We start from the raw sequence: 60,948 nt of genomic DNA, 5'->3' as shown, positions 1-60,948 counted from the left end.
CTGTGCATAAAGCGAGGTCCATACAGACATGGTTTGTTGATATCGGTGTGGAAGAACTTGACTGGCCTGCACAGAGCCCTGACCTTAACTCCATTGAACACCTTTGGGATGAATTGCAAAGCTGACCACGAGCCAGGCCAAATCTCCCAATATCACTAAAGCTCTTGTGGCTGAATGGAAGCAAGTCCCTGCAGCAATGTTCCAACATCTAGTGGAAAGCCTTCCCAGAAGAGTGGAGGCTGTTATAGCAGCAAAGGGGGGACCAACTCCATATTCATGCCCATGATTATGGAATGAGATGTTCAACGAGCAGGTGTCCACATACCTTTGGTCATGTATTGTAAATCCAACCACAGCCTTTTAATATTCAATTTCCCAAGGAATAACCCAATTACCCTCGGAATGTTACCAGGAAATATCTTAATATGTCTTTGTTCTTTTACTCAAATAACCCGGATTATTTATTTTTTTGATTGGGTTGATTAGTAACTTTGTATGATTAGTCAGTTTAGTTGCCCTCCTCGCCCATGCGCTGTCATTGGAGAGAGGAGCGCTGCTCGCACGCATGAGGTCGTTCATGGTGATTATATGTAAGGCTACACCGGCGAGTCTCAAGAAAAGGTAAATGGCACTAATCAATTTTAGTTATGTTTTGTAAATATTATAATAAGTAATTGTACGCTATTTTAAGTAGGCCTATATGTCTTTTATTTTAAATAGATGCGTGTGAATTGTACTAATTTCCTGAAATTCCTTATGGTTATTCAGTAACATCTGTTAATTATTGTTTCTCAGTACTCCCTGCATTTGCCAGTTTTGTAGCCTACTTGAATGCATGCTATCGTGTACAGACCAAAAGCAAATATGTAGCCTACCCTTTTTATCTAGGGTTTTGTTATTATAGCCAAACTTTGGCATTGTATTAGTTTACTCGTGGTAATAACAGTCACATATGGTAACAACACAATATGAAGCATGCATATACAAGTGGTACATTTCCAGCGAAGATCCCCTATCTCTTGATCTATTGTTTTCCCCCCATGATGAAATCGAGTAGGGCACTGTGGATGTGTGTCTGTCCATCCGTCCGTTCGTTTAGTCACACGCGATATCTCGGACTGTACTGAAGATACTATTTGACGAAACTTCGGTGAATTACGCGTTTTGCTATAGAGATCCGGCATTTACAAAGTTACACTGATTGGCCCAAATGCGGGAGCTATAGTAATTGGAATTGATTAAATTAATTAATTGGTGAATTTAATTATGTATCTTTATGACAGTATCACAAAGATACAGAATTATTCATTCCTTCGTGTGACGTAGCCCCATTCAACAAACAGTGCAATAATGGCTTCATTAATAAAGAACATGGAGGAAGGCAAGTAGCTTTGTGTTCTAGCTGCGGATATTGAATCAGAGCCATGTAGTGCAAACAAAAAGGTACAATAGGCCTACATCAATGAAGCACGGGTGCTACGGCACAATATGATGTTTACAATTGTGAAATGTACACATTTTCAGGTTATTGTGTGCATGCATGGGCAGTCCCTTGGTGTGTGCATGGGCACTGATTCACTGGGGATTATGTTTCTTGTCTTTCAGGTTTTCCCACACACACACACACACGCACCCTTGCATGCATAGACGCCTACACCAGCTGAGAGCGGAAAATAAATCTCTCTCACACAGTGTTGAAGTTCCTGTGTCTCTGACATTTTGCTTTTCTCCCAGCGTCGGACAGCGATGATGCTAGGTGTGTGTGATTGAGTGTGTGTGTCTTCGAGGACTGCGTCTGCTTGCGACCACCATTGACTGTGGCACCTCACACACACACGCCCACACTCATCATGGCAGCGGAGTGTGTTCCGGAGGGGCCCGACCTTAAGGAGATGGGCGACGAAGATGTATGGGAGCTAATCAACGACAACCGCCATCGTATCTCCCTGGGTGTGAAACCATGCATGTTGATCCCCTACCTGCGCCAGGCCAGGGTCCTCACAGAGATGGATGAAGACGAGATCCTCTCCAGCCTCAAGCTCACCAACCGCTCCATGAGGACCAGTAAGACTTCTATTCTATTCGTTTCTATAATTTTATATTGTATTACTTTTGAATGCTCTCTGTATTTTTTTTATATTCTGTTGAATTATATTCCATTCAATTGTATTTGATTCTATCGGTGTTAATTTTTTTTCACTTGGTTTTGTTTATACATTTCTTTGGTGGAGTAAGTAGTAAACCTTGTCCCAACCAGAACGGACCGTAGGGACTATTTTCTGTTTCTGTAGCGTGAGGCAGCCTGATGTACAAGTATACCCCCTGGGCAGGGCACTAGACTGTCACAGGGTCTTTCGGTGTTGTGACGAAAATCTCCCCCCTGACAGAACCCCCACTCCGTTGTCAGTTTAGCCTACATTTCACTGATCTTAGTAGCAAAAGGCATTTTTGTCTGCAGTTTTCGGTTTGGCTATTTGTTTCAAGTGTATGTGGAGGTTCTAGCTTGTATGCCCCCCCACGGCAATCCATCCTCCTTAATATTGAGTCTCAAGCACAGGCATCAGGTCCAATCTATTTTTAGTTTTTTTTCGTATGAATCGACCATGATCCAAAATTCCAACCATGCAATCTCAGGGTGGACACTAAGTTGGTAGGAGTTTGGATGAGTAAGAGATACTGTTAAGAGGGTTACCACCCACTCACCCAGTTTTGGTGAGGGAATGTAACTTCCTCATGTTATAAAATACATTTCACAAGACAAATATGGTTATTCATGTTTTGAATCATTCAGTGGGTTCTTTCTCTAACATAGTGTAACAACCCTGGGTTTATAAGCGCGGAAATCGACTCTGCCACACGAGCATGCTTTTGCGGCACAGTCGATAGCGCGCCGGACCTCGGGCTAGAAGGTCGAGGGTTACAATATCATTAGAATATATATTTTTTTTAAATTTGGATTCCGTAATCTAATACGTCCGTTAAAAAGCACCAAGCTCTGTTGACATAGCTTTTGAGGATTTTTCATTTTGTTGTCGTCTTCAAAGTTGTTTCCGCGGGTCGCAAAAAAACAAAGGCTCCGAGCTGAATGAAATCTAAAAAGGCCTTGAAAATAAAACGCATTGTATACGCTCAGTGCTCCGTTGACTTTTCACAGAGATAAGCTTGTTTTTTTATTGTTTTTTTTAGAAATCTTCATGAAAGGACAGGAATTTCGAATTCAAAAAAAAAGTGTGTACTACAATATGAAAATACTACATGGCATGTCTCAAAATCGATGTCCATCTTACCTATATATTGTTTTATGTCCTGCGGATTCAAGAAGAAAGAGGATGAGTTCAACGGGAAAGTGAGCCTGTCATGTAGCCTTAGTTCTTGCACAGAATCCAGTTCCATGGGCCAGCACTCCTGTGGAAGCTTTCAACAACTAGAGTCCATGCCCTGGCAAATTGAGGCAAAAGGGGGTGCAACTCAATGTTAGGAAGGTGTTCATAATGTTTTGTATGCTCAGTGTATATCTACTCACTTGAGCGTGTCTTATAACTGGTGATGAAAATTTGTTCTGCAATTCATACATGTTTTTAACTCAACAAGTCCAAGTATTTGAATAGTGTCTGTCCCTATAAAAAAATCCTAAAGTAATGATGAAATACAACAGTACATTTTCTCTGAATATCAGTCCATAAAACAGTCCATCTACGTGTATGATTTACGTTGTGCCCTCCCTGACCTTCGTCCTATTCAACCCTTTATCTTCTTTAGGTCACATGCTGGACCTGCTGCGTATCCAGGGGAGGAACGGCGCAATGGCCCTGCTGGAGAGCCTGATGATCCACTACCCCGCCCTCTACACCCAGGTCACAGGCCGCAAGCCCAGCACCGAGCCCTCCGGCTTCAGTGGTGAGTAGCACGCAACACATGACCTGTTTCCCATCTGGCTCATTTAGGCCCTGTGTTAAGGAGTAGGGAAGGGGAAAAGGGGGATACCTAGTCAGTTGTACAACTGAATGCATTCAACTGAAATGTGTCTTCCTCATGTTACCCAACCCCTCTGAATCAGGGCATGTTACCTTGTGTGAAGGATGGTAGCTTTTTTTGAAGTTGTCCTGTCTGCTTGAAAACAGCACAATGTGTTCATTCTATTCACCAGTAAACAGTATTCTCACTATAAATTATTCACATTAATCTCCATTTTGGTAAATCATTTAGTAAAGATATTTGGTTGGGAAATTATACATAGCCCAATCAGTAGTCATAGGTTAGCAGAAGGGTGTAGTGCGTCCATCTTAACCTGATTTCCTCCCAGGCCTGATTAAGTGCTCGGACTTGACCGAGTACTTGGTCAGAGCCGTGACAGGGATGCAGAAGGAGCTGCAGGAGGCTCGGCAGGAGGCCAGTCGGCTGGGGTCACGTTGCACCTCCCTGGAGGTGGAGCTAGGTCAGACTCTGGAGCAGCAGGAGGAGGCTCGCCGTCTTAAGGCCGACCACGGCCGCATGAGGAAGAACTTGGCTGCCGCGCAACACGACATCTTGAAGCTGAAGGACGAGAAGTGTGACCTGTATGTGCGGTACACGGCCGCCATCGAGGAGAGGTCGGCCGCCAACATCCACTGCAGCGACCTCAACCTGCAGGTTAGGGGGAAAAAGGGTTAGCTGTGTGATATATTCAGGAGTGGTTGATGGCCGCACTGCGTTACATGAAGCGATTAGTTGCGGTATTGACAGTGTTGCTACAGAGTTGACCAAAAGTATTGTAAAGTCGATTGAACTAATAACAGCAGTAGTTTGGCGTAGAAACGTGTTAACGCTCCCGTGGCTCCTACTGCACCCCCTCCTGCACCCCCTCCTGCACCCCTGTCCACATTGTACATTTTGCTGAGTACGTCTGTTACCAAAAATCATTTCAATTAAGAAAAAGGTGGAATCCTTAACGGTGAAACGGCCACGTCCGTTTGCGATATTACGACAACAAAGAAGTCACTGCAAAACGACCCAACACCGTTTCTTTCCCTCTGACGTCATTGCATGAGCGATAGAACAGCATCTACGACACTCTCCGGCTCTGTTTAGTCAACAATACAAAAACAATTAACCGCCACGGGGTGGACAACAAGGAAACAACAAGGGACAATAGAAAACATGTTGAAGCACCTGTGGTCAAATGCTGCGGTCACAGAACTTGTGACAAATAGTCTTCTGTTTTTCTATGATGGGGCAGGTATATCAGCTTCAGTTTGAGCTGCGCAAAGCCCAGACAGAGACGGACTTCGAGAGGCAGCGCTCGCTCAAGTGCACCACCCCCAGCGAGACGCAGCAACTGCGGGAAGAGATTAGCACTCTGCGCAGGCAGCTACTGGTGGCCGAGAAATTCACCCCGGTGAGTGAGGAGGAAACAAGCTCAGACTTCTACTGTGGAATTTCACTGTGGTTCGGACTACTGTCTCTTTGTCTTTCTCTCGGTTTCTCTCACTATCCCTCTTTACCCTTTCATTTTTCTCAAATTTTCTATCCGCAAATCTCTGTTTCCCTGTATCTTTCTACCCCCCCCCCCCCCCCCTCCCCTCAGGCACGTGAGGATATCCTGGCCCAAGACCTGGCTGAGGCGAGGGATGGCCGTGTGGAGCTGGCTGAGCAGCTCAGGTGCTACAGAGAGGAGAATGAACAGCTGGCCCGCGAGAGGCGGGAGGTGTGTGTGTCTAGGAGATTGTGAACAACCCTTTTGAGTTGGCCATTTTATTCGACAGCAAATATCTGCTGAAAGGCTATATGCTTTGTGTTACACAGTATATTTTAGAGTGGCCAAACTATAAACACTGCGCCGGTGTGTTTGCTCTTAGACAGTGGAGCATAAGGAGTGTCTGGCGCTGCAGGTTCAGAAGCTGACTCTGGACTGTGAGATGTACCAGCAGAAGAGTACTGTCATACAGAGCCAACTGAGGGAGCTGCAGGCAGAGAGAGACCACGTACGGAGCTATTACCTTATACCTTATGGCGTCATTGCTCATCCTGAAATCTATTATTGGAATTCCATACCTGTCTGCCTGTCTGCCTGTCTGTCTGTCTGTCTGTCTGTCTGTCTGTCTGTCTGCCTATATCCACCTATCTGCATACTGACCTACCGTCAGTCTGTCTGTCTGTCTGCCTATATCCACCTATCTGCATACTGACCTGCCTGTCAGTCTGTCTGCCTATATCCACCTATCTGCATACTGACCTGCATGTCAGTCTGTCTGTCTGCTTATATCCACTTATCTGCATACTGACCTGCCTGCATGTCTGTCTTTGCTAGTCACTCCACATACACTGAGTGTACAAAACATAAAAAACACCTGCTCTTTCCATGACATAAACTGACCAAGTGAATCCAGGTCAAACCTATCTCTTATTGATGTCACTTGTTAAATCCACTGTAATCCGTGTAGATGAAGGGGAGGAGACAGGTTAAAGAAGGATTTTGACGCCTTGAGACAACTGAGACATGCGTATGTGTGCCGTTCAGAGGGTGAATGGGAAAGACAAAAGATTTAAGTGCCTTTGAACGGGGTATGGTAGTAGGTGCCGGGTTGTGTCAATAACTGCAACACTGCTGGGGGGGGTGTAACTCAATATCAGGAAGGTGTCCTTAATGTTTTGAACACTCATTGTATGAATGTATGTATGTACAGTGCCTTGCGAAAGTATTCGGCCCCCTTGAACTTTGCGACCTTTTGCCACATTTCAGGCTTCAAACATAAAGATATAAAACTGTATTTTTGTGTGAAGAATCAACAACAAGTGGGACACAATCATGAAGTGGAACGACATTTATTGGATATTTCAAACTTTTTTAACAAATCAAAAACTGAAAAATTGGGCGTGCAAAATTATTCAGCCCCCTTAAGTTAATACTTTGTAGCGCCACCTTTTGCTGCGATTACAGCTGTAAGTCGCTTGGGGTATGTCTCTATCAGTTTTGCACATCGAGAGACTGAAATTTTTTCCCATTCCTCCTTGCAAAACAGCTCGAGCTCAGTGAGGTTGGATGGAGAGCATTTGTGAACAGCAGTTTTCAATTCTTTCCACAGATTCTCGATTGGATTCAGGTCTGGACTTTGACTTGGCCATTCTAACACCTGGATATGTTTATTTTTGAACCATTCCATTGTAGATTTTGCTTTATGTTTTGGATCATTGTCTTGTTGGAAGACAAATCTCCGTCCCAGTCTCAGGTCTTTTGCAGACTCCATCAGGTTTTCTTCCAGAATGGTCCTGTATTTGGCTCCATCCATCTTCCCATCAATTTTAACCATCTTCCCTGTCCCTGCTGAAGAAAAGCAGGCCCAAACCATGATGCTGCCACCACCATGTTTGACAGTGGGGATGGTGTGTTCAGGGTGATGAGCTGTGTTGCTTTTACGCCAAACATAACGTTTTGCATTGTTGCCAAAAAGTTCAATTTTGGTTTCATCTGACCAGAGCACCTTCTTCCACATGTTTGGTGTGTCTCCCAGGTGGCTTGTGGCAAACTTTAAACAACACTTTTTATGGATATCTTTAAGAAATGGCTTTCTTCTTGCCACTCTTCCATAAAGGCCAGATTTGTGCAATATACGACTGATTGTTGTCCTATGGACAGAGTCTCCCACCTCAGCTGTAGATCTCTGCAGTTCATCCAGAGTGATCATGGGCCTCTTGGCTGCATCTCTGATCAGTCTTCTCCTTGTATGAGCTGAAAGTTTAGAGAGACGGCCAGGTCTTGGTAGATTTGCAGTGGTCTGATACTCCTTCCATTTCAATATTATCGCTTGCACAGTGCTCCTTGGGATGTTTAAAGCTTGGGAAACCTTTTTGTATCCAAATCCGGCTTTAAACTTCTTCACAACAGTATCTCGGACCTGCCTGGTGTGTTCCTTGTTCTTCATGATGCTCTCTGCGCTTTTAACGGACCTCTGAGACTATCACAGTGCAGGTGCATTTATACGGAGACTTGATTACACACAGGTGGATTGTATTTATCATCATTAGTCATTTAGGTCAACATTGGATCATTCAGAGATCCTCACTGAACTTCTGGAGAGAGTTTGCTGCACTGAAAGTAAAAGGGCTGAATAATTTTGCACGCCCAAATTTTCAGTTTTTGATTTGTTAAAAACGTTTGAAATATCCAATAAATGTCGTTCCACTTCATGATTGTGTCCCACTTGTTGTTGATTCTTCACAAAAAAATACAGTTTTATATCTTTATGTTTGAAGCCTGAAATGTGGCAAAAGGTCGCAAAGTTCAAGGGGGCTGAATACTTTCGCAAGGCACTGTATCAGAATGCTGTTCATTGACTACAGCTCAGCGTTCAACACTATAGTACCCTCGAAGCTCATCACTAAGCTAAGAACCCTGGGACTAAACACCTCCCTCTGCAACTGGAACCTGGACTTACCCCCAGGTGGTAAGGGTAGGTAACAACACATGCACCACACTGATCTTCACCACGGGGGCCCCTCAGGGGTGCCTACTTAGTCCCCTCCTGTACTCCCTGTTAACTCATGATTTCAAGGCCAGGCACGACTCCAACACCATCATTAAGTTTGCTGATGACACAACAGTGGTAGGCCTGATCATCAACAACGACGAGACAGCATATAGGGAGGAGGTCAGAGACCTGGCTATGTGGTGCCAGGACAACAACCTCTCCCTCAACGTGATCAAAACAAAGGAGATGATTGAGGACTACAGGAAAAAGAGGACCAAGCACGCCCCCATTCTCATTGACAGGGCTGTAGTGGAGCAGGTTGAGAGCTTCAAGTTCCTTGGTGTCCACATCACCAACAAACTGGTCCAAGCACACCAAGACAGTTGTGAAGAGGGCACGAAAAAACCTATTCCCCCTCAGGAGACTGAAAAGATTTGGCATGGGTCCTCAGATCCTCAAAAGGTTCTACACCTGCACCATCGAGAGTAACCTGACTGGTTGCATCACTGCCTGCTCTGCCTCCATCCGCAAGGCACGACAGAGGGTAGTGCGTACGGCCCAGTACATCACTCGGGCCAAGCTTCCTGCCGTCCAGGACCTCTATACCAGGCGGTGCCAGAGGAAGAAGGCCCTAAAAATTGTCAAAGACTCCAGCCACCCTAGTCATAGACTGTTCTCTCTGCTACCGCACGGAAAGTGGTACCGGAGCGTTTAGGTCCAAGAGGCTTCTAAAGAACTTCTACCCCCAAGCCATAAGACTCCTGAACATCTAATCAAATGGCTACCCAGACAAAGTTCAAGGGGGCCGAATACTTTCGCAAGGCACTGTATGTGTTTGTGTGTGTGTGTGTGTCTTATTGCCGCTCTGTCTGTCCATCCTTCCAGGCGTACCTGTCCCGAGACGAGGCCCAGGCCCAGATAGCCAGGAGCCTGGCTGAGAAGGACACACTGCGCAGCCAACTGGTGGAGCTCCAGGAGGTCTTCACCCTCAGGGCCTGGGGGCCCTTCCGAGGAGGCCCCGATACACCAGGGGTAACACACACACACACTGTATGCATGTACATGCACAATGCATACACACTCACGCACACTCCATACACACATTCACATTGTATACAGATTTACTTACAGAGCAGATACTAAATTCGATACTAAAGACTAACGTGTATCTGTCTGTTCCAGGAGAGGAAGTTTAGCTGGGAGAGCCAGGGCTCCAGCAGTGACAGCCTCCCCTCCAGCCCCCCACCTCGTCCCCGCCTCCGCCGCATGCATGCAATTTGCCCTGATTCCTTGAGGGGATGCAGTATAAAGGTGTGTGTGTGTGTGTGTGTGTGTGTGTGTGTGTGTGTGTGCGCGCGCGTGCAGGATTTATATCAGTCATGTCAGCTGTTTATATCATCTGAGTTGACTTTAATGATTTGCATCATAAACTTGACTTCTGGTAATTGTGTGTGTGGGTCTGTGTGTAGAGTTGCGATATCACTCCAAGTAGTGTCCGGTCCCAAAATGTGGAGCCTCCATGCCCAGAGTCACTGCGGAGACGAGAAGAGACCCTATGGTACAATCGAGACAGGTAAGGGGGGGGGGGGTTGTGTGTGTTTTAGACAATGTGAGTGTTTAAGACACAGTCAGACTCCTCATTCAGAACAAGTTGGACATTGACACAGTAGCACAGTTGGCGTGCTTCCTTCTATATTCCGAGTGATGTGATGTCACTGTCCAAAGTCTGCTTTTTTTTACCAGGAAGGCCATGTGTTTATTCTTTGTGTTGCCGGGAAGAGCTTCATTTCAAGGATTTTATTCCCAGCGTCCCCGGCCCTTCTTTCAGTTCTAGTAACATGAGATCATTCTACAACAGAGCCATTTTACTACTAAAGCTGTGTAGAGGTAGATTTGATCTTCCTATAAACTATGTGGGGTCTCTCTCTGTGTCCCAAATGGCATTATATTCCCTGTATAGTACAGTAGTGTTGACCGGAGCCCTATGGGTCCTGGTCAGAAGTAGTGCACTATATAGGGATTAGGGTGCCATTGGAAACGCACCCTTGGTGGTCATATTGTATTGAGGATTCAGGTGTTATTTTTGGAACTATAGGTTGTTTTCACAGATGAACGGCTGCCCATGTTCATGTTTATTGTCGTAGTTTTGTGTTTACAGTCAAGACAAAAGTCTGTCCAAGTGCCATGATAGCAATTCTGGATTTCTGCAGTCGAACTCACTCAACCAGTTTATCTGTCGCAGCATACATGGTTAGAGAGAGAGAGAGAAAGAAAATAAGGACAAAATAAGAAGACGCCATTTTGTAAACAAGTGTTATTCCCTTCTTGCCCCTAGCTCGGAGACGGCTGAATGTGACGTCTTACTTGACAATGACTTTGTGTTCATCCCCAGTGGTACGTAACTGAATAAACTCCGACCTTTAACAACCTCTTACCTTACTGGGACTTACCAGCTTCTGTGTGTGCGTGCATGCGTGTCTACTTACTTAAGTGTGTTTGTGTGTGTGCTCTTTGCGTGCTTGCGTACATGGATATAAGCGTGTGCTTGCGTGTTTATCTTTGTGGGTAAACACCCAGATGAGACATCCTGAAAACCAATGGAAATGTTTTGGTTGGCCACACTCCGAGCAGATATTAAATTAGCCTTGGGTGAAGTTTGGATCCTGGCCTGGTAGGCTAGGTAACACATTAACGGTTGGGCGTTCTCTCTGTGGACACATTCTTGAACAGTCTCTCTTTTGTTTTATTCGATTTCCAGGCAATGCGGTTGAGCAATCTGTTATGTCACCCACACCTTCCTGCCAAAGCAACAACAGTGATGGGTGAGGAACTTGAATTTACCTTGATGCACTGAAATCTGTCTCGAATTGTTGATGATGAGTGGAGGGAAGGCTGAAGGAAGCATAAGTACAGAGGAACAAAGCCATCTAGCCTGCATATTGCAAGGAGAGGGTATTATGATGGCGACACACGGAAAATGATTTGCTCCATTTAACAATACACTCGGTGAACCCGAAACTAAAATAACATGCACATTTGGTCAGATGCTCGATTGTTTGCAAACTTTCCGTAGTCTGTCCACGAGAGAGTAATCTAACAACCAAGTACTCTCATCTCCTCTCTATCTCAACCCCAGTCTCTCCAGGGCGTCAGCCCCCCCGTTCCTGCTGCGCTCCCGGCCCAGGGCCATGCGCATCACGGGCCGGGTCCTGACCATCTCCTTCCAGGGGGAGGCGCTGCTGAGCCAGCTGCAGGTGGTGGGGGGTAACAAGACGGGCGTGTTTGTCCACCAGGTCACTGAGGGCTCCGCCGCCAACACAGTGGGCATTAGTTCGGGTGCACAAATACTGGAGGTGCGTGTGCGCGTGTGTCTGTGTCCCCACAACTCCCGTCTCCTATCCAGCACGCACCTGACAGGTCGATTCAATGCGGCCATTTTGAGTCATAACTCCCCCCTCTTCCTTATAGTTTCTGTGAAGGCACTGTAATTCCAATGGGTGTTTGTGCTACTGGGTTCCAGGTGAAGTATGAACAGGCTCAGCAGGCTCTAAGGATGGTTCTGGAGGACTCCACCCTGGAAGAAGCCATGTGGGCTCTGGGGCAAGTCCGAGGCTTCTGCCACCTCTCCCTGAGGCCCAACCAAGATGGTGAGACCCTGGCCCTGTTAAAATATATGAATATGTCATCATTATGTTCAAATACAGTCTGGTTCAAATAATTGATATGTCATCACATTCAAATACCCTGCCCAGTGCAAATGCTCGTTGATTGCGTCCTTTCTTTCTCCCTTGCTTGACGTTATCCTTCTGATGTGACAGAATTGTAAAAGCCAGGATGTTCTTCAAAATGTTAACGTGACTTTGGTGGAGTTTGTCAAATCACTCGGATCAGGCACCAAAGAGATGTAAAAATATGCGCTCTTTGCTGACTGGAAAGAATGTTGTTTGACTAGTGTGTCTCTCTGGATTTCGTCACTAAAAAGGAGTGCAGGAGTTCCTCATTCTCATGATTAGGTTGAAGTTCCTAGGTTATCTGTTTCATATGTATTTTAGGATGACTGTTTGTTTTGAGGTAACATAGCAACATAGGGGTGAAAAACAGAGTGACATACTGGGGACACTTAACCCAAAACAACTTCAAAGTAGTCCATTTCAGCACCTGGCTACTATTCACAACATCAGAAAAGAGTGCTCTCTTTTTTTCTCACTGGTTCTCACTAGAAAGCTATTGGCATGCTAATAATAGCATTGCATAAGTACCCTTCTCTGTGTAATGTGTATCACTAAGAATTATCACACGCAACAGGTGAAGTTATGCTTCTACTTGGCATTTCATAAATATGCTATTTTAATGTTTCTGTATTCATATTGGTCGGTTGTGTGTGTATATGTCACACCTTTAACATTGGTGCCGTGACCCAGATCTGTCACAGTCATAATCCTCTACGGTCCCTCCTCTTTTTTCTCTCTCAGCCTATGAGAAGCTCCTGCTCCAGCTGCAGAGTGGCGAGGCCATGTCAGGTGACTCCTTCTACGTGCGCGTCAACATGTCGTTACCCGGGGGCTCGCAGGACGCTCTGACCGTTTCCTGTAACGACATCCTCCACGTCACGAGCACCCGCCCAGCGGGCGCCGACTGCTCCTGGAGGGCCAGCCACGTCCACCCTTGCCAACTGCTGGACCTCAAAACTGGCAACTTGCCCAACTACTACAGGTACTAGGCCCAGTACCCACCATGGGGGATTGGATTGTTGACATGGATTCTTTCTATCCTAGCCTGGTTCCAGGTCTGTTTGTGCTATCTTACCAAACTCCTATGACCACTATAGCACAGACAGATCTGGGACTAGGCTATATCTATCCCCCTCTGGAGAACTAGCATGTACTACATGTCATCTATGTTTGATACAATCACATGCTGTTGGCCATTGCATAAATTACATGCTGTATAAATGATATTAGTGAAGATTCATTGTCATCGCAGGGCCCAACGCCTGCTGATCAGAGCTATCGAGGACATGAGCTTCCAACCCATGACACTTAGAAAGGTAACATCATTCACTAGCTTCATAGTTTGCAGAACTACTCGGGACCTAAATCCAACTCGCTTTAGGGTTCTGAGTTACAGTTAAGGGGCGCTCCTTTCCCGCGAATGTGTTCCAAAAATGTTTGCTTTTGACGTTTCTGAAATGTGTTTAACCGCACATTCACGAAGAAAATGTTGTAGTCATGTGAATATCCCGCCGAACCGCTGTCAAACGTTCGGGTTAACACATTGTTTTGCTGGGTCCTCAGGCCCCGGACAAGAAGAAGACTGTGAGGATCGTCAGTACGGGGAGACAAGGGAGGAATCCTCTGTGGGTCTGTGTAGAAGACAGCAAGGACAAGAGCACTGGGCCAGGTATATATCAGATACAGTCAAGGCTGGATAGGAAGTCATTTTTGTACACAAGAATATACAACACTTAACAGAGCCAGAACCATAGAGGCCGGATCATAACAGACTATCCTCCACGTTGGAGCCAAACACTCCATTGAATTGTCAAGATGGCGCCCATTGAAATTCTGCATCAAACCAAGTTTGCTAAACTGTGCAAAACCATTGCTGAAGCAGGTTGGATTAATTCCAGCCCTATGATATTACCATACATATTAGGGCTTGGACAATACGGGTATCGTAGCATGTATCGTGTTTTCATTTTTGGCCAGGAAAAAATATTGCGTTTCTGGTATCGTCACAGCTCTAATACCTGTAATAATGTCCCCTTAGTTATTGACCTGAACCTGGTGTGTCCTAATATTGTCCTCTGCTCTAGGGGATGCCTCTGCACCCAGAGGCTGTTTGACCCTCATGCCCTACACCCTGGTCACGCCCCACTACCCACCCGTCTGTCGTCCGGTCCTCCTGCTGCCCACAATCCTCGGCCGTGTCCTGGATCAGAAGCTGGCCGAGTGGCAGGGCTTTCAGTTGTGTGAGCCAGGTTAGGGAGGAGTCTTTCTTTTTTATTTTTCTGATGTTCTTCTCTCTCTCTCTTTTTATTTCATCCAATAACTGCATATCTTCCTGCCCGATGCCCAGAGGGGAATTCCAATGAGATTATCTATTATTAGCACGGTAGCGGAAGGTGATGTTAAGAAAGATGTGAATGTTTGTTTTCTTCGTACCTGCTGTCTCACCTTACCCTATACTTATCTCTCACCCTCTCTCTCTCCCTCCCTCCCCCTATCCCCAGAGTTATTGAGTTCCAGTGAGCACGCTGCCAGGCTGCAGAGGTCGGAGGTGCTGGAGGAGTGTGAACAGGGGGGTCAGCGGTGTTACACCCTGCAGAGTGTTGAGAGGGTCATGAAGCAGGTGGGAGAGTCAAAAGGACAACACTGTATTTGACGTACTGATATTATATATTTTTCTCTAATGGTTTATAGACTGACTTGAACCGTTTTACACAAATGTCACGAAAAACAGCAGTTAATTACCTCCCTTTTTTTCAGTGGCCCTGTTATTTGATGTACCCTGTGTTCCAGAAGAATCTGTGCAGGTGCAGTATTGACCGTAGCGAAACTCCTCTCCTCTTCTATCTCTACTCTCAGGGTACCCACTGTGTGCTGCCTCTAGGCCTGGACTGCGTACGCCGCCTCCACAGGGCAGAGATCTTCCCCATCATCATCTTCATCGGCCATTCCAAGTGCAGAGCACGCAAACTCAAGTAGGCCGTTGTGTGACTTTTGATACGAAATATGAATGGTAGCAATATTGTTCCCTTGCCTCTCATACATGGTGTATATACGTGTTTATTTCTCTTGTTCTCTCTCTCTCTCTCTCTCTCTCTCTCTCTCTCTCTCTCTCTCACTCTCTCTCTCTCTCACTCTCTCTCTCACTCACTCTCACTCTCACTCCTGTTTTCTCCCCCTCCGTCTCTCCTTAGGTCTAAGCTGCAGCGTCAGGGCTGGTCCGAGGAGCAGCTGCTGGAGTGTTCCCGCAGCGAGGAGTCCCTGCTGGACAAGCTGCCCTGCCTCTACCGCAGCGTCAGCCCTGACTCATGGTACGACAAAACCACTCTGCTCACCACCCTGCGCTCCATCATCTGGGAGGAGCAGAAGAAGATTGTGTGGGTGGAGCCTGATTTGTGGTGATTTTTAGGGCATCAGAGGCGTCAATGTTTGTTGATGAGGTACTGGTGGCTAAATTGGATGTCTTTTGAATTCCTTATTTGTAAAAAAATAAATAATGATTTGTAATATTTGTAAATGGATAAAACGGAGAAGGGTTCCAGTAGGCATTGCACACCTGGACATTATGAGACAAGGGAAATGGATTGTGTGTGCATGTGTATCTATGATAGATACCTATACATGTGACTTATGTAATGAAGGTAGTAGTATGGACATGAAGGTAGTATGATGAGATGTACCAGCACTTTGGTTTAGCTTCATTAAGTTCCTGTTGTTTTTCCCAACCTATATTTACTTGAAATTGTGTTTGGAAAACACTTTTTCAATTATCTTTATTATCATAAAGATATTATACTGTGTATTGTATTATATTATATACAGTATATATATATATATATATATATATATATATAATGTACTGTATTATATACAGGATTTCAACAAACCTGTGAAACCATAGTCATTCCCAAGTCCCAACAGAAATGTAATGTAGATATTCCAGTCAAACTATGTTGACTAACTGTCTGACATTTTTTACGTTTCCATACAATGTGGGATTTCATTGCCTATTCTGAAGTGTAATGATAGTAGGCGTTATATGGATTTATGTTGGAAGATGTTTTTAAAGCAGTGGTATTCAAAGTCTGGGTTAGGGACCCCTATCGGGGTCATGGGGGAACTGCAGTGAGGTCCGCCAAAAATAAAAGGATTAATAAAATATACAAATGAAGAGTACAGATTGTTTTATTCGACAATATACAAACGTGAGAAAGGTCATTTAAAAAAATACATTTGTATTGGGTCAATGTATTTATTGATTTATTTTCATTTGGATAAGATATGAAAATGCAATAAATTGAAGGTTATTTGATTGACAGATTTTAAGGTTGTATCAACACATTTGGGGTTGCGAGAAATTATTGGGGAGGAAATGGGGTCCTCTGAATTTTTTTGAATAACACTTTTTTAACGGGTGAAAAAAGTAACCGGTATTACACGATATTATGGCGTTAACTTGACAACTAATTTGATGATGTATACAATGACTACACAGAGCTCAGGTATCATTGACCCTCAGTCACTCACTCTAGGAATGAGAACGAAGAATTGTCAATCAGGGTTTTTCCTCATGTGCAACACTTTTACTTGATTTATGTCCAACCCCTCCCTCTCTCTTCCACCTACATCCTCTCTTTATGATCTTTCCCTGCCCTCCTAAATAACTACCAGGTAGAGTTTTAGGCACTGTCCCTGAGCCAGCTGTGTAAAACCTACTTATTGTGTTCTGAGTTTTATATGCATGTGTTATGTCAGTTGTGCCATCATTTTTGGTAAGAATGTTTATGATAATTGCCATCATAGATATAGGCTATGCGATTCATTAACAGATGGTGGTGGATTAGAGTTGTGGCAATAATTTATTTTTATTTTGTGTAATTAAACATTTTTATGATGCATTTGTCTTGCCATATGATTGTTGTGAAATGTGTTTACAGATGCATTACATTCTTTTGGAAATACTGTTATAAAAGATGTAACTATTTTGTAACTAAATACATTTATCATACTATTCCTTTAGTATTTGCACATTTATGTCAAAGCAAAGTCCTCAGCTAACACCTGCAATTAATTGTGTGTGCATGCGCCAGATACATTTTAACGGTTGATGCTCCAATCTAACCAGCAGAGGGGGCAAGATTAAAAGGTGAACGTAGGCAACCCACAACATTTCTGTTTCTCCAATTTATCAAACATACTGTATTTTGTAAATTATGTTATAGCCTATTACTTATCCAACGTTTAGGTAAAGCAACAGTTAAGCGTAACGTGGGGAGTTTAGATAATTAGCGTCTTTAGGAATTGTTGACGTTACAACCCGTGCCTGAAAACATAGGTAAGTTAACAAGCAAATTACTGTACCGGTATTTTCGAACTAGTGTCATAGCAATAAGACACATTAAACACCAACAACACGGACGTTGATAGCAAGATTTGTATCGAGAAACTTTGAGTTTGGCTGAATAAAGTGTCTGCATTAATATTTGCAATGCAAATACTGCTAGGTTTTATTTGGGGTGTCTTTGATTTGCCAAAATATCTATAGAGCAATGGTGAAATTGAATGGAGCAAGTTGTATTTTTTACAGACCTTTGGCTGCGTTTAGACCGGCAGCCCAAATCTGATATTTTTTTTCACTAATTGGTCTTTTGACCAATTAGATCAGCTCAGATGTTAAAAGATCTGATGTGAATTGGTTAAAAGACCAATTAGTGGAAAAAAAGATCAGAATTGAGCTGCCTGTGTGAACACAGTCTTTGAGACCTACCATTCACTCTCTCAAGGTGGGGAGAGTGTGTAGGATCTTAATTAGATCACCCTGTTGCAGGAGAACCATCCTGCAATGCAGGAAATGTAAAACTTCTACTGTATTTGAGGTTTAAAAAGGTTTCTGAAGTTTGTAATCTCCACTAAGAAATGTCAGACTTGTTCTTCACTTACGAAAAATGTGGAAACCCCTACAAGAATGTACATGAATTATTTTCCACGTAGTAATCCTTTCACTGCATATTTATTTTCCTGCTGTTGAAAACTCTCAAATTAAGCTCCGATAACTGCAGCTTAAAATTGGCGATGCATGCAGAACCGCTCGAGCCTTACCTCCGTTCGTTCATTTTTCTACCAAAATGTATTAGATGTGTGCTAAATGACTTTATAATGATATAAAAATGTCCATTTAAGTATTTTACAATTAACAGACCTCATGACCACAACCTCTGGCGTGTCATTAACATTTTATGGGGTTTCTCACAAGATAAGCATGTGTTATGACATCATACTCTTAATTTTGGAGTTGGGAGTTATGAGATTTCACCACTTTCAAATTTAGCCTCAAGTTAAAACTCAACTATCAAACGTTGGTTTGGGTTTCGGGGCATTGACTGCATTCCTGCCTATAAATGTCAACGGCCACACGGGGGGAGTCGTAAGAAAGAAATGAATAACAGTTTGTGGGAGTGGTTGAAAGAGAGAAAAAAGATGGTGAGAGAGGGAAGAGGGAAGATTAAGAGTGAGTGGGAAATAGGTTTTGGGATATCACCACAATGTGAAAACAGCACGTCTTTCCTATTTTGCGTGCATGTGGCAGACTGAGCCGGCTATTCTCTGGCTGTATGTCAGGGTTGACTTCTCTGATATATCTACTGGCAGGAAAACTACTGTCAGGAAAACAGAAGACTGAATCAATGTCCTCCTTTAGCTCTTGTGGTGATTATTGACTTAGTTGTTTATTTGTGAAGACTTCCACTGAATCTATTTCCCCACTGGAAGACGGTCTTGGCTCCACCCAGGGTCCAAAATCCCCGCCAGTTGCCGAGAAACCACTCCAGTGATTTGTGTGATGTCGGCGTTCATTAAAGACAGTGACATGCCTGCACTGTGAATGCAGCCAAGACCCTGCTATGGAGGGGAGAGGAGGAGGAGGAGGAGGAGGAGGAGGAGGGTTTGGCCACAGCCCACACACCCTATTCCTCCATGCCTCTCACGCACACTGTCTCCCTCGCTCACACATACACACGCGCGCACACACACACACACACCATGTCTCTCACACAGACAAACACTCTGCCCCCCCCACCTCCCCACTCACACAAACACATGTTGTCTTCCCCCCAACACCCCTGCTCCATAGGGCTACTTTAACATGCTTAGATTGTTTTTCTTTCACCACGCTAGCTTGTGAACTGGGCTGGGTTTCAGTATTGAGGATTAAAGCAATGAAGAACGGGTTTGGCAGGGAAAACTATCGTGGAGGATCAGGATTTGATGTTTAATTGATAGAGTTTGGATGTCGGAGCTGCAGGCATGTCACTTGCAATCACTCCAGATTTATTTCAGTGTGCCTGCACGCTCCCCCATGCCTCCTGTGCCTTTTCTATACTGGTTTCCTCTCATTTAGCAGCACAGTCTATCAAAGAAAATGGTTTCACAGCCAAGCATTGCATATTTTAACATGGGAGGGAAATCGTGGCTCTAATTGAAAACAACATCCCACTCATAACTCTGAACTAGAACTTAAAAATGTGCTCTTCACATCAGTCATTCGAAACACTTCGAAAAGAAACGCTCTCTCATTTCGACTCTTGCCTCTCGTTTCCTTTGGTACTGTGCCATGGCTCCTGCTGCTATGTGCTGTACAATAAATTAATGCTTGATCTTTCGCTCTCTCTCTCTCTTTCTCTCTTACTCTCTCTCTCTCTGCTTCTCTCTCTCTCTCTCTCTCTCTGCTTCTCTCTCTCTCTCTCTCTCTGATTCTTTCTCTCTCTCTCTCTCTCTGCTTCTCTCTCTCTCTGCTTCTCTCTCTCTCTCTCTCTGCTTCTCTCTCTCTCTGCTTCTCTCTCTCTCTCTCTGTCTCTCTGCTTCTCTCTCTCTCTCTCTGTCTCTCTGCTTCTCGCTCCCTCTGTACAGCTACACTTCTTCACATTTTTTCTCTCCCATCTATACTCCAGGTCCCCTCTCTCTTTCTCTCTCTCTCTCTCTCTCGCTCTCTCTCTCGCTCTCTCTCTCTCTCTCTCCCCCTATATTTCTCTCTCTCTCTCTCTCTCTCACTCTCTCTCTCTTCCTTGCTGGGTGCTGACCCACTGCTGACCTGGCATGGTGTGAAGCAAGTGACCAAGGAGTGGCTGCTCCCTCGTGTGAATCTGTCCAGACATCTGTCATGCACACACTTGTTCTCTCTTTCTCGCTCTCTGTCTGCCTCTCTCTCTCTCTCTCCTTCTCTCTCTCTCTCTCTCTCTCTCTCTCTCTCTCTCACACACACACACACACACACACACACACAGAGAGAGAACTCAGAGATCTCAGCCAGCTCCCGCCCCCTGTGTGTGTACCAGCATGGACCAAGCCCTCATGTTCCATCAACATTTTCTCTACACACAGTTAGAAATATAGTTTGTGGAGTTTTAAAAAAATCCATTACAGATCATGCATTGCACTGCTCCAGCAAGATCTTATCATTTTTGTTCTTATCATTGGTTGCCACCGATTTCCATGGGGCACATTTTTGGTTCACTGTTCACACCTGTTGTAGGTTACAGGAAATAGTACAGTCTCTCTCTCTCTCTCTCTCTCACTGTCTCTCTCTCTCTCTCTCTCTCTCTCTCTCTGTGTTTCTCCCAGTGAATACCAGGGGTGCAATGAGGCTGGTGGCAGTGTGTGAGGCACCATTGTGTGAGGGGTCGAGGAGAGTCAGGGGCCAGACAATGCCAGGGTCAGAACACTCACGGGACGGAGCGGCCATCCACAGAGCAGTCAGCCAACACAGCCAAGCACACACAGAGAGAGAGAGAGAAAGAGACAGAAGAAGGAGAAGAAAGAAAGAGACTGAAAGAGAGTGACGTGAAGTAACAGGAAGAGCGCACATGGGGAAGAGAAACAGGAGGGATAGATAGAAAGAGAAAGAAAGGGGGATTTATGGGCGTCCATAGTCTGTGTAGGAGGACTGAAAGGCACTGTGATAACAGAAACAGACGGGTGACAAAGAGAAGGAGTTGGTCAGCAGAGTGAACCAGCTTGGTCAGCAGAGTGAACCAGCTTGGTCAGCAGAGCTAGCCAGGTGAACTAGTAAGGCCCAGGCATTCAGTCTCACTGCTGAGCCAAGCTGAACTGATCTTGCCTGGTTACACGCCCACTTTAGTTATCATCATTTGGCGGGTGCTTATATTTGTCCTGTTTCACAGATGTACAATTGTGTATGAATACACATGTGAATTGGAAATGTGTTTTTATCCCAGTCTCCCTGAGACACCCTCAGAGAGTGGGGTCACGGCCAGGGTCTGCCATTATTTACGGCGACCCTGGAGCAATGAGGGTTAAGTGCCTTGCTCAAGGGTGACAGATTTTCATCTTGTCAGCTCGGGGATTCAAACTAGCGCCCTTTCGGTTACTATCGCAACACTCTAAGCATTAGGCTGCCTGCCGCCCTATAAAGCTGTTGGAAGCATTCTGGTACACTGTGAACATACTATACCAGCGTTAGCAGTCTATGGTTGGGGTCGGCACAATAGAGTGAAAATGGTATATGAGTGGACAGGTCCCAGTCACCATGGAGCTAGATACTCTGACCAGCATGGTCCTTGAGGCTCTACGATGACCATTTATTAGCTGACCTGCTGAGCACTGCTGAGACCCTGAGAGAAAATGCCAATACCTTTAAATTATGACATCACTTCCTCTCAAGCAATCCCTGGATTGCGATGAGCTTCGTTCTCTTGATGCTGCTTCTTTTGGTGGTTATTACTTAGGTCGGTCACAGTGTTTGGGATATTTGGTTATGCAATTTATGTAAATGTATGTCGATTATTCAAATGAATCTAAATTGCCCCCTTCATTTGCTGTCAGTGGTATTTGTATCATGCGTGGTTGTTGCATGAAAGAAAACGTTATTTTTAAAAGAGTATTGTGTACAGTGTATCCTTAAAGAAGTGTGTGTGTGTGTGTGTGTGTGTGTGTGTGTGTGTGTGTTGACTCGAGGGGAGCCTTCAGCCCTTGGTTGATCTATGCTCCATCTGACACGGCGCGAGGGGGGATCCTGAATATCTGCCCACAGCCAACTGACCCCTCCTCCCACCACACACACACACACTCACAGACACACGCACTCACAGACACACCCAGACACACATCCCTCCTCCTCAGGTTACCACCACAGCCCACTCCCTCCCCCACTTCCCTCATCCTCCCTCTCTCATCCCTCCAGGATGGGGAGAAAGAAAAGCCGTCCGAATTGGATGTCAGAGGGAATTAGATGGAAGACAATTTGATTTCTCCGTCTACCCTGCTTCCTTCTTTCCTCTCCTCCACGGAGATGGAGAACGAAAGAGAGAGAGGCAGGCGGGCATCGGCGTCAGCCGAGGAGTTGATATGCTCGCAGACAGGAGACAGTTACTGAGAGAGAGAGAGAGAGAGAGAGAGAGATGGAGTTAAAAAGAGACAGAGAGGAGGAGGAGACAGACAGAAAGACAGGGAAACAGACAGACTGAGAGGTAGAAAGCAGCATCCCATCCAGCCATTTAATAGTCCTCCCACTCAGTGTCCAAATGGAGAGATTGACATGTGCTAGCAGGCGCTTTAATAGCCATTGTAATGGTCCGCAGCGCAGGTGGGCGGAGAACCAGGCCTGAACCATCTTACCAACCTAAAGTAACTCAATTTTCCCACTCACACCCATTTTAGAAACCCTTTAGGAAATGGCAGGAGTGTCGAGTTAGTTACCTTCCAATTCCATGTTGCTGGTGCTCTTAACCACTCTAGGAAAGTGAACACATTGCTCGCGTCCCAAATGGCACCCTACTCCCTATATAGGGCACTAGCTTTGACCAGGGCCCATAGAGCTCTGGTCAAAAGTAGTTATTAAACAGGCAATAGGGTACCATTTGGGACGCAGCCATAGATTTCCGACAAACCACTGAGGAGGAGGCAGGGGAGGTGGATTAGGGTGAGAGTGGCCACTCTGTGGTAATGTGGTGGGGGTTTGGAGGGTTGGGGGTTGGAGTCCCTGGTGGGTTGTGGGAGAAAAGCTGTGGTAAGGCAAGTGGTAGTAGAGCTGCATGAAGCCTACTAGGACTAGGATTAGGGGAGTAAAATTCTTAGCCTCAATTAGCCGTGCCAACCAACACCCCCCCCCCCCCCCCCCCCCCCCCCCACACACACACACACACACACACACACACACTGGAGACAAAGTTCTCCAGTTATTTTAGTATTTCAGACAGAAGTGTGGTGACTGTTGAGTTGTTGCGCTTGTATTTCACCATAGCTGCGGGTTACCAGATCCCAGCAGTGGGCTGCAGATTCCCTCTCGCTGGGTCCCAAACCCCCTTTGGCTATGGGGCTTCCTGCAGGGGGGGCAATCTCTACCACAGACCCCCGAGGTTGCCAGATCCTTGATACTCTCCATCCAAAGATTGCCAGATCCCAGTAATCCCTCATTGCGGTCCCTCACTGCTGCTCCCCCAACCCTGCAGCTATGGGGCTGACTGCAGTAGTGCATGAGTTGCTATCCTCCTCAGGCTCGGGTTGCCAGATATTCTCCCAGTAAGCCGATGCACGGTAGAGAAGTGGGAGGCGTAGCACTGGCTGTGGTCTGGTGCCACGCTGGGCCTGGTTATTATCTCCAGATGACATCAGCATGAGCAGCAGATGCCTTTTTGGCCACAGGGGCCGGAGAGAGAGCGAGAGAGAGGGCTGTTCACAGCTGGATTGGGCTATTTATTACCTCTACTTATCAGGCCATCTCTCACTCTGCAGGGAAACACTGCCTGGTTCATCCCAGAATGGCCTTGCTAACTCATGATAATAATGTCATCAAGATGAATGTGTATTTAGAAAACATGTATACATTTACAGTATATGAGCAACTACATACAACAATATTTTTAGTAGTACATTTGTAGTAGTGGTATCTAGTGTTGCACATTTTGGGGAATATTCAGAGGTGGAAACTTTCAGTGGGAATTAACAGGAATATATGAGAATTCACAGGAATATATGGGAATGAATGTAAATATATGCAAATTAATATTAATACCATTTAAATGTAGATGTTTTTTGCATTGGATAGACAGTGGGGTAAAAAAGTATTTAGTCAGCCACCAATTGTGCAAGTTCTCCCACTTAAAAAGATGAGAGAGGCCTGTAATTTTCATCATAGGTACACTTCAACTATGACAGACAATTAGAAAAAGAAATCCAGAAAATCACATTGTAGGATTTTTAATGAATTTATTAGCAAATTATGGTGGAAAATAAGTATTTGGTCACCTACAAACAAGCAAGATTTCTGGCTCTCAAAGACCTGTAACTTCTTCTTTAAGAGGCTCCTCTGTCCTCCACCTGTTTGAACTTGTTATCAGTATAAAAGACACCTGTCCACAACAGTCACACTCCAAACTCCACTATGGCCAAGACCAAAGAGCTGTCAAAGGACACCAGAAACAAAATTGTAGACCTGCACCAGGCTGGGTAGACTGAATCTGCAATAGGTAAGCAGCTTGGTTTGAAGAAATCAACTGTGGGAGCAATTATTAGGAAATGGAAGACATACAAATCAAATCAAATCAAATGTATTTATATAGCCCTTTGTACATCAGCTGATATCTCAAAGTGCTGTACAGAAACCCAGCCTAAAACCCCAAACAGCAAGCAATGCAGGTGTAGAAGCACGGTGCCTAGGAAAAACTCCCTAGAAAGGCCAAAACCTAGGAAGAAACCTAGAGAGTAACCAGGCTATGTGGGGTGGCCACAAGTGTCCTCTTCTGGCTGTGCCGGGTGGAGATTATAACAGAACATGGCCAAGATGTTCAAATGTTCATAAATGACCAGCATGGTCCAATAATAATAAGGCAGAACAGTTGAAACTGGAGCAGCAGCACGGCCAGGTGGACTGGGGTCATCATGTCAGGTAGTCCTGAGGCATGGTCCTAGGGCTCAGGTCCTCCGAGAGAGAGAAAGAAAGAGAGAAAGAGAGAATTAGAGAGAGCACACTTAAATTCACACAGGACACCGAATAGGACAGGAGAAGTACTCCAGATATAACAAACTGACCCTAGCCCCCCGACACATAAACTACTGCAGCATAAATCCTGGAGGCTGAGACAGGAGGACTCAGGAGACACTGTGGCCCCATCCGAGGACACAAACATATGATTGAGTGTAGTCTGGCCCAGGAGTGTGAAGGTGAACGGAAAGGCTCTGGAGCAACGAACCGCCTTTGCGGCCTGGTCGGTTCCCCTCTTTCCACGGGGATTCTCTGCCTCTAACCCCATTACAGGGAATGAGACACTGGCTTACTGGTGCTCTTTCATGCCGTCCCTAGGAGGGGTGTGTCACTTGAGTGGGTTGAGTCACTGATGTGATCTTCCTGTCTGGGTTGGCGCCCCCCCCCCCCCCCCTTGGGTTGTGCCGTGGCGGAGATCTTTGTGGGCTATACTCGGCCTTGTCTCAGGATGGTAAGTTGGTGGTTGAAGTTATCCCTCTAGTGGTGTGGGGGCTGTGCTTTGGCAAAGTGGGTGGGGTTATATCCTTCCTGTTTGGCCCTGTCCGGGGGTATCATCGGATGGGGCCACAGTGTCTCCTGACCCCTCCTGTCTCTCTCTCTGAGGACCTGAACCCTAGGACCATACCTCGGGACTACCTGGCTTGATGACTCCTTGCTGTCCCCAGTCCACCTGGCCGTGCTGCTTCTCCAGTTTCAACTGTTCTGCCTGCTGCTATGGAGTCCTGACCTGTTCACCGGACGTGCTACCTGTCCCAGACCTGCTGTTTTCAACTCTAGAGACAGCAGGAGTGGTAGATATACTCTTAATGATCGGCTTTGAAAAGCCAACTGACATTAATCCTGAGGTGCTGACTTGCTGCACCCTCGACAACTACTGTGATTATTATTATTATTTGACCATGCTGGTCCTTTATGAACATTTGAACATCTTGGCCATGTTCTGTTATAATCTCCACCCGGCACAGCCAGAAGAGGACTGGCCACCCCTCATAGCCTGGTTCCTCTCTAGGTTTCTTCCTAAGTTTTGGCATTTCTAGGGAGTTTTTCCTTGACACCGTGCTTCTACACCTGCATTGCTTGCTGTTTGGGGCTTTAGGCTGGGTTTCTGTACAGCACTTTGAGATATCAGCTGATGTACGAAGGGCTATATAAATACATTTGATTTAATTTGATTTATTAAGACAAATTAATCATTATAATTATGCGGGCTGTTAAAAATAGTAATTAGTAATGCCAATAATGATGTAATATGACAGTTAATTACTATATGGATGTACAGGCCTGAGCAGTGCTAGAATATTTCAAAGAAATTGCATTTATTTGAATACGCTTATGACTTTAATGAATAGTAATAATCCTGCTAATAGTAATGGTAGATAGTAATAATAATGTATTAGCTGACTGTTCACTATGTAGGTCACTACCATGGCGTGTTCGTGTGCCTGGCTGGTCTCACAGTAAAGCTGCTGGTTTATTTATGCCTGGGTTTTATTTGAGGGACAGAAGAGACAGGCGAGATTAAACTACCGTGGAAACAAATCACAGCGGCGAGGGCGGAATTAGATTAAAGCACCTGCACAACGCGCCCGCCATCAGGTTTTTAGTTAGCGTTTTGTCACTCTGTGTGTGTGTGTGTGTGTGTGTGAGGGAGGGAGGGAGTGAGAATTTACTCTCTGTCTATCACCCCTCTGTTATTGTACACCCTTCTCCAGGTTATTAATATATATCCCAGGCCTACATCGCCCAATTTAATGAGAAAAAAAAGCAAGAGTCAGGAAATTATATTTCTAATCAGTCTCCTGCAAAAGGCCTCTTTTATTAACGCAGAGATGCTGCTCTCTCGCTTCTTCTCCCTCTCCTCCTCTCTCTCTCTCGTTCTATCTCTCTCTCTCTCTCTGTGTTAATGGCCTAGCAGACAGCTATACTACTTATCATATTAAAGCTCTCAGCTTTGAAATACACACTCCTTCCACTCCCCACCCCACCCCTCTCTCTCTCTCTCTCTCTCTCTCTCTCTCTCTCTCTCTCTCTCTGTTTCTCACCTTCCCTTCCTTTCTCTCTGACCCACCTGCTCCACCTTTTCTACAATAATTCATGGTGGGCTGTTATTTAATTGAACGGGAAAAAAACAGCATCTCGACGCTTCCAAAAATCGTAACAGATTTTATTTCGCTAACGTTTGCTGTTATGAAAAAGTGCCAATATGTTATAGTATTTCTATTTCCGGGGAATACTGTAGTAGACAGTTCTGCACCACGACCGAGGTATGCATCAGAGCTCTAAAAGGCCTCATGAATTTGTATAACAATCACGTGAGCCTGAGCCCACAGCACGTACAGTAGATGATATCAGAGAGCAAACAATGTGCGCTAACCGCCAATTTGTATTACCGTTATGCAGATCAGTTCATCAGAATGTGATGGAGATGATGATGATATTACATCTTTTGTCGTTTCCATTCAATTGAAGAGACAAGAACCTGCTCGTTTGACCTTGTTTGAAGCAATGAAAGGCAATTGAATTGCTATATTTACCTTCTAATGTATTTGTTTTACTCTATTTGAAAATGACAGTTATTTCTGCCACAGTGTGTGTGCGTGTGCGTGTGTGTGCGTGTGCGTGTGTGTGTGTGTGTGTGTGTGTGTGTTAGTACTGGGAACAATAACACTCTCACCCACATTACACATACTAAACAGTTGCGTAGAGTTACATCAGTTTGGGAGTCCCATCCCTTTGGGAGTCCTGGCTCTGGCGAGTTGTGTGGTGTGTGTGTGGTGTTGACCTGACAAGGGTGGATTCATCACCAAAGAAAAACACAAAAAGTGAAGAAATACTTCAACAACAGGATCATAACCCATGTTTATTCTTCACTTTTTAAAATTGATATCATTCTTTTAAAGGGCAATCTGCAATTGCTACATAAATTTTTTTACTTTTAAATGAATGACTATATAACCATTGATTCTAGAAGAAAACAACTTACAAATGCCTCATGTGCTTAGTTCAACTGTCATACCCTGGCAGAATCCAAATTACAAGCTTTTTTCACTCCATTTTTTTGTAAACCAATGTAAGTGTAAACAAACAAAGCATAAACAAACATGTTTAAAACTATGATTTTGGATGGTCAGTATTTGCATCCATAGCTCTGTCTATGAATTTGAGAGTGGTTACATACCTCCAGCACCATCCCTCAGCTGTTTACAATATCAGTGGTGGGGTGTCATGTTTGTTATTGTTTGAATTGCAGATTGCCTCTTCAAATCACTGTGTAAAGTTTCATTAAAGTAAACTACTGAAAACACCACCACCGTCATTAACGTGGGCCCTCAACTTATCTCACACATCACTGAATTTGCATATTTTAAAGTGCCCACATCACTATATCAAGATATTGGGGAATCTCCTAGATATCTGATTTTCACAATGGTCTAATGACAACTGTGACATACAACTCATTTTAACATAAAGAAAATGCTACTGATTAATAACATAGTTTAACAGGAAATTACCATAATATAAATATTTGCTAGTTACCCATGAAGTGGGTAGATACAACCTCCGCATAGAAGAAGGCCCTCTAGAGAATCTCATACCATTCAATAACCCAATGGGTAACATCATCATGTTTCTTCCAAAAATGCATACAGCAGGAAGAAATGCATTTTGGATACCGTGTTGTGTTTTCAAACACTTGTCTACAGAGCTTCCTTTTTGGGATGCTCCATCACCTGCTCCATCACATAAGAGTGTAGACCATTGTCATAAAAATGGGGTCAATTATTTCATTAATTTAACTATTTAATTGTAATGTTTACAGACATAACAAACTACACAAGATTCTCCCAGTCCCGGCAAATACTTGTTTATACTTCTTGATTGGAGAATTCTGAGAGAAAAAACTTAATCAGGCCTCATAGCCTTTAACTACGGACAACAAATTATTGCATTGTTGCTGTCAATGTGTTGCTCCAGTTTTACAGTTCTACACATAAGGAAATTCATTCTGTCACAACTGAATGACCATAGATTTACTTGTAATAATTTGAGTGCACTCCTTGAGGAAAATAACACTGAAACATGCATGAGAGCACCAGCTGTTCCGGAAGACTGTGTGATCACGCTCTCCGCAGCCAATGTGAGTAAGAGCTTTAAACAGGTCAGCATTCACAAGGCCGCAGGGCCAGATGGAATACCAGGACGTGTATTGCGGGCATGCGCTGATCAACTGGCAAGTGTCTTCATTGACATTTGAATGATCCAAGATGGCGTAGCAGTAAGACGTGTTTGTCTTTGTCCCGTGTAAATATTATTTTTTCCCCCATTTTGTTTTGTATACATTTCATTATATTTCAATCTCTTTTTTTGCGTGCAATGATTAATTTTGACCTGTTAAGTCATGCACCTGGTCTAAAATGTGTTTTTAATGCCAAACATACAGAGGTGCAGTATCTCAATCCCCCATTAAAAACATTTCATAACATGTAATACATATAGTACAGTCGTGGCCAAAAGTTTAAAGAATGACGCAAATATCAATTTCCACAAAGTTTGCTGCTTCAGTGTCTTTCGATATTTTTGTCAGATGTTACTATGGAATACTGAAGTATAATTACAAGCATTTCATAAGTGTCAAAGGCTTTTATTTACAATTTCATGAAGTTGATGCAAAGAGTCAATATTTGCACTGTTGACCCTTCTTTTTCAAGTCCTCTGCAATCCGCCCTGGCATGCTGTCAATTAACTTCTGGGCCACATCCTCTGATGGCAGCCCATTCTTGCATAATCGATGCTAGGAGGTGGTCAGAATTTGTGGGTTTTTGTTTGTCCACCGCCTCTTGAGGATTGACCACAAGTTCTCAATGGGATTAAGGTCTGGGAAGTTTCCTGGCCATGGACCCAAAATATCGATGTTTTGTTTTCCGAGCCACTTAGTTATCACTTTTGCCTTATGGCAAGGTGCTCCATCATGCTGGAAAAGGCATTGTTCGTCACCAAACTGTTCCTGGATATTTGGGAGAAGTTGCTCTCGGAGGATGTGTTGGTACCATTGTTTATTCATGGCTGTGTTCTTAGGCAAAATTGTGAGTGAGCCCACTCCCTTGGCTGAGAAGCAACCCTACACATGAATGGTCTCAGGATGCTTTACTGTTGGCATGACACAAAACTGATGATAGCGCTCACCTTGTCTTCTCCGGACAAGCTTTTTTCCGGATGCCCCAAACAATCGGAAAGGGGATTCATCAGAGAAAATGACTTTACCCCAGTCTTCAGCAGTCCAATCCCTGTACCTTTTGCAGAATATCAGTCTGTCCCTGATGTTTTACCTGGAGAGAAGGGGCTTTTTTGCTGCCCTTCTTGACATCAGGCCATCCTCCAAAAGTCTTTGCCTCACTGTGCGTGCAGATGCACTCACACCTGCCTGCTGCCATTCCTGAGCAAGCTCTGTACTGGTGGTGCCCCGATCCCGCAGCTGAATCAACTTTAGGAGACGGTCCTGGCGCTTTCTGGACTTTCTTGGGTGCCCTGAAGACTTTTTCACAACAATTAAACTTCTTGAGAGCATACTGCTGCTTTTAGATATCAGGTAGGCCCAGCAAACTGGTGCATTCTCAAAAACCTTCAAATCTTCCATGATCTTGTCACCTCTTTTTTTTTATTGAGGCTTGGCAACAGCTCTCTGAAGAGTGTATACAATCCTTCAACAATGGCAATCTAAAACAAATACATTTTATGAATCTATTTGTGGACTTACCTGATATTGTATGGGAAAGGTACATTTGTGTGGCAAAATATGCATCGCCTTCTGGGTCCAACTTCCACTTTCATTTCTGCCCAACAGCTACAATACAGCTACAATTATATCCACTGAGCTTTCAATTGTTTTTATTCACTTTCTTGAATCCCTCACCAGAATGTTTAACTTTCTGCAGAGATATTAGGGGAAATAATTGAATGCAAGATGGGGCAAGGTACATTGAAAAGCCAATGACACAAGCAAAGGAGCACCGTAGCCCTCTGCCTGAACATGGTAATACGAACATCTGAAGTTTTAATAAATGGTTACAAGACATTATACGTATTGGAATCTCACAATAGCATAAAGAGAAGAAAAGAAAGCACCGAGTCCTTTCTGCGTTTGGTGCACTGAGGGTACAACATCATTCAAGTAGAATTCCATGTTGTCTGTTTTCTCATCAGGGAAGGAGGACATAAAAAAGTGCACCGTTGTCTCCTCATTGATTCCAGAATCTTGCAAAGCTTGTCCAACACCACGGTGTTCACCTCTGCAAATATCAGAAAAAAAATAGTTGTATTGAAACAATGGCTGGCCAATTATTAGATGCACTGTAGATTATTCGTTTACTTTTTCTGTAATTAAATGTATAAATAAATTATTAAATTATATACATGCGACTTTACATATAATGAAGGACATGTGCTGGGAGAGCTTTTGTGTCAAGGCTTTAATTGTGTCACTCGTCAAGTCCACCTTGACCTCATAGTCACCCTATTGATGAAAAGTATAACATATTAAATAATTGACCTTCATTATTTACCGAGACACCTTAGTCGCTACCAGAGCGCTATACCACGTAGCGGGATAGAGGAGTAAGCAAGCTAACTTTTGCCAACTCTGAATTCAAGTCAGGATAACCATTGGCACAAAGCCGGGCTGACCTTTTAGCCAGGTACATTTCTATGGCAGCGAATCAACTCTAACCTGCTCCAGGGCAGGCTAACTCCACTTTATCCTGAATAAAGTGTCTGAGCTGCTGGTTGAGGACCAAACAAATCAGATTCCCTCTCCCTCGCAAAGATTGTGTATCGCCATCCGCTTTCATACAAACAATATTTGAGGAAGACAACTAATTACATATTAAATTGATCAAAAGATTTAGCGATGACAGGATACCTTTGACACTTGACGGGCAGTAAAACTTTCAGTAACACTTTATTTTAAGGTACACATATTAGCAGCTAATACAGTCTTTATTGTGTCTTATTAGCCAAATATTTGGCCTTAATTATGTGTATTCCTGGTCAATCCTTAATAACCACATTGTTAGCCACAATAAATACGTATTAGTTGTTACTAAATAGCAAGTTACACAATAAAAGGACTTAGTAAGCTGTCTCAATGTGGGACTAGTAAGGGCATAGTACCTTAAAATGTGTTCCCTATCGTTATGATATAGGGGAAGGTTAGTGTTCGAACATAGACCAACACACTATCCAGGATACAATTCCACACTCCATTCCCCCAGGGGGCAGCAGCAACCTTGTCCAGTTGGTAACCTGGTTGATAAGCACGTCAGGTGCAGCCAATTAATGTGATTGTCAGTCAGTGTCCCAGCTTGCAAGCTATGAGGCTGCTGGGTTTGTTTGGTGGCTATGAGTCCTTTTTGTTTGGTTTTTGAATCTTCAGTTTAGGCATGCCTATTTGCGTGCCGCGCCACTACTTATCACTATAAATTAACTATCTAAGATATGTCATATAAATCTCCAGCTCAGGACTCCAGCTACAGTATGCATTTGGTTTGCCTACTTGCTTGCTAAGTGGCTAGCTTGCAAGATCAAGCTTCTTGGTGACAGCAGAGACAATCAATGGATCAAGATCCCTGCTACCTAAATGTGTTTTGTGCGTAAAAAAAATAAATAAAATGAAATAGTGCTCCTTGTGTGCACTGCCGGTAATACATTATACCCCGGTATGGTACAGGTATGAAAATCTGCATACCGCCCAACCCTAATATACTTCCATATACAGTCAGGTAAATCATTATTGGCACCCTTGGTAAAAATGAGCAAAAAAGACTGAAAAATGTATAATACAAATACTGAGCCACAGGTAACTGCCAAAATAAAGGAAACACCAACATAAAGTGTCTTAATGGGGGGGGGCACCACGAGTCAGACCAGTTTCAATGCACCTTGGCATAGATTCTACAAGTGTCTGGAACTCTGTTGGAGAGATACGACACCATTCTTCCACAAGAAATGTCATAATGTGGTGTTTTGTTGATGGTGATGGAAAACGCTGTCTCGGGTGCCGCTCCAGAATCTCCCATAAGTGTTCAACTGGGTTAAGATCTGGTGACTAAGACGGCAATGGAAAATGGTTTACATCATTTTCATACTCATCAAACCATTCAGTGACCCCTCGTGCCCTTTGGTTGGAGGTTTGTGTTCCTATCTGGGCACAGCCATGGTAGCCAAACTAATGACCTGCCCAACATTTTTATACATGGATCTAAGCATCATGGGATGTTAATTGCTTAATTAACTCAGGAACCACACCTGTGTGGATGCTTCAAGTCAATGTTCCAGCGAGACAATAATCCCCAATTGATCCCAAAATCAACTTTTTGCAATCGCCATTGCAGTGTCCGGACTTGAACTTGAAAACCTGTAGTGTGGATGGAAGAGGGCCGTCCATTAAGAGCAGACAAATGATATCAAGGATTTGGAAATATTCTGTATGGAGGAAGGCTCTAATTCCCTTCCAACGTGTTCTGCAATCTCATAAAGCATTTTGGAAAAATGCTCATTTCTGGACATTTTTTTTTGCCTGTTAAAATGTGGTCACAGTTTAGAATAGGGATTTTCAGGTACCAAGCCCTTACTAGTGCCACATTGAGATAGCTTACCAATAATGCATTTATTGTGTAGCTTGCTCTTTAGTAACAACTAATACGTCTTTATTATGGCTAACAATGTGGTTATTAAGGATTGGCGAGTAATACATGACCTGTAATGTTTGAATAAAATACTTAATTCATTCATACTTAATTCAAACCTAATATACATCTATGGGTAATAAGAAATAAGAAAGACCGTATTAACTACTTGTACAAACAATTAGGGGCTAATGTGTACCCTAAAATAAAGCGTTACAAAACTATCATATGACTACATTAGTACAATTATTTTATCGATGTGGAAAACAGCCTGCTCGTTCATTGAGCACACCAAAGATGGTATTTAATGATACACATTATAAAAGAAAGATGGCATTAATGATACACATTATAAAAGAAAGATGGCATTAATGATACACATTATAAAAGAAAGATGGCACTTCTAATAGTGTATTTGCCACCATAGCCTAAATTTGCAGGATAACCATTCTTTCATTTAGATTTTGACAAAAAATAAAATGTGGCACTGTCTCGCCCATGCATTGCTGTTTAAGCATTGTCTCAATGAAGTTATAGGCGTTTGACTCATTGGGCTATACACGTGTGACATGCACGTGCAGTTACAAGCCTGGATTGAGTTAGCAGCAGGTGTTGGATCAATGTCCAACACCACCTTGGATGAAACATACATTGGAATGTGAAGCTAACGGAAGCTTCCTAGCGTTAGAAAATCCTGAATAGATGTAACTAGCATCGTAGTATGCCCCTCTAGTACATACCGCTTTGGAAAAGTAAGAGGCTAGAATTACAGTTTTTTTAAACAGCTTAAACAGCTATAAATACATAAATTGAGGCCTAAAAGTCCTGCCACATTGAGCTTTATATTTTTCAATAATGTCATGAATTCACCTCGAGCATGATGGGGAATCGAACATCATCCTCTGCTGAGATGTCAGTCATCTCTTGCTGTGGCATTTGGGGAGCTTGTTTCAAGTTCTCTTTTGGTGTTAATATGGCATAAAGATCACTTCCATTTTCAAGGTGTCTGTCTTTCAAAGATACTAAAATGGTTGAAATGTAAAGATGCTTGTGAACACAAGGGATTCTTCATGTCATTTTTACAATTGCCACTCCTTCACCAGTGAGCGCTACTTACAGTATATACAGTACATATCCTGTAAACAGGCAAATATCATGTGTAGTCCTCCCCATTTTTAAAATTTACTTTGTAACTGCGTGTAGCTGTACCTACAGTACATAGTATAACATAAGAATAACGTCATTTTATAATTCACATGAATATTCAATGTTTACTTGATCCATTTTCTTGTAGATACTCTGGAATATTGCTTATGGAAAGTATTGCTGATACTCTGGAATATTGATTATGGAAAGTATTGCTGATACTCTGGAATATTGATTATGGAAAGTGTTGCTATCATTTCAAATACAACTTTTAGCAACTTCCAAATTAACTGCAAAATTATGGCATATGGGCAGGTTATTAAAGGGGCAGTACTGTCAAAAATGTGATTTTGCTATTTGAAGAAAAAATATATTTCCACAATATGAGGTTGAAATAATACTCTGAAATTGTGAAATTTATGATAACGCACTTTTTGTGGAAGATCTCATATTTTATTTATATATGTAAATATATGTGTATCCTCCTACTTTGAATGTGTAAGCAGGGTAGTCTCTAGTCTAGATGATTATATCCACAAATCAGGGCTATGTAAATATATTTACATTTGTATCAACATGCATGAAATAAACACACAGGGATTTATTAGATATGCAGACTTAAAAGACTGCATGTCATGTGTGCATTAAATTGCTAGTGCTGTACGTGCGTTTTCATAAAGTGGTAGCAAGCCCACTGACTGAGAAGTTGAAAGATTTAATGTTGGTACCTACAGTACTGGCATCGAGGTAGCACTACGAATGGAATAATGGTCTGGTTGCTTAAGATAGAAACCAAAATAGGGAGGTTGGTCAGGGATGATGGGTGGAGCGTATAATGCGACCGTCTAGCAATCCAAGGGTTGCATGTTTGAATCGCATCAGGGACAATTGTAGCATTTTAGCTAACCCTTCCCCTAACCTTTTTTCCTAACCGTAACCTAATTATCCGAACCTGCTACATGCAATATCCTAACCTGCTGCATAAGTTCCCCTAACCTGCTGCGTTAGCTACAAATGCTAACAATGCAACAAGCAGCCTGGTCTCAAGCTATTACACTATATGTTTTCCAAGACGTGTGATATGTTACGTTATCCAATTCGTATGATATTGGACAACCGCTGTTTCATTCGTAACATAACATACCATACTAAAATGGAGGAACGCGAATTGACATCCCAAATCATACCAATAGCCCTGAGACCAGGTTGAAAAGTTGAAGGATGGGGGCTGGAGAAATGTAACTCTCAAATTGATATATAGAACTATGGATGCAAGACCGTGATGTCCATGATGTCCATGAGGGATTGTGAGTTATATGGAAATAATGCACGACACGGGTGTGTGATTCAGAACACGCAAAGGAATTATGCAAAGTGTATCAGCCATACGTACAGTGCCTTGCGAAAGTATTCGGCCCCCTTGAACTTTGCGACCTTTTGCCACATTTCAGGCTTCAAACATAAAGATATAAAACTGTATTTTTTTGGGAAGAATCAACAACAAGTGGGACACAATCATGAAGTGGAACGACATTTATTGGATATATCAAACTTTTTTAACAAATCAAAAACTGAAAAATTCGGTGTGCAAAATTATTCAGCCCCTTTACTTTCAGTGCAGCAAACTCTCTCCAGAAGTTCAGTGAGGATCTCTGAATGATCCAATGTTGACCTAAATGACTAATGATGATAAATACAATCCACCTGTGTGTAATCAAGTCTCCGTATAAATGCACCTGCACTGTGATAGTCTCAGAGGTCCGTTAAAAGCGCAGAGAGCATCATGAAGAACAAGGAACACACCAGGCAGGTCCGAGATACTGTTGTGAAGAAGTTTAAAGCCGGATTTGGATACAAAAAGATTTCCCAAGCTTTAAACATCCCAAGGAGCACTGTGCAAGCGATAATATTGAAATGGAAGGAGTATCAGACCACTGCAAATCTACCAAGACCTGGCCGTCCCTCTAAACTTTCAGCTCATACAAGGAGAAGACTGATCAGAGATGCAGCCAAGAGGCCCATGATCACTCTGGATGAACTGCAGAGATCTACAGCTGAGGTGGGAGACTCTGTCCATAGGACAACAATCAGTCGTATATTGCACAAATCTGGCCTTTATGGAAGAGTGGCAAGAAGAAAGCCATTTCTTAAAGATATCCATAAAAAGTGTTGTTTAAAGTTTGCCACAAGCCACCTGGGAGACACACCAAACATGTGGAAGAAGGTGCTCTGGTCAGATGAAACCAAAATTGAACTTTTTGGCAACAATACAAAACGTTATGTTTGGCGTAAAAGCAACACAGCTGAACACACCATCCCCACTGTCAAACATGGTGGTGGCAGCATCATGGTTTGGGCCTGCTTTTCTTCAGCAGGGACAGGGAAGATGGTTACAATTGATGGGAAGATGGATGGAGCCAAATACAGGACCATTCTGGAAGAAAACCTGATGGAGTCTGCAAAAGACCTGAGACTGGGACAGAGATTTGTCTTCCAACAAGACAATGATCCAAAACATAAAGCAAAATCTACAATGGAATGGTTCAAAAATAAACATATCCAGGTGTTAGAATGGCCAAGTCAAAGTCCAGACCTGAATCCAATCGAGAATCTGTGGAAAGAACTGAAAACTGCTGTTCACCAATGCTCTCCATCCGACCTCACTGAGCTCGAGCTGTTTTGCAAGGAGGAATGGGAAAAAAATGTCAGTCTCTCGATGTGCAAAACTGATAGAGACATACCCCAAGCGACTTACAGCAGTAATCGCAGCAAAAGGTGGCGCTACAAGGTATTAACTTTAGGGGGCTGAATAATTTTGCACGCCCAATTTTTCAGTTTTTGATTTGTTAAAACAGTTTGAAATATCCAATAAATGTTGTTCCACTTCATGATTGTGTCCCACTTGTTGTTGATTCTTCACAAAAAAATACAGTTTTATATCTTTATGTTTGAAGCCTGAAATGGGGCAAAAGGTCGCAAAGTTCAAGGGGGCCGAATACTTTCGCAAGGCACTGTACATGTGTTGAAGAAAGGGTCATCAGTTAAAGGCATTCCCTCAACGGTGTAGAGGCACGCGGCTTTTGAATTCCCAATGGCTTCTTGGTGACAAATACTTAGCATCAGATCTTCAACTGGGTTTTGAGCAGGATCCAAATTCTGCAAAATTTTACAAAAAGTCAAACATGAGGCATGCCACTAAGAGGGGTTTAATGATTGATTAGTGATATAATGATTTTGATATGAGTTTTAGAATCCCTTTGAATAAAATGCTCTCCTCTTTCCTATAAGACCTACTACTATGTCTCACCTCTGATGTCTTTTGGCTCAGGGCAGTGGGGGTATGTGTACCGCAGATGGAAAGACTCCATCGATTTCTGGACAGGCATCGATTGCTTTCGCACTCTTTGGAAGAAATCTTTCATGATTCGTGATTCGTGATTCTTTTATACATGACTGAAACCTGTTCGGAAAAACAACAACTTGGTAATAAGGTTATGAAACCTAACCAAAATGGCATCAAACAAAACAATTATTGTAAACCATGCAGCTTGCAATTAATGGGGCGGCAGGTAGCCTTGTGGTTAGAGAGTTGGCCGGTAGCTGACAACTGGTGGCTATTCAGCAGCCTGATGGTCTGTGGAAAGAAGTTATTGGTTAGTTTTAGCCATGATGCTCCTGTACTGCTGAGTGTTGGAAACTGGGAGAACACGCCGTGGCTCGGTGGCTGAGGTCCCTGATGAGCTTCTTGGCTTTCCTGCAACATCAGGTGTTGTAGGTGTCCTGGAGGGCAGGCAGTGTGCACCCAGTGGTACATTCGTCTGGGCTTTGTGGTCAACGATGGTGGAGTTGCTGTACCAGGCTGTGATGCTGCTCGATAGGATGCTCTCGATGATGCTCCTGTAGAACACTGTGAGGGCCCTTTTCAGCCTCCTGAGGTTAAAGAGTCGCTGTCGTGCCTTCTTCACCACGTGTCCATGTGGTTTGACTGTTTAAGCTCCTCAGAGATGTATTCGCCAAGTTGATGTGGATGGGGGTGTGCCCAGCTTAGTTCTTCTTGAAGTCCACAATTAGCTCCTTTGTTTTGCTGACATTGAGGGAGAGGTTGTTTACCTGGCACCACACCGTCAGAGTGCCTATTTCCTCCCTGTAGGCCATCTTGTCATTGTTGGTGATCAGGCCTACTACTGTCGTGTTGGAACTGTGTGAGGCCACGAAGTCCTGGGTATACAGGGAGGACAGGAGAGGACTTAGGACGAACCCTTGTGGGGCCCCCATGTTGAGGATCAATGTGGACGAGGTAATGTTGCCTACCTTCACCACCTGGGAACGGCCTGTCTGGAAGACCAGGACCCAGTTGCATAGGGAGAAGTTCAGTTCCAGGGCTGTTTGCTTTGTGGTGAGCATAGAGAGCACTATGGTATTGAAGGCAGAGGTCAATGAACAGCATCCTCACATATGCGTTCTTTTTGTACAAATGGGTGAGGACACTGTGCAGTGCCATGGCGATTGTGTTGTCCATGGATCTGTCGAGGCGGTAGGCAAATTGGAGAGGTCGGAGGTAATGTGTCGGAGAGGGAGGAGGTGATGTAGTCTTTGACTAGCCTCTCAAAGCACAGGTAGTCCATTTCAGTTACTTTCCCTTTCTTGGGCACGGGATTAATGTGGATATCTTGAAGCAGGTGGGTATAACGGCCTGAGCTAGAGCGAGATTGAAAATATCCAAAAACACAACAGCTAGCTGGTCTGCACATGCTCTGAGGGCGTGGCTAGTGATGTCGTCTGGGCTGGCAGCCTTGCGAGGTTCAAGACGTTTAAATGACTTACATACATCCTCCGTGGAGACCTTAGTGGTAAATTGTTTGATTGAATGGTTGTCTGTGTTTGATTTCTGAGTACTGTTGTATTGTATTGATGACATACCGTGAATGCTGTGTGATCAATATATTGGGTAGCATATTAAGAGTGTCTGTAAATGATTTGCATAACTATCTATCAGGGAGTCTGTTGTCCAAACACTCAAGGTCACTAGACTTGATGCTGACTGTTGTGGATTGTTCTCATATCTGTTGATAGTGATTGATGTATTATTTCTACAACTCTAGCAGCTGATGTTTATAACTCTGTAGCAGCTGATGAGGTCGATGCTGTGTGATTTGGATATAAGGGCCAGTTACGTTATATGGCCAGTTAGACATTTTCTCTGCTTCTGTCCCAAATGGTGTCTCCCTGTTGCAACTTGTAAAAAAGCAGATAGTTTTTTTTATTGTTTTATTGACTTTACCTGCAATGGCTCTCTTTTCTGTCACCTGAAAATGTCTATGACACTTATTTGAGTAATTATTTGTAATTAAAGTAAAATATCCATTGATCCCATATTCATCTTGTATTTTTTGATGCACCCTTTCTTTACTACTAGTCTTTGGTATATCATATATTAATAATGTATTATTTTATTGATTTGGTCTGTTGCAGCGATGCACCCGCAATGAAACCAAAACTGCAATATTCTTGTATGTTCCTCGTAAGAAGAAGAAGAAGTATCCAAGATGGCGTAGCAGTCAGACGTCTTTGTCCTGTCGTGTCCCTTGTATATATCATTTTTTACATATTTGTCTTCGCATATCTTTTAAAATATTTTGCTAAACCTCAACATCTAAATACTCTCCTGCAACCCGCCTCACCCAATGTAGCGTGGATCTGCTTTTTTTCCCTAAAGTATCTATATTGACTTCGGATCTGGAATCCCTCAACTGAAGCTAACTACCAGCTATCAGTCAGCAAACCATTGCCAGCGGTCATCAGCTAACCTTCAGCTCGAATAGCTCTCGCCAGTTCGAACAACGTGACTCTAACCAGAGCATAACCCCGGATTCCCACTGCAAACTGAACATTTTCATCTGGATCTTCACAACTAGCTAACCGCAACCCCGGATGACTACTCCAGGCTAGCGTTTCCATCCACTTAGCTTGAAGCTAGCCTGGCCAGAGCTCCTGTGCTACCACCGAAGCATACTTCTGGGCTACAATATCCGGACGCCTTCTACAGCCTGTACGGGGCATGCAACCCCGCAAATCCCCTACGACTGGAATACCAACATAATCTGCCCGAGAACTCCAACAGGCCCCTCAGGCGCGACACTCGCTGAAGGCCCATTATGCTAACCAGCTAGGCCTGCTAGCTACCTAGAGCTACTTGGAACCCTACTAATTCCACGACCGGTCTATCGACGTCACCGTATGAAGAGGCAAAAACAGACTTAACCCCCATCACGATGTCCCCCAAAGGCTAACTTGCTAGCCCCTGCTATCTGCTTGATTGCTAACACGGCCTGCTAACTGCTAGCCTGCCCCGGTCTACTAACTGCTAGCTTGTTTAGCCCCGGTCTGCTAACTGCTAGCTTGTTTAGCCCCGGCCTGCTAACTGTTAGTTTGTTAGCACAAGCCTGCTAACTGTCTGAATCGCCATGTCCCCTGCCAGCCCAACCACTCACTGGACCCATATTTATTTTCAATCTCTTTTCGATTTTTAATTCGATTATACCTTCCGGTAACCTGCCTCACCCAATGTGATACGGAATCGCTATTATTTCTTATTTTAGAATACATTCAAGATCCTCCAGAAGCTAACCAGCTAATTAGCTACAAGCTGTTTAGTCATTGTTAGCCACTGCTAGCGGCTTTTACCTTCGGCATAGCCAGCCCTGTTTTTAGCCTGGATAATACTCACCAGTCTACCAGTATCGAATTGTCTCTCCAGAACAACGCCGGATTCCTGCCGTAATCCCTGGACCACTACGTCTGATCTTCACAGCTAGCTTGCACCCAGTACCGAAGCTATCCCTGAGGCCCACCTCCCGGCCTACTCAGCTGTTCACCCGAACCCCACTCATACACGGTTAGAGCCCAATACTCCACCGGATCCTTGTTGTAAACTCTGGACCTTGGCTAACGCCACTGCCACGAAGCTAGCACCAGTTAGCCGTGAGCCAGGCACATCTCCCTGCTAGCAAACTAAATTCTACAATACCTCTTCCGCCATCTGGCTTGGATTCTCTGTCGCCACGGCCCCCCGCCGCACCACCACGACTGGTCTGCCGACGAATACTCCATCCGCTGTGCCTTCACAGCTACTAACTTTAAACGCCTTGTCGCCCGCGTGCTAGCGTAGTGGTGGCTTCCCTGTTCCATCTACTGCTGCCCCCTGAACACTCTAAATATATTCTACCACGCCCATAAATCTGCTCCTTTTATTCCTTGTCCCCAACGCTCTAGGCAACTAGTTTTGATAGCCTTTAGCCGCACCCTCATCCTACTCCTCCTCTGTTCCTCGGGTGATGTGGAGTTAAACCCAGGCCCTGCATGTCCCCAGGCACCCTCATTTGTTGACTTCTGTGATCGAAAAAGCCTTGGTTTCATGCATGTCAACATCAGAAGCCACCTCCCTAAGTTTGTTTTACTCACTGCTTTAGCACACTCTGCCAACCCTGATGTCCTTGCTGTGTCTGAATCTTGGCTTAGGAAGGTCACCAAAAATTTGGAGATTTCCATACCCAACTATAACACTTTCCGTTAAGATAGAACTGCCAAAGGGGGAGGAGTTGCAATCTACTGCAGAGATAGCCTGCAAAGTTCTGTCATACTTTCCAGGTCTATGCCCAAACAGTTCGAACTTCTAATTTTAAAAATGAATCTCTCCAGAAATAAGTCTCTCGCTGTTGCCGCCTGCTACCGACCCCCCTCAGCTCCCAGCTGTGCCCTGGACACCATCTGTGAATTGATCGCCCCCCATCTAGCTTCAGAGTTTGTTCTGTTAGGTGACCTAAACTGGGATATGCTTAACACCCCGGCAGTCCTACAATCTAAGCTAGATGCCCTCAATCTCACACAAATCATCAAGGAACCCACCAGGTACAACCCTAAATCCATAAACATGGGTACCCTAATTGACATTATCATGACCAACTTGCCCTCCAAATACACCTCTGCTGTCTTCAATCAGGATCTCAGCGATCAGTGCCTCATTGCCTGTATCCGCTACGGGTCCGCGGTCAAACGACCACCCCTCATCACTGTCTAACGCTCCCTAAAACACTTCTGCGAGCAGGCCTTTCTAATCGACCTGGCCCGGGTATCCTGGAAGGATTTTGACCTCATCCCGTCAGTTGAGGATGCCTGGTCATTCTTTAAAAGTAACTTCCTCACCATCTTAGACAAGCATGCTCCGTTCAAAAAATGCAGAACTAAGAACAGATATAGCCCTTGGTTCACTCCCAACCTGACTGCCCTCGACCAGCACAAAAACATCCTGTAGTGGACTGCAATAGCATCGAATAGTCCCCGCGATATGTAACTGTTCAGGGAAGTCAGGAACCAATACACGCAGTCAGTCAGGAAAGCAAAGGCCAGCTTTTTCAAGCAGAAATTTGCATCCTGTAGCTCTAACTCCAAAAAGTTCTGGGACACTGTAAAGTCCATGGAGAACAAGAGCACCTCCTCCCAGCTGCCCACTGCACTGAGGCTAGGTAACACGGTCACCACCGATAAATCCGTGATAATCGAAAACTTCAACAAGCATTTCTCAACGGCTGGCCACGCCTTCCTCCTGGCTACTCCAACCTCGGCCAACAGCCCCCCCCCCCCCCCCCCCCCCCCCCCGCAGCTACTCGCCCACGCCTCCCCAGCTTCTCCTTTACCCAAATCCAGATAGCAGATGTTCTGAAAGAGCTGCAAAACCTGGACCCATACAAATCAGCTGGGCTTGACAATCTGGACCCTCTATTTCTGAAACTGTCCGCCGCCATTGTCACAACCCCTATTACCAGCCTGTTCAACCTCTCCTTCGTATCATCTGAGATCCCCAAGGATTGGAAAGCTGCCGCGGTCATCCCCCTCTTCAAAGGGGGAGACACCCTGGACCAAAACTGTTACAGACCTATATCCATCCTGCCCTGCCTATCTAAGGTCTTCGAAAGCCAAGTCAACAAACAGATCACTGACCATCTCGAATCCCACCATACCTTCTCCGCTGTGCAATCCGGTTTCCGAGCCGGTCACGGGTGCACCTCAGCCACGCTCAAGGTACTAAACGATATCATAACCGCCATCGATAAAATACAGTACTGTGCAAAGGCTTTCAACTCTGTCAATCACCATATACTTATCGGCAGACTCGGTAGCCTCGGTTTTTCTAATGACTGCCTTGCCTGGTTCACCAACTACTTTACAGACAGAGTTCAGTGTGTCAAATCGGAGGGCATGTTGTCCGGTCCTCTGGCAGTCTCTATGGGGGTACCACAGGGTTCAATTCTCTTGGCCGACTCTTTTCTCTGTATTTATCAATGATGCTGCTCTTGCTGCGGGCGATTCCCTGATCCACCTCTACGCAGACGACACCATTCTGTATACTTCTGGCCCTTCCTTGGACACTGTGCTATCTAACCTCCAAACGAGCTTCAATGCCATACAACACTCCTTCCGTGGCCTCCAACTGCTCTTAAACGCTAGTAAAACCAAATGCATGCTTTTCAACCGTTCGCTGCCTGCACCCGCACGCCCGACTAACATCACCACCCTGGATGGTTCCGACCTAGAATATGTGGACATCTATAAGTACCTAGGTGTCTGGCTAGACTGCAAACTCTCCTTCCAGACTCATATCAAACATCTCCAATCCAAAATCAAATCTAGAGTCGGCTTTCTATTTCGCAACAAAGCCACCTTCACTCACGCCGCAAAACTTACCCTAGTAAAACTGACTATCCTACCGATCCTCGACTTCGGCGATGTCATCTACAAAATAGCTTCCAATACTCTACTCAGAAAACTGGATGCAGTTTATCACAGTGCCATCCGTTTTGTTACTAAAGCACCTTATACCACCCACCACTGCGACCTGTATGCTCTAGTCAGCTGGCCTTCGCTACATGTTCGTCGCCAGACCCACTGGCTCCAGGTCATCTACAAGTCTATGCTAGGTAAAGCTCCACATTATCTCAGTTCACTGGTCACGATGGCAACACCCACCCGTAGCACGCACTCCAGCAGGTGTATCTCACTGATCATCCCTAAAGCCAAAACCTCATTTGGCCGCCTTTCCTTCCAGTTCTCTGCTGCCTGCGACTGGAACGAATTGCATAAATCTCTGAAGTTGGAGACTTTTATCTCCCTCACCAACTTTAAACATCTGCTATCTGAACAGCTAACCGATCGCTGCAGCTGTACATAGTCCATTGGTACATACAGTGCCTTGCGAAAGTATTCGGCCCCCTTGAACTTTGCGACCTTTTGCCACATTTCAGGCTTCAAACATAAAGATATTAAACTGTATTTTTTTGTGAAGAATCAACAACAAGTGGGACACAATCATGAAGTGGAAGGACATTTATTGGATATTTCAAACTTTTTTAACAAATCAAAAACTGAAAAATTGGGCGTGCAAAATTATTCAGCCCCCTTAAGTTAATACTTTGTAGCGCCACCTTTTGCTGCGATTACAGCTGTAAGTCGCTTGGGGTATGTCTCTATCAGTTTTGCACATCGAGAGACTGAAATTTTTTCCCATTCCTCCTTGCAAAACAGCTCGAGCTCAGTGAGGTTGGATGGAGAGCATTTGTGAACGCAGTTTTCAGTTCTTTCCACAGATTCTCGATTGGATTCAGGTCTGGACTTTGACTTGGCCATTCTAACACCTGGATATGTTTATTTTTGAACCATTCCATTGTAGATTTTGCTTTATGTTTTGGATCATTGTCTTGTTGGAAGACAAATCTCCGTCCCAGTCTCAGGTCTTTTGCAGACTCCATCAGGTTTTCTTCCAGAATGGTCCTGTATTTGGCTCCATCCATCTTCCCATCAATTTTAACCATCTTCCCTGTCCCTGCTGAAGAAAAGCAGGCCCAAACCATGATGCTGCCACCACCATGTTTGACAGTGGGGATGGTGTGTTCAGCTGTGTTGCTTTTACGCCAAACATAACGTTTTGCATTGTTGCCAAAAAGTTCAATTTTGGTTTCATCTGACCAGAGCACCTTCTTCCACATGTTTGGTGTGTCTCCCAGGTGGCTTGTGGCAAACTTTAAACGACACTTTTTTATGGATATCTTTAAGAAATGGCTTTCTTCTTGCCACTCTTCCATAAAGGCCAGATTTGTGCAATATACGACTGATTGTTGTCCTATGGACAGAGTCTCCCACCTCAGCTGTAGATCTCTGCAGTTCATCCAGAGTGATCATGGGCCTCTTGGCTGCATCTCTGATCAGTCTTCTCCTTGTATGAGCTGAAAGTTTAGAGGGACGGCCAGGTCTTGGTAGATTTGCAGTGGTCTGATACTCCTTCCATTTTAATATTATCGCTTGCACAGTGATCCTTGGGATGTTTAAAGCTTGGGAAATCTTTTTGTATCCAAATCCGGCTTTAAACTTCTTCACAACAGTATCTCGGACCTGCCTGGTGTGTTCCTTGTTCTTCATGATGCTCTCTGCGCTTTTAACGGACCTCTGAGACTATCACAGTGCAGGTGCATTTATACGGAGACTTGATTACACACAGGTGGATTGTATTTATCATCATTAGTCATTTAGGTCAACATTGGATCATTCAGAGATCCTCACTGAACTTCTGGAGAGAGTTTGCTGCACTGAAAGTAAAGGGGCTGAATAATTTTGCACGCCCAATTTTTCAGTTTTTGATTTGTTCAAAAAGTTTGAAATATCCAATAAATGTCGTTCCACTTCATTATTGTGTCCCACTTGTTGTTGATTCTTCACATAAAAATACAGTTTTATATCTTTATGTTTGAAGCCTAAAATGTGGCAAAAGGTCGCAAAGTTCAAGGGGGCCGAATACTTTCGCAAGGCACTGTAGCCCACCCAATTTACCTACCTCATCCCCATACTGTTTTTATTTTATTTACTTTTCTGCTCTTTTGCACACCAGTATCTCTACCTGCACATGTTCATCTGATAATTTATCACTCCAGTGTTAATCTGCTAAATTGTAATTATTCACTCCTATGGCCTATTTATTGCCTACCTCCCTCATGCCTTTTGCACACAATGTATATAGATTATTTTTTTCTACTATGTTATTGACTTCTTTATTGTTTACTCCACGTGTAACTCTGTGTTGTTGTCTGTTCACACTGCTATGCTTTATCTTGGCCAGGTCGCAGTTGTAAATGAGAACTTGTTCTCAACTAGCCTACCTGGTTAAATAAAGGTGAAATAAAAAAATAATTTTTTTTTTTTAAAGACTTCTCATAGATTCATCTGATTTTCACTAGTAAATTAGTCAGCTTGATAGCAACTAGCCATTTCTAGGCTTACCACATCAACAGATATGCACAACAACAGGTTGAGACTGACTGTGTAAGCATTTTTAGTCTATAACGATATGGGGTGGCATAAGAATAAATCACTCTTGGCTGTGATTTTAAATCAAAACGGACTCGATTCAAGGCTTATCTAGCTAAGAACAGCACTGTGCCAATATCTTGTCAGTGAGTCAGTTAAAAGTCTGTGGCCTTATCCATTTAGTCTAAATCTTCACCTTTTACGCCATCAATTAAATCTCTCTCATCTTGGACACCCAAAGTGAGGAATTTATTGTGGTAGGTCTCCAGTCTGTGCTGTGCGAGAATATTTAATATCTTATCCATCTAGAACAATATAAAGGTAAAACATGAATTAACTTATTATAGAGGCAGTGGCACTGGACTTTAATATCTGACAAATTTGAGAATGAACCTGTAAAATAAGAAATGTTGGCAATTGACATCCCTTTGTTCCTTATTGGTTTTACCTCACTTTAAAAAAAACTAAGTTAAGGGAATCGAATGTATCATTTAAATATTTCAGCTGTAGCCTGTGTCTGGAATTCTGGAATTAAGTTCAAACATTTATTCTCGTTCTACAACTTATTCTCGCTCTACAACTTAACTTCTCTTTGGTTATTACAAATAATGAACAGTTACACAATAACATATTTTCCTCGTTGGATGTTGCCCATACGTCCGCTCTAATCTTTAGTTCCTGTTTCTGTTCTTCGTATTTCTCACTTCGTGTCTAAAAAAAATAACACGGTACCTTGGTGGACGGATGTCGGGTCCACTGGCAGTGCTGAGTAGCTCTGACTTTTCACATTCTCTTTACGCCTTTTTCATCTGTTGCACATTTCTTTTGAAAGGGTGCGGCTGGAAGGAAATGAAATCGATGTACCTGTGACATATTAAGGGATGCAAAGTGGGACAAAACGGAGAGGGGACCTTCATTTGTACCTGTACCTGAATCTGTCCAATAAGGAAAACTTGATCTCATTTTCAGTTGTAAACAATGTTGCTATGGTGTGCACTAATGACTTTCATTCTTCCTACTCCTCAGTCAATGGGCTTACTACTCCTTTAAGAAAACACATTCACATTCATGAATATTCATGTCAATTGTAAAATGACTTTATAATATGTCGTTACAGTACATGCAGTTGCAAAGTACATTTCAGATTTTCTGTATTCTAAAATACAATATATTTTTTTAGGTAATGGGATTTTGTTGTTTATTTTAATCATTTGTTTGGGATGTGTTTTTACAACCAGATCTATTTCTAGGTATCGTTGCCCATCTCCCGGCGTTTTGTCAAACAGTTGATACAAACTCAGAAAATGTTGCTGTGTTGAGTGTACTTTTTGATGGTGTTCATTTCAGGTTTCAAACAACATGGCTGCTTTGACCTTGCATGAGGCCATGACTTTATACTGTATGTTCAGGGAATGTTTAGTCTTGATCCCTTGTCCTATAAAACTTGTTCACCTTACCTCGCGTCATACTGATCCGTATCACTTAATTTAATTAAGTCCGTTGATAGTTATTCATATTTGGCCTAAAGTTTGTCAGACCATGAAACAAATATAAAGGAAGTATGACATCACATGTTTATTTTTCTTTCTGTCTTTGTCCCTCTGTCAGGTATATCGGCTGCAATGGACTCCGACCTACTTTCACATGGCCCAGCAACAGAAAGAAGCTTGGTCTGAATCTGTATCCCACCACAGTGCTTTGGAGAGGGGGCTAGATTTCACCCAGAGGCCCCTGGCGTGGAGATAAGCTGTTGACTACGCTGGTGCAGTACCGGGAACCACTTACACTGTCATCACCAAACCACAATTTACAGTTATAGCTCAAGGTAAACACACAGGCACAGAAAAACACACCCACACACACACGTATGCGCAAAAACATACCCACACAAACGTACACACACACAAACACAAGTAAATATGCATGAGGACACAAAGCAAATGCAGCCACTCCCGCGATAAAAACACACGTAAGCATACTGCACAAACATGGCTAATTATATGCTGAATACCTAAGCTGTCTATGTCTACTTGTCACTGTCTAGCTTGTTATGGCACCAGTATTTATAACAGGTATGAGGAGTAAACCATACAAAAAGTCTATGCCCAGCTTTCCATGTATTTCTGAGGGTGACACATACTTGCTACTCTACTCTGTGGCCAGTCTGCCTGTCTGTTTGTTTGTCTGTTTGTCTGTCTGCCTGCCTACCTGTCTGTCCTTCAAACACCTTGCAGTGGGTTAATGCCAGTCCCCCGCTCCTCTTGGTTAACTCATCATTTCAATAGCTATTCATTGAGTTTCATTACAACATTAGGCTGCTTAGAAAGCCATAAAAGACCATGGCCGCTCCCCTAGCCCCAGCTCAAATGGCCATTTTAATTGGTATTGACGCGTCAGGTTTTAAGGGGAGCTTTTCCACCACACTTAAAAGCCCATGTTCTACTGATTACCTAATTAAAACCCTGAGCGAGCGCTATCGATCGCAGCCAGAGAGAGAAAGACAGAGGGTGAGAGAGGAATGGTCAGTGAGGGAGAGAGAGAGAGAGAGAGAGAGAGAGAGAGAGAGAGAGAGGTGGGGTGAGTAAGAGGCATCTGTCCCTCAGCTTGAGTTGGCCTACACACACACATACACTCCGCCAAGCCTAGAAGTGTGAACAAGCCCTCTCCCTCTCGTCACCAGGCCAGATGAATACATCCCTCCAACTCCAACACGTTATCCCTCTCCCATGTTTGACAGAATTCTGGCTTTGTTTGTGATTAGCGGCCGTGAGGCCAAGGAGCCAAGGCACTCGTCAGGGAGAACCGTTGTGACCTCCACTTCGATCTCCTCCTCTACCTCTTCCAGTAATGGCTAGGTATATATAGCATTTGTCCCAAATGGCACCCTATTCCCTATGCAGTGCGCTACTTTTGACCAGGGTCTGTGCATGAGTAGTGCACTATATAGACAATAGGATGCCATTTGGGATGCAGGGTAGGTATATATAGGCAAGACCCATTAGGGCCAGAGACGCTGGATCGGCTGATGGATGTTGATTATAGCCTTGGAGCTGGCTGGAGGCAGACAGGTAGCTATAGAGGTGTCAGATGTTGACGTTTACAGCACCAAGATTCTTTCGTTTTTTATATCACCACCACTTTTCCGTAATGACACATTATGATATCAGTGGGCCACACTGTCAGTCAGGGTTTGGTGTAAATGTCTAAAGGTATATGGACATATCATTTTCCATATGGTACATTTGCAAGAAATAAAATGCACATTTTAATAAAGGTAATGTGCAGTGTTTAGATTCATTTAAACATAGCTGCTTGAATAAATGCTATTGGACCAGGGGTGTCAAACATCCCATTCAATGGGGCCCGCGGGGGGGTTGAGTAAAATATATATACAGTGCATTCAGAAATGATTCCGACGCCTTGAATTTTTCCACATTTTGTTTTACATTACAGCCTTATTCTAAAATTGATTCAATGTTTGTTTCTCTCATCAATCTACACACAATACCCCAAAAATACAAAGATAAAACAAGTTTTAGAAATGTTTGCAAATGTATTAAAATTAAAAACATAAATACCTTATTTGCATAAGTATTCAGACCCTTTACGAGACTTGAAATTGAGCTCAGGTGCATCCGGTTAAGGGGTATGAATGCTTTCCGAATGCACTGTATACTGTATACAGCGCCTTGCAAAATTATTCAGGCCCCTTAGATTTCTTCACATTTTATTGTGTTACAAAGTGGGATTAAAATGATTTTTTTTTTGTCAGCAATCTACTCAGAATACTCTGGAATGTAAAAGTGGAAGAAAAATTCTGACATTTTAAAGATTAATAAACATTTGATAACTAAAATATTGTTGTTGTGTTCAGCCCCTTCAGGAATCAGATTTGGCTTAACACATCACATAATAAGTTACATGGACTAACTCTGTGTGAAATAATAGGGATTGACATGATTTTTGAATGACTAACCCTTCCTCTGTCCCCCATACATTTAAGGTCCCTCAGTCAAGTATTGAATATCAAGCACAGATTAAACTACAAAGACCTTTTCGATTGCCTTATAAAGAAGGGCAGGGATTGGTAGATGGGTAACAATAACAAATCAGACATTTAATATCTCTTTAAGCATGGTCAAGTTAATAATTATGCTGTGGATTGTGTATTAAACCACCAAGACACATCATAGATGCAGCTGTCCTTTTAAACTGACCTGCTGGATAGGAACGAACCTGCTCAGGGATGTTACCTTGATGCCATTGGCGATTTTAAAACAGTTACAGAGTTCAATGGCTGTGATGGGAGAAAACAGAGGATGGATCAACAACATTGTAGTGACTCCACGATAATGACCTGAATGAAAGTGAAAAGAAAAATAGAAATATACAGAATACAAATATTTCAAAAAATTGCATCTTCTATTTAACAAGGCACTAATACTGGGGGGAAAACAAGACAAAGAAATACACTTTTTGGCCTAAATGCAAAGCTTTATGTTTGGGGTAAAATCCAACACAACCCATCACTGAGTAATTGCTTCCTTATTTTCTAGCATGGTGGGGAGCTGCATCTACTTGACATTGGAAAATGCTGAGGAGTTTTTTTAGGATAAAGAGAAACGGGATGAAGCTAAACTCAGGCAAAATCCTAGAGGGAAACCTGCTTCAGTCTTGCTTTACACCAGACACTGGAGAGGAATTCCCCTTTCAGCAAGACAATAATCTACAACACAAGACCAAATCTACCATAGAGTTGCTTACCAAGAAGACAGTGAATGTTCCTGAGTGGCCAATTCACAGTTTTGACTTAAATCTGTTTGAAAATCTATTGCAAGACTTGAAAATTGCTGTCTAGCCACGATCCCCCGACATCTTGACAGAGCTTGAAGAAATTAAATCAATATTTCTCCCATTTTGTAACACAATAAAATGTGAAGAAATCCAAGGGGTATGAATACTTTTGCAAGCCACTGTATATATATATATTTTAGAAATCTTTTTTTCTGGAAAAACGATCTCATTTGACATTGAAATGACTGAAACCCAATCAAAACGGTGTAAAAAGGATAATGGACCTACATTTATAGTCTCTTCACTCTGCCCAGCTTGCTAACAGTCATCGAAACAAATGCTAGAAAGTCAGGGAGCATCGGAAATTCCAACAGCAATGGATATGGGAATATTTTTTGCTCATTTTAACAGCAAGGAAATATAAACACATTTTCAGTACGGACCTCCGGCCCTCGGTGAAGACCGAGGTGTATGCCACACTGTTCTTAGCCTTTGTCAAACACCTGTCTTGTGTTTCACCCTTTGTGTAATTGGGAATTTTTGGTAACAGTTTGGTAACATGTTTAGTAACTATATACATTAGGTCAGTAAATCGACACTCCTCTGTCTGTCAGAGAGTAACGACAGATATACATCTGACAATTTACAATCTGTTTTTGAGAGAGCATCTCTCCTTGAACTCCTTGAACTCAACACAACAGGCCTTGATAAGTGATGCCATGTGGTCATTCAAATACGGTAGTAGAATATGCTGCTTACTCCAGTGTGTAATGGCAAGGGCTATGATGAGGTAAATAGACCGTGCATATTTCAATGACACGATTACATAAAAGTACACACACAGACACAAACTAACTGAGTTCCATAACCACAGTCTTTCGTAATGAGATGTATCTAACCTTTGATGGGGTGTGTGTGTGTGTGTGTGTGTGTGTGTGTGTGTGTGTGTGTGTGTGTGTGTGTGTGTGTGTGTGTGTGTGTGTGTGTGTGTGTGTGTGTGTGTGTGTGTGTGTGTGTGTGTGTGTGTGTGTGTGTGTGTGTGTGTGTGTGTGTGTGTGTGTGTGTGTGTGTGTGTGTTAGCCCTTTTCCCCTCACACGGAAGGAAAAAGCAGAGGAGGCACTTTATACTCTTGACCAAAAATTAAACCATAAAGACTGAGCTGCCATGATGAATCTGAAGCATGCAGGGGAAACGGGATATTGCGGGGAACAGTATCCTACAGAACACCGGCTCAGTGAATCAGATTCTGTATTCAGTAGCTCTCTATGGGGATCTCAAGGGAATTGGGGATTAGCAAGAAAATGAAATGAATGCATTTCCGTTCACAGCCAGCTAGCTCCCCGCCTGCAGCAGGAGGCACATTGACTGCCTATCAAATGGCACCCTATACCCTATAAAATGCACTCAACAGGGAATCGGGTGCCATTTAGGACTCACACATTGTGTTCTCACATATGTCCTCACGGCAAATGAGACATTGGGTATAGGAAGGTCTGGTAGAATTGACAGCCTGACTAAAATAGGTTGAGCACCCTTTCAGCAGATGTAGCGGAGGAAGCTGTACAACAGTGTGGTGGGGAACAGGAAGTAGCAGGATATAGCCGGGCGGTCAATGTGAAACTGCTGCAGTTGGTGCTGCTCTACCTGAAGTGGGCGGGGTATTCGCGATGGCACAGACGATGTCTGCTCCCGATAACTGAAATGTTCATGCATAAATGCAAAGCGTCTTTTTCCGTCATTTACTGTTGTTCCCCTTCATTATTGAGTGATTGTGTAACACGGGGATGCAGCATTGATTTTCAGACCGTTTTCGTTAAGGCCCACTCTCCTTGACAAAGCGGTGTCTTTCTGGCAATTTTGCGGTGACATTTTATCCGACAGTAGAGGACGCAACATCCTTTGGCCTCTCCTCCTCTGACGCAGTCCAGAGAAGACACCATGAAAATCCATCTGGGGATTTTAAAGGATTTTAACTAGCAGTTAATTACTTTCCCTTTCCTATTAAAAAGCAGAATGAGAGAGGGAGAAAGAAGAGAGATTAGAGGGAGAGTGAGAGAGAGCGAGAGCGAAAGAGTGAGAGGGGGGGGGGGGGTGGGGGGGGTATGGAGAGCCAGGGCATGGCAGCACACATTACCCAGCAAGATCAAATCAATCTGTGCGCACCAAGCCCCCATTTCCCCCCAAGATCAGGATCCATACAGGGAAAAGACAATTTTCTAAATCCGTAGTCTCGGGGGCCTGTTTCAGTGCCACTCTAGAGGAGGAAGTATGTGGGGGATGCTAAATATCCCCAAATTGCAGCTAAAATGTAACCTAAGCCCCTGTCTAATAATGTGCCACGTCTCTAAATTACCTCCATTACCCAACAAGCTCTGGCAGCTCCATTATAAGTCATTGGCTGCGTCCCAAATGGCACCCTATTGCCTATGCAGTGCACTACTTTCCCCATAGGGCTCTGGCCAAAAGTAGTGCACTACATAGGGAATAGGGTGCCATTTACCTGAGAAATACAGAAGACTGGCTCAATCCGTGATTGACAGAATTGACAGAATAAGATAAAGCCAGGGGATACATTTGAAGCCATGAGTGGGCACGGTGTGTCTTGAGGGCTGATATTAACGGATGTATGCTATCAACTCCTGCTTAATATTTTGGAAGGGATGTCTTCGTATGGGGGGGATTAAGGAATGATGTGTGTAAGTGTGTATGAGTGTCTCTATTTTGGACTGAAAGAGTATGTGTGTTTGCGAGCAGGCGTGTGGGCATTAGTGTGTGTGTGTGTGTGTGTGTGTGTGTGTGTGTGTGTGTGTGTGTGTGTGTGTGTGTGTGTGTGTGTGTGTGTGTGTGTGTGTGTGTGTGTGTGTGTGTGTGTGTGTGTGTGTGTGTGTGTGTGTGTGTGTGTGTGTGTGTGTGGATGCAACATGTCCCTGTGTGTGTCTGTAAAGATGTAGAATCTTAATTTGATCACCCTGTTGCAGGAGTGATCCAACTCAAACTTGTCGTGTATTTGAGATTTAAAAAGGCTTGAAATTTCAGACTTGATTTTCCCTTATGAAAAATGTATCAACCCTGACAAAATGCCCCTTCAATTATAATCCACGTAATAATTCACATTTCCTCTTGCTGCAGGATTATATTTCTGCTGTAGCAAACTGGCTCAAGTTAAGATCCTACATCTGTACATGCGCTATATGGATCTCAGCTCTCTCTCTCTCTGTTCAATGTGTTCATGTCTTTGTTCCTCTACCCCAGTGGTTCTTAATTGGTTTTGCCTCGGGACCCAAATTGAACCAGGTTGTCTCAATCGCGACTCAATATTCACATAAGAACCGCCAAAATGCAATCTGGAAAACTATTTATAAGGCTATATTGATAGTAGATGTCGCAATTACATGACAGGAAAGAACATTCCCACCTCTTTCATTGTTAATAATTACATTTTCTTGATGAAGAATGTTATAACACTCACTGGTTTGAGACCACAAAATCAACCAACTTAGTGCTACTAATAGCTCTATATTGAAAATACTGTGATTGAAGAAAACATTTTCAGAGATTAAATAAAAAATCTATTTAAAAAATCATGATAATTTCTACAGAATTTCTACCTGGTTCCATTTGTTTACTCCAGTTGAGAATCGCTGCTCTACAACCACTGTAGTGCAGACAGTCTGAAAGTGACACTGGAGTGAGCCTTTACACCTCCTTCGCCATGAGACCCACAGCATCTCTCTCTCTCTCTCTTTCTTCTTTCCCTCTCTCTTTCCTTTATCTCCCTCTCTATCTATCTCGCTCTCTTTCTTTCTCTCCCCCTCTCTCTCTCTCTCTCCAGCCAGCCACACAGATCATCAACATATGACACTAGTTCTAGAGTTGCTTCTTCCCGGCACAAAGAAAACCCATCCGACTCTACTCCTCCTCCCCGTTGTCTTGCTTGATTTGCTGCCATGCTTTATGATAAAGCCCACTCAATGCATCATAATCAAATTATCACATTACACACATCTCATTGCCTCCCAGTCAGTCAGGAGGCAGGGAGGGCAGACCTTAATGCGGTGTGTGTGTGTGTGTGTGTGTGTGTGTGTGTGTGTGTGTGTGTGTGTGTGTGTGTGTGTGTGTGTGTGTGTGTGTGTGTGTGTGTGTGTGTGTGTGTGTGTGTGTGTGTGTGTGTGTGTGTGTGTGGTCATGTTATGTGCTCAGGATTTAGGGGATTGTGGTTTGCGGACAAAGGTTGAATTGATGTGTGTGTACGCGCGTTGTGTGTGTTTGTGTGTGTTACCATAGCACACACTCCGCAGGGAGAGGGGTGATGGAAGGGGAGAGAGAGAGGATGTTTTTAAGTACATCAAAGTGGCCCCATCCCACACAGCTCTGAGGTGGTGGTTACCGCTTCATGAGGTAAGCGAGGGAGGATATGGGCCCCTGTACCTGGCTTGTTTATACCCCTTCCACTGCCTGGTTTCCCCTGGGAATGGACAACAGGGCTGTGTGTGTGTGTGTGTGCGTGCGTGCGTGCGTGCGTGCGTCCGTGCGTGCGTGCGTGCGTGTGCATGTTTGTATGTGAGAGACAGTGCTTTTGCCTGTATTTAAGTAGGGGTGTTTCATGTGCCTGTGCCTGTCTTGCTCACACATGCTCAGAATACAAGAGAGCGAGTGTCACAATGACTGATGTGTTTTTAGGTCATCCCTATCGGTGGTGAAAGTGAAATCCACTGCCGCTCTCGCTTTGTCTCTCCCCTCAAGGAGAAAATGAAAATAGCCCCCATTAAACCCTGTATGCTGCCAGTCAGTCAATACTGGTCTCTCTGCAGAGTGAGGCGCTAGTAGCTACAGAGACCAGTCGAGATATTTGAGGGACGTTACCAGGCAGTATGTCAGGTTTCATCTACATCCTGTGATAAGGCTGGCTGTGACAGGACTGATACACAGTGATGCTGGAGTGTGTCTCACTCTTTCTCTTTTCCCCCTTTGAGTGAGCCAGACCTGCCAATTCCTAGCATATGGATCTCTCTCTCACACACACACACTCTTTATCTCTCCCTCTCCCTCTCTCTCTCTCTCTCTCTCTCTCTCACTCTCTCTCTTTCTCTCTCTCTCACACACTCTCTCTCTCTCTCTTTCTCACACACACAACCTCTCTCTCTCATACACACACACACAACCTCTCTCACACACACACAGTCCCTTTCTTTCCCCTACTCTTTACCTATTTTATTCTTCACCTCTGTCTGTATTTTCTTTCTATCTCCTCTCTCTCTCAATCTCTCTCTCTAATCAAGGGAAGCTTTGCCTCCTTTTTACCTTCTGTAATTACATCCCGTGTCCCGAATCAAACGGCAGATTGATTCCTCATATCCACGCTAAGCGAGTTTCAAGAGCAGACGGGAGAGCGAGGGAGAGCGAGAGGTGAAGAGGGATTTGCTCTCACAAATACAGGCAATACGGGCAATCTGTTCCCTGTCTTCTCCCTTCTATCTTGGTAGCTCTTCGTGCTATAACTGGTCTCTAGTACAGTATATGATAGCGTAATTATTCTCAAAGCCATACAGAAGGCTACACACACTGCCCAGGAACACATGCATTGTGTTTTAGCCATGCTATTGTTGTTGATTGGATTGATTGCCTCAGGGAAAATATAGATATTCGTTACACAGATTCTACGCAATGGGTTCATGAGAAACAACTGGAGAATTTGTTCAGTGGAAATGTATAATTTTTGTCTATTACATAGATTCTATGTGATAAAGACCTAATTGGGAGCAATTGCCTATAGACTTTGATATAGGTCTGTCTGTCTGTCTGTCTGTCTGTCTGTCTGTCTGTCTGTCTGTCTGTCTGTCTGTCTGTCTGTCTGTCTGTCTGTCTGTCTGTCTGTCTGTCTGTCTGTCTGTCTGTCTGTCTGTCTGTCTCTGTCTCTGTCTCTGTCTCTGTCTCTGTCTCTGTCTGCACTTGTACATACACACATGGGATCACGTGCCTGCTTGTGTCTGTCTGCCTGTCTATACATTTTACAGGATAGTTAGGCTAATGTTGGTACCCGTTTTATATACAGTTGAAGTCAGAAGTTAACATACACCTTAGCCAAATACATTTACACTCATTTTTTCACAATTCCTTACAATTAATCCTAGCAAAAATTCCATGTCTTAGGTCAGTTATGATCACCACTTTATTTTAAGAATTTGAAATGTCAGAATAATAGTAAAGAGAATGATTTATGTCAGCTTTAATTTCTTTCGTCACATTCCCAGTGTGTCAGAAGTTTACATACACTCAATTAGTATTTGGTAGCATTGCCTTTAAATTGTTTAACTTGGGTCTAACATTTTGGGTAGCCTTCCACAAGCTTCCCACAATAAATTGGGTAAATTTTGTCCCATTCCTCCTGACAGAGCTGGTGTAACTGAGTCAGGTTTGTAAGCCTCCTTGCTCACACACGCTTTTTCAGTTCTGCCCACAAATTTTCAATGGGTTTGAGGTCAGGACTTTGTGATGGCCACTCCAATACCTTGACTTTGTTGTCCTTAAGCCATTTTGCCACAACTTTGGAAGTATGCTTGGGTTCATTGTCCATTTGGAAGACCCATTTGTGACCAAGCTTTAACTTCCTGACTGATGTCTTGAAATGTTGCTTCAATATATCCACATAATTTACCTTCCTCATGTTGCCATCTATTTTGTGAAATGCACCAGTCCCTCCTTCAGCAAAGCACCCTCACATCATGATGCTGCCCGATGTGGCTTCTTCCTTGCTGAGCGGCTTTTCGGGTTATGTCGATGTAGGACTTACTGTGGATATAGATACTTTTGTACCTATTTCCTCCAGCATCTTCACAAGGTCATTTGCTGTTGTTCTGGGATCGATTGCACTTTTTGCACCAAAGTACATTCATCTCTAGGAAACAGAACGCGTCTCCTTCCTGAGAGGTATGACAGCTGAGTGGTCCCATGGTGTTTTTACTTGCATACAATTGTTTGTACAGATGAACGTGGTACCTTCAGGCATTTGGATATTGATCCCAAGGATGAACCAGACTTTTGGAGGTCTACCATTTTTTTTCTGAGGTCTTGAAGGTAGGCCTTGAAATACATCCACAGGTACACCTCCAATTGACTCAAATGTTGTCAATTAGCCCATCAGAAGCTTCTAAAGCCATGACATCATGTTCTGGAATTTTACAAGCTGTTTAAAGGCACAGTCAACTTCGAGTATGTAAACTTCTGACCAACTGGAATTGTAATACAGTGAATTATAAGTGAAATAATCTGTCTGTAAACAATTGTTTGGAAAAATGACTTGTGTCATGCACAAAGCAGATGTCCTAACCGACTTGCCAAAACTATAGTTTGTTAACAAGACATTTGTGGAGTGGTTGAAAAACGAGTTTTAATGACTCCAACCTAAGTGTATGTAAACTTCCGACTTCATCTGTAAGTACCGCCTGTGTGTTTGCGTGTGTACACTACAAGCATTTCCTGGGTGAAGTGTTGCAGAGACACACATCCCTCTTGTTATTTCTCAGCATTAAAGCGATAGTGTTTGTGGGGGCCCGGCCCTGCCGCTCTGCTCCCGCGGTGAGATTGCATTGACCGCTGTGTTATTGCACTTTAATTATCAATTACGTTGGCCCATCTCTGGCAAGGGGAACCGGGGAGGTGATAATGAATACAGAGCAGCCATTAGAATGGAGACCGGGCTCTCCGCCTGGGCCTGGGGGGCCGGGGAGGGGCTGGGAGGGGGACGAGATCAGGGAGAGGGTGGGTGGGTGGGGTTGTTGGGGGAAGGGAAGGTGGAGAGGGGGTTGATTGGCTGGTGTGCTAATGAAATAGACCGCCGCAGCCGAGACAAAAGAAGCCCACCACATCTAGTTCTCTCATCTCTCTCTCTCTTTTTCTTTTTCTCTCTCTAAAACACACACCGAGCCACCATGACCGCCCACACAGACACACACACATACACCAACAGGGTCTCCCATAGGGGTCATCGTTGAAGCTGTCAGTGGGTTTGTTTGAAAGCATGATGCTCCACCCGCTGCAGCATAGCATGGCTTTAATGTGTAAATATTCCATCATGTCATATTGTATAATATTCTTCCTGGCAACCATTATGCAGTTGGTATGAGTCCCTATCTACCTCTATATATGATGAGATCCATTGAAGCTGGAATTCAATCAAACCAGCCATTGAAATGTTTATCCAGTGTCTTTGTTTACAAAATGTTGTGTCTGAGGGAAGATGGCTTTGTTTTTTCCCAAACCAAAAAGCCATTCTCTGACTTGATTTTACCATGGGGGAAAAAATTGGTATGTGTACTATTGTAAATACCATCGTTTGGGTTCAGGTCTTATCTCAAGCGAGTGTGTATACACACACACACACACACACACACACCCTGATGCCCCTCTCTCCTCTTGCTCTTTCCTTGGGGGACCAGAGGTATAATGTTAATTACAGGAGCTGCTGCAGTCACTCAACCCTGTCACTCATAATCATAGTATCATGGACTGTCTAGAGAAATATGATTAATTTAGATTTTAGGGAAAGGGCTTGTGATGGCTTTAAATTAGGTTGAGAATGTTTAAGCTGATTGTATACAATGAGCGTTTCTATATATATGGTAGGCTATGTAGATGTTGGGCCAGTATACACCACACACTATTGATGAAGTGTTGCAAGACACACATCATTTAAATTTTAAAAAATGTATCTACAAAACCATCATGGCAAATCAACATCAATGATCTTGTCTGGTGTTTTAAATAAAACCTTCATGTGCCATTCAATTCTGCACACGTGCGCGCCCTAAAA

At 43.7% G+C, this 60,948-nt stretch overlaps 1 protein-coding gene across 2 annotated transcripts; it reads left to right on the top strand.

Moving 5' to 3' along the window:
• Positions 1 to 519: 519 nt before the first annotated feature.
• Positions 520 to 17,070, top strand: LOC110485971 (caspase recruitment domain-containing protein 14). Of its 2 annotated transcripts, none has more exons than XM_090196020.1 (21): positions 520 to 621; positions 1,735 to 2,064; positions 3,760 to 3,897; positions 4,304 to 4,629; positions 5,216 to 5,374; positions 5,564 to 5,683; positions 5,835 to 5,960; positions 9,330 to 9,476; positions 9,627 to 9,755; positions 9,914 to 10,017; positions 10,780 to 10,838; positions 11,203 to 11,266; positions 11,581 to 11,797; positions 11,965 to 12,091; positions 12,917 to 13,157; positions 13,428 to 13,491; positions 13,739 to 13,844; positions 14,260 to 14,424; positions 14,677 to 14,795; positions 15,032 to 15,147; positions 15,367 to 17,070. In XM_090196020.1, the coding sequence occupies exons 2-21, from the start codon at positions 1,851 to 1,853 to the stop codon at positions 15,572 to 15,574; spliced, it is 2,949 nt and encodes a 982-aa protein (XP_090052146.1). In that variant the 5' UTR covers positions 520 to 621; positions 1,735 to 1,850; the 3' UTR covers positions 15,575 to 17,070. The 2 variants fall into 2 exon arrangements, with proteins under 2 accessions (XP_090052146.1, XP_090052145.1); XM_090196019.1 differs by having other exon boundaries at positions 528 to 621; positions 1,606 to 2,064.
• Positions 17,071 to 60,948: the final 43,878 nt, after the last annotated feature.

Source organism: Oncorhynchus mykiss, chromosome 13 (assembly GCF_057628025.1).
Source record: "Oncorhynchus mykiss isolate SJ-2025 chromosome 13, ASM5762802v1, whole genome shotgun sequence".
Taxonomy (NCBI): domain Eukaryota; kingdom Metazoa; phylum Chordata; class Actinopteri; order Salmoniformes; family Salmonidae; genus Oncorhynchus; species Oncorhynchus mykiss.
This window is presented reverse-complemented; position numbering and strand designations above follow the sequence as displayed.

Bases quoted from the DNA above. Each gene is read 5' to 3' on its own strand.
- LOC110485971 (XM_090196020.1), top strand. From the start codon at position 1,851: ATGGCAGCGGAGTGTGTTCCGGAGGGGCCCGACCTTAAGGAGATGGGC. The intron at 5,375-5,563 runs GTGAGTGAGGAG...CCCTCCCCTCAG, and splicing joins TGGCCGAGAAATTCACCCCG to GCACGTGAGGATATCCTGGC. The intron at 9,756-9,913 runs GTGTGTGTGTGT...GTCTGTGTGTAG, and splicing joins TGAGGGGATGCAGTATAAAG to AGTTGCGATATCACTCCAAG.